This window comes from Scyliorhinus canicula, chromosome 16 (assembly GCF_902713615.1).
Source record: "Scyliorhinus canicula chromosome 16, sScyCan1.1, whole genome shotgun sequence".
Lineage (NCBI taxonomy): Eukaryota > Metazoa > Chordata > Chondrichthyes > Carcharhiniformes > Scyliorhinidae > Scyliorhinus > Scyliorhinus canicula.
Window position 1 is genome coordinate 86,523,640 of NC_052161.1, and position 67,465 is coordinate 86,591,104.

At 51.5% G+C, this 67,465-nt stretch overlaps 1 protein-coding gene across 1 annotated transcript; it reads left to right on the forward strand.

The window, feature by feature from the left end:
• The first annotated feature begins 5,255 nt into the window (after positions 1-5,255).
• LOC119950816 (MAM domain-containing glycosylphosphatidylinositol anchor protein 1-like) lies at positions 5,256-25,630 on the forward strand. Its single transcript, XM_038773638.1, has 5 exons — positions 5,256-5,474; positions 10,523-10,855; positions 20,095-20,352; positions 21,240-21,367; positions 25,467-25,630. Exons 1-5 carry the CDS (start codon positions 5,375-5,377, stop codon positions 25,524-25,526), a joined length of 879 nt encoding a protein of 292 aa, XP_038629566.1. The 5' UTR covers positions 5,256-5,374; the 3' UTR covers positions 25,527-25,630.
• Positions 25,631-67,465: the final 41,835 nt, after the last annotated feature.

A 67,465-nucleotide genomic window follows, 5' to 3' on the forward strand; every position in this document is an offset into this window, starting at 1 on the left:
TTTATACAATCACAGCTTAGGGGTGGTCACTTTAAATTCCTAGATACACCTATGATTTGGCAAGGATCCAGAACATGTACATATATGGAATTATTCTTCGAGGTCGGGAGGTTATTTTTGACATAATCATTAGCACAAGTCACTATCAATATTAATACAAAGGTTTTTGTATCCCATGGCCATATGGCTCAACTCACTCCAAAGACAGTCCCCCTTACATTTCAATGTTTAATTGTTCCAACTGGTCAAACGAGCTTAATTATGTTTATCTCTGCAATAAAGTAACGGTTCCCATTCATTCCATTCTTTGCCTTTTTGACCTCTCTGCTTTTACAGATACGGGTCAGACACACTCCCTTTATTTCATCCCTTGACCTGTTGACATCTCTTTCACAGAGCTTTTCAGAACTGTTATATTAACCCTATCAGCGAAGTTCCAAATGAAATCCACTTCTACAGTATTCCCCGCTGCCGGTGTGGTGAAGTGGTATTCCCTGCTGCCGGTGTGGTGGTGATATTCCCTGCAGCCGGTGTGGTGGTGATATTCCCTGCAGCCGGTGTGGTGGTGGTATTCCCTGCTGCCGGTGTGGTGGTGGTATTCCCTGCTGCCGGTGTGGTGAAGTGGTATTCCCTGCTGCCGGTGTGGTGAAGTGGTATTCCCTGCTGCCGGTGTGGTGAAGTGGTATTCCCTGCTGCCGCTGCGGTAAAGTGGTATTCCCTGCTGCCGGTGTGGTGAAGTGGTATTCCCTTCTACCGGTGTGGTGAAGTGGTATTCCCTGCTGCCGGTGTGGTGAAGTGGTATTCCCTTCCGCTGGTGTGGTGAAGTGGTATTCCCTGCTGCCGGTATGGTGGTGGTATTCCCTTCTGCCGGTGTGGTGAAGTGGTATTCCCTTCTGCCGGTATGGTGGTGGTATTCCCTGCTGCCGGTGTGGTGAAGTGGTATTCCCCGCTGCCGGTGTGGTGATGTGGTATTCCCCGCTGCCGGTGTGGTGATGTGGTATTCCCTGCTGCCGGTGTGGTGATGTGGTATTCCCTGCTGCCGGTGTGGTGAAGTGGTATTCCCTGCTGCCGGTGCGGTGAAGTGGTATTTCCTGCTGCCGGTGTGGTGAAGTGGTATTCCCTGCTGCCGGTGCGGTGAAGTGGCATTCCCTTCTGCCGGTATGGTGGTGGTATTCCCTGCTGCCGGTGTGGTGAAGTGGTATTCCCTTCTGCCGGTGTGGTGAAGTGGTATTCCCTGCTGCCGCTGCGGTAAAGTGGTATTCCCGGCTGCCGGTGTGGTGAAGTGGTATTCCCTTCTACCGGTGTGATGAAGTGGTATTCCCTGCTGCCGGTGTGGTGAAGTGGTATTCCCTTCTGCTGGTGTGGTGAAGTGGTATTCCCTGCTGCCGGTATGGTGGTGGTATTCCCTTCTGCCGGTGTGGTGAAGTGGTATTCCCTTCTGCCGGTATGGTGGTGGTATTCCCTGCTGCCGGTGTGGTGAAGTGGTATTCCCCGCTGCCGGTGTGGTGATGTGGTATTCCCTGCTGCCGGTGTGGTGATGTGGTATTCCCTGCTGCCGGTGTGGTGAAGTGGTATTCCCTGCTGCCGGTGCGGTGAAGTGGTATTCCCTGCTGCCGGTGTGGTGAAGTGGTATTCCCTGCTGCCGGTGCGGTGAAGTGGCATTCCCTTCTGCCGGTATGGTGGTGGTATTCCCTGCTGCCGGTGTGGTGAAGTGGTATTCCCTTCTGGCGGTGTGGTGAAGTGGTATTCCCTTCTGCCGGTGTGGTGAAGTGGTATTCCCTTCTGCCGGTGTGGTGAAGTGGTATTCCCTGCTGCCGGTGTGGTGAAGTGGTATTCCCTGCTGCCGGTGTGGTGATGTGGTATTCCCTGCTGCCGGTGTGGTGAAGTGGTATTCCCTGCTGCCGGTGCGGTGAAGTGGTATTCCCTGCTGCCGGTGTGGTGAAATGGTATTCCCTGCTGCCGGTGCGGTGAAGTGGCATTCCCTTCTGCCGGTATGGTGGTGGTATTCCCTGCTGCCGGTGTGGTGAAGTGGTATTCCCTGCTGCCAGTGCGGTGAAGTGGTATTCCCTGCTGCCGGTACGGTGAAGTGGTATTCCCTGCTGCCGGTGTGGTGAAGTGGTATTCCCTTCTGCTGGTGTGTGGAGTGGTATTCCCTTCTGCCGGTGTGGTGAAGTGGTATTCCCTGCTGCCGGTGTGGTGAAGTAGTATTCCCTGCTGCCGGTGTGGTGAAGTGGTATTCCCTGCTGCCGGTGTGGTGAAGTGGTATTCCCTGCTGCCGGTGTGGTGAAGTGGTATTCCCTGCTGCCGGTGCGGTGAAGTGGCATTCCCTTCTGCCGGTATGGTGGTGGTATTCCCTGCTGCCGGTGTGGTGAAGTGGTATTCCCTTCTGGCGGTGTGGTGAAGTGGTATTCCCTTCTGCCGGTGTGGTGAAGTGGTATTCCCTGCTGCCGGTGTGGTGAAGTGGTATTCCCTGCTGCCGGTGTGGTGATGTGGTATTCCCTGCTGCCGGTGTGGTGAAGTGGTATTCCCTGCTGCCGGTGCGGTGAAGTGGTATTCCCTGCTGCCGGTGTGGTGAAGTGGTATTCCCTGCTGCCGGTGCGGTGAAGTGGCATTCCCTTCTGCCGGTATGGTGGTGGTATTCCCTGCTGCCGGTGTGGTGAAGTGGTATTCCCTGCTGCCGGTGTGGTGAAGTGGTATTCCCTGCTGCCGGTACGGTGAAGTGGTATTCCCTGCTGCCGGTGTGGTGAAGTGGTATTCCCTTCTGCTGGTGTGTGGAGTGGTATTCCCTTCTGCCGGTGTGGTGGTGGTATTCCCTGCTGCCGGTGTTGTGAAGTGGTATTCCCTGCTGCCGGTGCGGTGAAGTGGTATTCCCTGCTGCCGGTGTGGTGAAGTGGTATTCCCTGCTGCCAGTGCGGTGAAGTGGTATTCCCTGCTGCCGGTGCGGTGAAGTGGTATTCCCTGCTGCCGGTGTGGTGAAGTGGTATTCCCTGCTGCCGGTGTGGTGAAGTGGTATTCCCTGCTGCCGGTGTGGTGAAGTGGTATTCCCTGCTGCCGGTGTGGTGAAGTGGTATTCCCTGCTGCCGGTGTGGTGAAGTGGTATTCCCTGCTGCCGGTGTGGTGAAGTGGTATTCCCTGCTGCCGGTGTGGTGGTGGTGGTCCCTGCCCTGGAAAGTGACCCAGAGTTTGGCGGAGTCCAGCATCCCAGCATCCCAAACCTCACTTGGCTTTTGTATAGGGCCGCCTTGGCTGTGTTGAATTTTGCCAGCCGCTTGGCCAGGTTTGCCCTAATGTCCTGGTCCACACGGATCGAATGTCCCTCCCACTTACAGGACCACAGGTGTCTTGCCAAGTTTAGGGTCCTTTTCCGGTCTTGGGACTGGTACAGTTTGGCAATGATGGACGTAGCTGTTCCCCGGCTTTGAGCTTTGGCCGGAGTGACCTGTGGGCTCTGACACTTCTGGGGGCTTGGTGAAGCTTTCCCCTCCCAACAAGCTTGCTCAGCATCTGGGCCATGTAATCCATAGGGTTCCTGCTCTTGGTACCCACTGGTAGGCCCCTTCCCCCTCAGCGTCCTTTCTGTCACCACCAACCTTGCCATCCCTGTCTCCAGTGAGGCGATCTGGTTACTCTGGTCAGCCGCAGCCTTCTCCAGCTCCCTGATCGTCGACTCCTGTGTCTCCAGTCGCTGCTCCACCTTTTCCAGCACCGTATGGAAGGGGAGCAGCACCTCTGCTACGGCCACCTTCACCCTCGCCATCTTTTCTAATTTGAACACAGCTCTTTTTTTTAATTTAGAGTACCCAATTTTTTTTTCCAATTAAGGGGCAATTAGCGTGGCCCATCCACCTACCGTGGATTGTAGGTGTGAGACCCACACAGACATGGGGGGAATGTGCAAACTCCACACGGACAGTGATCCGGGGCCGGAATGGAACCCGGGTCCTCGGCACTGTGAGGCAGCAGTGCTAACCGTTGCACCACGTGCACTCTGAGACATCTCTGAGCACTTGGAGCTCCTGTGTTAGGAGGTCCCTCCATTCATTTATCAGAGGGTAGCCTGGCATTTGTCCCGGCAGCCCATTTGGGTGTGGCTAAATCCTCGTCGCCTCACGTGTTTGTCATTGCTTCATTCTTCCTCTCCAGCTTTTGCCAATTCTGCCGTCCTTTTGGCTCAGCCCCATCACTGGGAAATCAATGAAGCTTAATTCTTCATCACTGTATTTGTATGGCTGGTCCCAATTCAGTTTCTGGTTAATGGTAACCCCCAGGATGTTGATAGTGGGGGATTCAGTGATGGTAATGCCATTGAATGTCATTGAGAAGATGGTTAGAATCTCTCATGTAGGAGATGAAGAATGAAGAATAAAGGGATTAAGGGTTATGATGTTCGAGCCGGAAAGTGGAGCTGAGTCCACAAAAGATCAGCCATGATCTCATTGAATGGCGGAGCAGGCTCGAGGGGCCAGTTGGCCTACTCCTGCTCCATGTTCTTATGATCATTGCCTGGCACTTGTGTGGTTCGAATATAACTTGCCACTTATCTGCCCAAGCCTGGATATCTTACTGCATTTGGACATGGACTGCTTCATTATCTGAGGACAGTAAGAAGTCTTACACCAGGTTAAAGTCCAACAGGTTTGTTTCAAACACGAGCTCTCGGAGCACTCCGAAAGCTCGTGTTTGAAACAAACCTGTTGGACTTTACCCTGGTGTTGTAAGACTTCTTATTATGCTCACCCCAGTCCAACGCCGGCATCTCCACATCATCGTTATCTGAGGAGTTGCAAATGGTGCTGAACATTCTGCAGTCATCCACAAACATCCCCACTTCTGAACTTATAATGGAAGGGAGGTCATTGATGGAGCAGCTGAAGATGGTTTGGCCTTAGGACACAACCCTGCGGAATTCCTGCAGTGATGTCCTGGAGCTCCAACCACCCCAACCTTCTTTTTTTGTGCCAGGTATGACTCCAACCAGCGGAGAGTTCCCCCCTGATTCCCATGATCCAGTTTAGTACAGATATATTTCATAGTCGGGATGGTGTGTATGGAACTCAAAGGTGGGAACTTGCAGGCGGTGGGTGTTCCCTATATGTGTGCTGCCCCTTTTCCTTCTCTGGTTCGAACAGAGGCTAGCACAGGTGAGAGGGGCTAAAGGGCTTGCTGTTTGGGGCTGGGTGATGCCATTCATATCTTTAACCTGACTTTCTTATGTCTCCACATCCTCCCTCACACCCCCTCCCCTCGTACAGTGACTTCCAGCTCCTCGAAACCCTCGCTCGAGGGTGACAATGTAGAGCTGACCTGCCATGCTCCAGCAGGAAAGGTGAGCTGGAACGGTCCTGGAGATACCCAGAGGGACAAGAACACAGTGATGCTCAATGCAGTAAGTGTGCTCCATGCAGGAAAGTGGACCTGTAATGTGGAGTTCGCCAAGGAGACGCTACACACCAGCTATGTCCTGTATGTTATCGGTAGGTTCAGCAGAACAGTGTCTGGGTTGGACGATGTGAAATAGTGAGAAAGACTCACACTCACACTTACACACTCATTCTCTCACACACTCTCACTCACTCACACACTAAACACGTTCAAACACACACAATCACTCATGCTCACTCACACACTGGTTGGTAGGGGCTGGTTTAGCACATGGGCTAAATATCTGGCTTGCAATGCAGAACAATACCAGCAGCGCAGGTTCAATTCCCGTACTGGCCTCCCCAAACAGGCACTGGAATGTGGTGACTAGGAGTTTTCACAGCAAATTCATTGAAGCCTACTTGTGACAATAAGCGATTATTATTGTTATTATTATTACACTCGCGCGCACACTCAGTTTCACACAGACACTCACAGACTCACACACAGACACTCACAGACGCACGCACACACAGACTCAAACACACACAGACTCGCTCACACAGACTCGCTCACACAGACTCGCTCACACACACACATACAGACTCGCTCACACACACACACAGACTCGCTCACACACACACATACAGACTCGCTCACACACTCACACAGACTCGCTCACACACACACACACAGACTCGCTCACCCACACACACACTCTCGCTCACCCACACACACTCTCTCACACACACACACACACTCTCACTCACCCACACACACTCTCTCACCCGCACACACACACTCTCTCACCCGCACACACACACTCTCTCACCCGCACACACACACTCTCTCACCCGCACACACACACACACTCTCTCACCCGCACACACACGCACTCTCTCACCCGCACACACACGCACTCTCTCACCCGCACACACACGCACTCTCTCACCCGCACACACACGCACTCTCTCACCCGCACACACACGCACTCTCTCACCCGCACACACACGCACTCTCTCACCCGCACACACACGCACTCTCTCACCCGCACACACACGCACTCTCTCACCCGCACACACACGCACTCTCTCACCCGCACACACACGCACTCTCTCACCCGCACACACACGCACTCTCTCACCCGCACACACACGCACTCTCTCACCCGCACACACACGCACTCTCTCACCCGCACACACACGCACTCTCTCACCCGCACACACACGCACTCTCTCACCCGCACACACACGCACTCTCTCACCCGCACACACACGCACTCTCTCACCCGCACACACACGCACTCTCTCACCCGCACACACACGCACTCTCTCACCCGCACACACACGCACTCTCTCACCCGCACACACACGCACTCTCTCACCCGCACACACACGCACTCTCTCACCCGCACACACACGCACTCTCTCACCCGCACACACACGCACTCTCTCACCCGCACACACACGCACTCTCTCACCCGCACACACACGCACTCTCTCACCCGCACACACACGCACTCTCTCACCCGCACACACACGCACTCTCTCACCCGCACACACACGCACTCTCTCACCCGCACACACACGCACTCTCTCACCCGCACACACACACACTCTCACCCGCACACACACACTCTCTCACCCGCACACACACACTCTCTCACCCGCACACGCACTCCCTCACCCGCACACACACTCCCTCACCCGCACACACACTCCCTCACCCGCACACAAACTCTCTCACCCGCACACACACTCTCTCACCCGCACACACACTCTCTCACCCGCACACACACTCTCTCACCCGCACACACACTCTCTCACCCGCACACACACTCTCTCACCCGCACACACACTCTCTCACCCGCACACACACTCTCTCACCCGCACACACACTCTCTCACCCGCACACACACTCTCTCACCCGCACACACACTCTCTCACCCGCACACACACTCTCTCACCCGCACACACACTCTCTCACCCGCACACACTCTCTCACCCGCACACACACTCTCTCACCCGCACACACACTCTCACCCGCACACACACTCTCTCACCCGCACACACACTCTCTCACCCGCACACACACTCTCTCACCCGCACACACACTCTCTCACCCGCACACACACTCTCTCACCCGCACACACACTCTCTCACCCGCACACACACTCTCTCACCCGCGCACACACTCTCTCACCCGCGCACACACTCTCTCACCCGCGCACACACTCTCTCACCCGCGCACACACTCTCTCACCCGCGCACACACTCTCTCACCCGCGCACACACTCTCTCACCCGCGCACACACTCCCTCACCCGCGCACACACTCCCTCACCCGCGCACACACTCCCTCACCCGCACACACACTCTCTCACCCGCGCACACACTCTCTCACCCGCGCACACACTCTCTCACCCGCGCACACACTCCCTCACCCGCGCACACACTCTCTCACCCGCACACACACTCTCTCACCCGCACACACACTCTCTCATCCGCACACACACTCCCTCACCCGCACACACACTCCCTCACCCGCACACACACTCCCTCACCCGCGCACACACTCCCTCACCCGCGCACACACTCCCTCACCCGCGCACACACTCCATCACCCGCGCACACACTCCATCACCCGCGCATACACTCTCACCCGCGCACACACTCTCTCACCCGCGCACACACTCTCTCACCCGCGCACACACTCTCTCACCCGCGCACACACTCTCTCACCCGCGCACACACTCTCTCACCCGCGCACACACTCTCTCAACCGCGCACACACTCTCTCACCCGCGCACACACTCTCTCACCCGGGCACACACTCTCTCACCCGGGCACACACTCTCTCACCCGCGCACACACTCTCTCACCCGCGCACACACTCTCTCACCCGCGCACACACTCTCTCACCCGCGCACACACTCTCTCACCCGCGCACACACTCTCTCACCCGCGCACACACTCTCTCACCCGCGCACACACTCTCTCACCCGCGCACACACTCTCTCACCCGCACACACACTCTCTCACCCGCGCACACACTCTCTCACCCGCGCACACACTCTCTCACCCGCGCACACACACACTCACCCACACACACACTCACTCACACACACACACTCACTCACCCACACACACACTCTCACCCACACACAGACTCACTCACCCACACACAGACTCACTCACCCACACACAGACTCACTCACACACACACAGACTCACTCATTCACACACAGACTCACTCACACACACACACACACACAGACTCACTCATTCACACACACACACACAGACTCACTCATTCACACACAGACTCACTCACACACACACACAGACTCACTCACACACACACAGACTCACTCACACACACACAGACTCACTCACACACACACGGACTCACTCATTCACACACACACACAGACTCACTCATTCACACACACACACACAGACTCACTCATTCACACACACACACACAGACTCACTCATTCACACACAGACTCACTCACTCATTCACACACACACAGACTCACTCATTCACACACACACACAGACTCACTCATTCACACACACACACAGACTCACTTATTCACACACACACAGACTCACTCATTCACACACACACAGACTCACTCATTCACACACACAGAGACTCACTCATTCACACACACAGACTCACTCATTCACACACACACACAGACTCTCACTCACACACACACTCAGACTCACTCATTCACACACACACACACAGACTCTCATTCACACACAGACTCACTCACTCACACACACACAGACTCACTCATTCACACACACACAGACTCACTCATTCACACACACACACAGACTCTCTCTCACACACACACACAGACTCACTCATTCACACACACACAGACTCACTCACTCTCACACACAGACTCACTCACTCTCACACACAGACTCACTCACTCTCACACACAGACTCACTCACTCTCACACACAGACTCACTCACTCTCACACACAGACTCACTCACTCTCACACACAGACTCACTCACTCTCACACACAGGCTGACTCATCCAGACTCACACACACTCACTCTCATACTCACCCACATACTCATTAATACACTCAATCTCTCCCGCACTTTCTCTCCCGCACTCTCTCTCCCACTGATGCACGATCAATTGGACAAAGAAGAGAGTTGAATATAACTGAGGCTTTCTTGCTCTAAGATGTGTGACCTCCCACAGCAGCTGGCAAAATGGCTGCAGCATGGAGGACACACACATTTATACTCCGGAGCAGGAGGCAGGGACTTCCGTTGTACCTGTAGTACAGGTCCTACCATACATCACCTAATATAGGTGCAATAGTGGTTTACCACACCCGCAGTCTCTGCCCCCTGCACTCTCTCTCCCGCACTCTCTCTCCCGCACTCTCTCTCCCGCACTCTCTCTCCCGCACTCTCTCTCTCTCCCGCACGCACTCTCTCCCGCACGCACTCTCTCCCGCACGCACTCTCTCCCGCACGCACTCTCTCCCGCACGCACTCTCTCCCGCACGCACTCTCTCCCGCACGCACTCTCTCCCGCACGCACTCTCTCCCGCACGCACTCTCTCCCGCACGCACTCTCTCCCTCACGCACTCTCTACCTCACGCACTCTCTTAGGGCGGAATTCTCCGCAAGGCCCGACGCCGTTGTGAAACCCGGAGAGGTTCACGATGGCGTTGGAGGCCGCTCCTTGCCCCCTATTCTCTCACCCACACACACACTCTCACCCACACACACACTCTCACCCACACACACACTCGCTCTCACCCACACACACACTCTCTTGCACATACTCTCTCGCACACATACGCTCTCACACATTCTCACACACTCTTTCTCACTCTCTCTCGCACACGCACACACTCACGCACACAATCTTTCTCACACACTCTCTTATCCACAAACGCTCTCGCTCACACACACTCTCTCATGCACATTCTGACACACACTCAAACTCTCTCTCATATGTACTCTCTCTCTCACACACTCTCTCATGCACACTCTCAAACACACACACACTCACCCACACACTGTCCAAGATTCTGCCTCACACTCTCTCTTTCTCTCTGACAGACACCAGCACTGAAATCTTCTCCCTAACCATCTCTCCGTCTCTCCGCAGGCTTCACCAATCCTGTCGAGCGGGTGATCGGCGTCCCGGAGGGTTCCAGTACCCAACTGCCCTGCACCCTGAACCGGTTCCCCAACACCAGGCCCGTGCGAGGGGCCTGGCTGCGAGGAGACAGGGAGCTGGTATCAATGAATGTCAGCACCAACGGCTGGATGTGGCGGAGCTCCCGGGAGAGCCGCGTCCGAACGCCAAGGTTCCTGAATAAGATAAACATGTCTGTGGTCCTCACAGTCAACACGCTGGGAGACGGGGGAGATTACATCTGCCAACTGGGCCTCCGAAACAGGAACATCTCACGCAAGCTGAGTGTCACCGTGATCCAAGGTGAGGCTGCGGAGGGTGGACTGGGAAAGAGAGGGAGTGTGAGAGAGAGACAGAGAGTGTGAGAGAGAGACAGAGAGTGTGAGAGAGACAGAGTGTGAGAGAGAGAGAGTGTGAGGGAGAGACGGAGAGAGTGTGAGAGAGACAGAGAGTGAGAGAGAGACGGAGAGAGTGTGAGAGAGACAGAGTGAGAGAGACAGAGAGTGAGAGAGAGACAGAGTGTGAGAGAGAGACAGAGAGAGTGTGAGAGAGAGACAGAGAGTGTGAGACAGAGAGTGTGAGAGAGAGAGACAGAGAGTGTGAGAGAGAGAGAGTGTGAGGGAGAGACAGAGTGTGAGAGAGAGAGACAGAGAGACAGAGAGAGTGTGAGAGAGAGAGACAGAGAGTGTGAGAGAGACGGAGAGAGTGTGAGAGAGAGACAGAGAGTGTGAGAGAGACAGAGTGTGAGAGAGACAGAGTGTGAGAGAGAGAGAGTGTGAGAGAGACGGAGAGAGTGTGAGAGAGACGGAGAGAGAGTGAGAGAGAGAGTGTGAGAGAGACGGAGAGAGTGTGAGAGAGACGGAGAGAGTGTGAGAGAGAGAAGAGAGAGAGAGAGAGAGAGAGTGTGAGAGAGAGAGAGTGAGAGAGACAGAGTGTGTGAGAGAGAGACAGAGTGTGAGAGAGAGACAGAGTGTGAGAGAGAGACAGAGTGTGAGAGAGACAGAGTGTGAGAGAGAGACAGAGAGAGTGTGAGAGAGAGAAGAGAGAGAGAGAGTGTGTGAGAGAGACAGAGAGAGTGTGAGAGAGAGACAGAGAGAGAGACAGTGAGAGTGTGAGAGAGACAGAGAGAGTGAGAGAGAGAGAGAGAGAGAGAGAGAGACAGAGTGTGAGAGAGAGACAGAGAGAGTGTGAGAGAGACAGAGAGAATGTGAGAGAGAGAAAGAGAGAGTGTGAGAGAGACGGAGAGAGTGTGAGAGAGAGAAGAGAGAGAGAGACAGAGAGAGTGTGAGAGAGACAGAGAGAGTGTGAGAGAGACAGAGAGAGTGTGAGAGAGAGACAGAGAGAGTGGAGAGAGACAGAGAGAGTGAGAGAGAGAGAGAGAGAGAGACAGAGTGTGAGAGAGAGACAGAGAGAGTGTGAGAGAGACAGAGAGAATGTGAGAGAGAGACAGAGAGAGTGTGAGAGAGACAGAGAGAGTGTGAGAGAGACAGAGAGTGTGAGAGAAACGGAGAGAGTGTGTGAAAGAGAGAGAGGGACAGAGAGAGAGACAGAGAGAGACAGAGAGAGTGTGAGAGAGACTGTGAGAGTGTGAGAGAGAGACACAGAGAGAGTGTGAGAGAGACAGACAGAGAGAGTGAGAGAGAGAAGAGAGAGAGTGAGAGAGAGACAGAGTGTGAGAGAGAGACAGAGAGAGTGTGAGAGAGACAGAGAGAATGTGAGAGAGAGACAGAGAGAGTGTGAGAGAGACGGAGAGAGTGTGAGAGAGAGAGAGAGAGAGACAGAGAGAGTGTGAGAGAGACGGAGAGAGTGTGAGAGAGAGAAGAGAGAGAGACAGAGAGAGTGTGAGAGAAACGGAGAGAGTGTGTGAGAGAGAGAGGGACAGAGAGAGAGAGAGAAACAGAGAAAGTGTGAGAGAAACAGAAAGTGTGACAGAGACGGAGAGAGTGAGAGAGAGAGAGTGTGAGAGAGAGACAGAGAGTGTTGATGGAACCATCAATTCACTAGACACATGCTTTAAGATATGAACAGTGGTTTTAATCTACTTACAACAGAGCCAGCCTGTTCCGCGTTGAATTCTCGATGAACTGAAAAACTGGCTCTGAGCATTGGTATTTATACAGCAGTCCAGGGGGAGGAGTCATGGGCGGAGCCAAGGGTGGAGCCCTGTACAAACTCCTAAGCATTCCCAGCGCTACTCCCCCTAGTGGTCGGGCAACGCAACTGCGCTTACAAATGTATCGTCTCATGTATATACAATACAGTGTGAATTACGGAGTTACATTCACTACATTCACCCCCTACAAAAAAAATCCAGTCCAGCGGGGGTGGTGGTTCATAAATTGAGTCTGTCCGGTGGTCGGACTGTCCGCTGTGATCTGTGGAGCACCAGGGTTGCAGCTACTTGCGGTGGCTGGACGGGTGTTGTGGGTTGGGGTACGATGGCGGACTCCAGGGAAGATCTCGTCCGAGCTCCATACCCGTCTGGTTCGCCTGGGGACTGAGGGCGCTGCGGGGTTAGCCGGTGCGGGCGCGCGGAACAGATGGAGCGAGCTAGTGGGCTCAGTGGGCTCGGGAGCGTGTGGGGGCAGCTGGATTGCGCGGAACCAATGCAGCGAGCTAGTGGGCTCGGGAGCCCGAGGGGGCGGCAAGATCGGGGGTAGGGTGAGGGGTGCATCTGTAGTGATAGAGGGGATGCTGGACCCGGCGGGTGCAAGGTCCCGGAGGGATACGGTGTCCTGACGGCCGTCGGGGAACTCGATGAAGGCGTACTGGTGGTTGGAGTGAAGCAGGCGCACCTTCTCTACAAGGGGGTCGGTTTTGTGCGCCCTGACGTGCTTCCTGAGGAGTACAGGGCCCGGTGTCTTCAGCCATGCCGGGAGAGAGACCCCCGTGGTAGTGCCCCTGGAAAAAATGAAGAGCCTCTCGTGAGGGGTCTGATTGGTCGCTGTGCATAAGAGGGACCTAATAGCGTGGAAAGCGTCTGGGAGGACTTCCTGCCAATGGGAGACTTGGAGATTCCTGGACCAGAGGGTCAGTAGGACGGTCTTCCAGACCGTCGCATTCTCCCTCTCCACCTGCCCGTTCCCCCTGGGGTTGCAGCTGGTAGTCCTGCTCGAGGCAATGCCCTTGTTGAGCAGGTACTGACGCAGCTCGTCGCTCATGAAGGACGAACCCCGGTCGCTGTGTACGTAGCTAGGGAAACCAAACAGGGTGAAGATGCTATGCAGGGCCCTAATGATTGTGTGGGAGGTCATGTCGGGGCACGGAATAGCAAATAGGAAGCGAGAGAACTCATCTATGACGTTTAAGAAGTAAACATTCCTGTTAGTTGAGGGGAGTGGCCCTTTGAAATCGATCGCGAGGCGTTCAAAGGGCCTAGAAGCCTTGACCAGGTGGGCCCTGTCTGGTCTAAAAAAGTGCGGTTTGCACTCCGCACAGATCGGGCAGTCCCTGGTGACCGCTTTTACCTCCTCAGTGGAGAAAGGCAGATTTCGGGCTTTGATGTATGGGAGAGCCGGGTGACCCCGGGTGGCAGAGGTCGTTGTGGATGATTTTCAGGTGGTCGATCTGCGCGCTGGCACACGTCCCGCAGGATAGGGCATCTGGGGGCTTGTTGAGCTTCCCCGGTCGATACTTAATATCGTAGCTATCGGTGGAGTATTCGATCCTCCACCGCAGGATTTAACGTTTTTAATCTTGCCCCTTTGCGAGTTGTCAAACATGAAGGCAACCGATCTTTGGTCGGTGATGAGGGTGAACCTCCTCCCTGCGAGGTAGTGCCTCCAGTAACGAATAGCCTCCACAATGGCTTGTGCTTCTTTTTCGACTGCCGAGTGTCGGAGTTCTGAAGCGGAGAGGGTCCGGGAGAAAAATGCGACTGGTCTCCCTGCCTGATTTAGTGTGGCTGCTAGAGCTACCTCTGAGGCATCGCACTCTACCTGAAAGGGGGTGGATTCATCCACCGCCCGCATGGCCGCTTTGGCGATGTCCTCCTTGATGCAGTTGAAGGCCTGGCGTGCCTCAGCTGACAGGGGAAATAGTGTGGCCTGCATGGAGGAGCTTACAAATGCATGGTCTCATGTATATACAATACAGTGTGAATTACGGAGTTACATTCACCACAAGTGTGAGAGAGAGAGAGACAAAGAGAGTGTGAAAGAGAGACAGAGAGAGTGTGACAGAGACAAAGAGAGCGTGACAGAGAGGGAGGGAGAGAGAGATGTAATATTATGGATAAGCAATTCTGTATGCTAATATGTTCGGCCTCCAACCAGCAGGTGGCAGTAGAACTACACCAGGTGACACTGTAGCCTCAGGGAGTCTGAGTGAGAAGTCCTGGTGGATAGTCGTGTTTTCTCATATTCTAGTTGTTAACAGTTTACAGTTCGTTAGTATTAGTATTGTTTTCTACCCATGTTACAATAATAAAATAAATCTTAAATTGTCACAAACTAGACATTCTTTGGTGCACTGACTTAATCATTGCAACGCACTAGAACGTAACAGAGACAGGGAGAGAGAAAGAGAGAGATAGAGAAAGAAACAGTCTGAGACAGAGATGGAGAGACTGACAGAGAGAGGCAAACAGACAGATAGACCGAGTCAGGGACATACAGAGTGAGAGCCAGTAGAGAGAGAGCCAGTAGAGAGAGAGCCAGTAGAGAGAGAGCCAGAGAGAGAGAGCCAGAGAGCGAGAGCCAGAGAGAGAGAGAGCCAGAGAGAGAGAGCCAGAGAGAGAAAGCCAGAGAGAAAGAGCCAGAGAGAGAGAGCCAGATAGAGAGAGCCAGTAGAGAGAGAGCCAGTAGAGAGAGAGCCAGTAGAGAGAGAGCCAGAGAGAGAGAGCCAGAGAGCGAGAGCCAGAGAGCGAGAGCCAGAGAGAGAGAGCCAGAGAGAGAAAGCCAGAGAGAAAGAGCCAGAGAGAGAGAGCCAGATAGAGAGAGCCAGTAGAGAGAGAGCCAGTAGAGAGAGAGCCAGTAGAGAGAGAGCCAGTAGAGAGAGAGCCAGTAGAGAGAGAGCCAGTAGAGAGAGAGCCAGTAGAGAGAGAGCCAGAGAGAGAGAGCCAGATAGAGAGAGCCAGATAGAGAGAGCCAGTAGAGAGAGAGCCAGTAGAGAGAGAGCCAGTAGAGAGAGTGTGTGAGAGACAGAGATAGAGACAAAGTGAGAGGGAGACCGAGAGAGAGGGAGACCGAGAGAGAGAGGGAGACCGAGAGAGATAGAGAGAGAAACCGCCAGAGAGAGAGAGAGACCGCCAGAGAGAGAGAGAGACAGAGAGAGAGAGAGAGAGAGAGGGAGACCGAGAGACCGAGAGAGAGAGAGAGAGAGACCGAGAGAGAGAGAGAAACCGCCAGAGAGAGAGAGAAAGACCGCCAGAGAGAGAGAGAGAGACCGCCAGAGAGAGAGAGAGACCGCCAGAGAGAGAGAGAGAGACCGCCAGAGAGAGAGAGACAGAGAGAGAGAGCGAGAGAGAGAGACCGCCAGAGAGAGAGAGAGCGAGAGACCGTCAGAAAGAGAGAGAGACAGAGAGAGAGAGAGGTGGACAGTCAGACAGAGAGAGAGACAGAGAGAGAGAGGTGGACAGCCAGACAGAGAGAGACAGAAAGAGAGACAGAGAAATAGACAGAAATAGACAGAGATGGCGACAGAGATGGCGACAGAGATGGCGACAGAGATGGCGACAGAGATGGAGACAGAGATGGAGACAGAGATGGAGACAGAGATGGAGACAGAGATGGAGACAGAGATGGAGACAGAGATGGAGACAGAGATAGAGACAGAGGTAGAGACAGACAGAGAGAGACAGAGACAGACAGAGATAGAGAGAGCGAGACAGAGATAAAGAGAGGCAGCGCCAGATCATAGAATCAACAGTGCAGAAGGAGGCCATTTGGCCCATCGTGTCTGCACCAGCTCTTGGAAAGAGCAGCCTAACTAAGCCCACATCTCCACCTTATCCCCGTAACCCAGTAAACCCACCTAACCTTTTTGGACACTAAGGGCAATTTATCATGGCCAATCCACCTAACCTGCACATCTTTGGACTGTGGGCGGAAACCGGAGCACCCGAAGGAAACCCACGCAGATACAGGGAGAACGTGCAGAGAGAGACTGAGAGACACAGAGAGAAAGAGGCTGAGAGAGAAAGAGGCAGAGAGAGAAAGAGGCATTGAGAGAAAGAGGCAGAGAGAGAAAGAGACACAGAGAAAGAGGCAGAGAAAGAGATACAGATGGACAGAGAGAGAGCGAGAGAGAGACAGGCTGCTGGGTTGCGAGGTTAGGTGGAGGTATGGGCTGAGGTATGGTGAATCTTTCCAAGTGCTGGTGCAGACTCGAAGGGCCGAATGGCCTCCTTCTGCATGTAAATTCTATGATCTATGAGTCCTGAAGATTTAAAGATAGCGATGGCAGTGACAATGCTAGGCATTCAGCTTGAAGACCGGTCTGGTGAACTGCAACCTAAGGTGACCCAGCGCACTAGAAGACCTGGAAGCTACAGATTGAAGAGGTCAGGGGACCCCGCCGTCTTCGGTTCACAGGTTAAGTAGAACAAAATTGCCATTTCTTTAAGCAGCAATTGCGATTCTACCTTTTAGCCCTGGGACTGCAGGCACAGGTGACAGGCTTCTCACATTGTTGTTAAAGGTGCCAGGTCCAAAAGCAGCAGAACAATATAATACCTATGCCTGTGGCAGTGAAGAGCAAAACAGAAGCCAAGATGACCTGTTACACTACTTTGAACGACATTGTTGCATGGAATGTGGCGAAGCATGTGACCGTAATATAGATAGATAGATAGATAGAGAAATACACGGCCCACGACGTTGTGCCGAACTTTTGTCCTAGGTTAATCATAGATCATAGAATTTTGGACACTAAGGACAATTTATCATGGCCAATCCACCCAACCTGCACATCTTTGGACTGTGGGATGAAACCGGAGCATCCGGAGGAAACCCACGCACACACGGGGAGGATGTGCAGACTCCGCACAGACAGTGACCCAAGCCGAAATCGAACCTGGGACCCTGGAGCTGTGAAGCAATTGTGCTATCCACAATGCTACCGTGCTGCACTTAAGAACAAATTAATCTATACTCCATTATTCTACCCTAATCCATGTACCTATCCAATAGCCGCTAACGTTTCCGACTCAACTACTTCCACAGGCAGTACTTTCCATGCCCCACTACCCTCTGGGTAAAGAACCCACCTCTGACATCCCCCCTATATCTTCCACCATTCACCTTAAATTTATGTCCCCTTGTAATGGTTTGTTCCACCCGGGGAAAAAGTCTCTGACTGTCTACTCTATCTATTCCCCGATCATCTTATAAACCTCTATCAAGTCGACCCTCATCCTTCTCTGTTCCAAGCAACATCCTGGTAAATCTCCTTTGCACCTTTTCCAAAGCTTCCACATAGTGCGTATTTGTACCCAGAAAGAAGTGCTTCAATCAGCCTCCACATTGCAATATGCCTTGCGAACGAGGTACCTGCACGCCGAAACAGCGCACTTGCTCAAAAAGGTTTGGCACTGGCGCCATTAGTGCTGTGATGCACGTTATGAAGAAACGTGGCCTCAGTGGGGTGGCCATTTTAAGCGGCCAACAGGAGCTGCCGCCATCTTGTGCCAGAAGTGTGGCAATTGGCATGGGCCATAGCGATGTCCGGCATACGGAAATGTATGTGCCAAGTGTGGCTGGTTCAACCACTTTATAAGCAATATATTTTGTGCCCTGCAATGATGACACAAGATCAGTAAACGCAATTGATGAGATGTCCCTCGATTAATTGTTTTTTGTGGATCTCATCTCAACCGAGGACACCGTCAGCCCGGATATGGAAGCCCAAGAAGTGCTCCTTCCCAGTTCCAATACTGTGGATGACACACCTGACACAATCTAAATCGATGGACGATTCCGGTACTACTGAATGACACATTGATTAAGTGCAAGCTCGATGCGGTTTTGAAAGTCAATCACCTCAGCCTGTCCGATTTGAACCGCCTCAGATTTCAACCAATAGTTTTTGATCGACCAAAATGGCTGATTGAGTATGCGCAGAATGCGATTGAAACGCTGGGGATATGTGAGCTCGAAGCATTGGTGCACAATCGGAGTCACATCGTGCAATTCGCCAGTGTGGACACAAAGAGAGAGTCCATATTAGGAGCGGACGCATGTGAGGCCCTGAACCTGGTTGAGTGGTCTTTCGTTACAGACAGCGAATTGTCCAGCGCATTCTGCAACTCTCAACAAGATGGACTGCATTGATCGAAAACAAGTAAATCTCCACACATGCAATGACAAAGTGAAGGAAGAAATGCAGCAGCCAAATGAAATTCCAGACTTTTGGTCAAGTCTTCAGGAATGTGGACATACTCCGTGGCATGATACAGGAGCACGATGTGCCCACATTAAAGCATCTGCGAGATGTAAACCTTAAATGTTCAGAGTTTGAATAGCCAAGAAGCTTCACTCCGGAGTTTAACTTTGAGCCAAAGGAGTATTTCACCAATAACGTTATTCCGAAAGAATACCAGATGGAATCACGGCCTGGTTAGTTTCAATTCTTTGACGAACCAGAAATCACGGGTTGCACGGGATGCCAGATTGACTGGAAGAAAGGAAGAAATGTCACTCTGCGATCTATTAAGACAAAGACAAAACATCAGGGCAGGAGTACTCGCAAAACGGTTGTGGGAACAATACCAAATGATTTGTTCTTCAATTTCTTCAGTCCTCCTAAAATTTCACAGCATGGACTGTTAAAGAGAAGTTTGCAGCAAAATTGGCAGCTGACTTTGAACTGGGCGGCCTCCTACGTGACTATGTAATTCCATATGCAAAGTCGTACTTCACAGAAGAAGTCTGTGCAGTTGATAGCAACTCGGATGATGAGTACCAAGCTGAGGTCCAGGGAGGCCATGAGTATGATGAGGAATTCACGAGAGCAGAGGGTAAACCAGATGAGTACGGCTATCAAATGTTCGGCAAGTTATTTTGCAGAGAAAATGGCGAGCTCGATGAAAAAGCCGCGAATCCCTGTTCAGATGGTTTGGCAGGAGTGACAAAGTGGTGACCGATGACCCGTCACTGCAACAATCTGGGAAGTCTGGAGGTCTTGAGAAGGCACAGGCAGAAAAAGATAGAGAGACAGAGTGATAGAGAGAGTGACAGAGAGATATTGTGAGAGAAAGGCAGAGAGAGAGACATACACACATACACACACACACACACATAGAGAAACAGAGAGAGAGATAGACAGATCAAGAAAGAAAGAGACAGAGATGGAAAGAAACAGAGCAAAGAGAATGAGAGGCCGAGCGAGACAGACAGAGTGAGAGAGACAAAGTGAAAGATAAATAGAGAGAGAGAGATAGAAAGAAACAGAGAGATAGAAAGAAACAGAGTGAGAGAGTGAGACAGAGAGAGAGAGTGAGACAGACAGAGATGGAGACATACTGAGAGAGACAGATAGTGTATCGGAACTTTGGTGAAGATCTGTTTCTATATTTTTGACCCTGGTCTTGATCTCTCCCTCAGTGAGTGTCAGCGAGCCCGGAATGATCATCATCGGTTCGAACATCTCTCTCAGTTGCCTGATCTCCCATCATTCCCCATCCACCCAGATTCAGTGGAGACACAGCAACATGTCCAGTAAAGGGGGGATTGCACAAGGAAAGGATTCTCTCACCATCAACTTCATCAAGGTCACCAAGCACGAAGCTGGAGTATGGATCTGTGAAATCATTCAAAACAACGCCAGATTGGGAGCAGCAACATTGACCCTCAATGTCACAGGTAAGATACAGAACAAAACTACATCTGCACTGTCCCCATGAAACACTCCCAGGACAGGTACAGCACGGGGTTAGATACAGAGTAAAGCTCCCTCTACACTTTCCCCATCAAACACTTCCAGGACAGGTACAGCACAGGGCTAGATACAGAGGAAAGGTCCCTCTACACTGTCCCCATCAAAAACTCTCAAGACAGGTACAGCACGGGGTTAGATACAGAGTAAAGAACCCTCTGCACTGTCCCCATCAAAGATTCCCAGGAAAGGTACAGCACGGGGTTAGATACAGAGTAAAGCTCCCTCCACACTATCCCCATCACACACTCCCAGGACAGGTACAGCACGGGGTTAGATACAGAGTAAAGCTCCCTCTGCACTGTCCCCATCAAACACTCCCAGGACAGGTACAGCACGGGGTTAGATACAGAGTAAAGCTCCCTCTGCACTGTCCCCATGAAACACTCCCAGGACAGGTACAGTATGGGGTTAGATACAGAGTAAAGCTCCCTCTACACTGTCCCCATCAAACACTCCCAGGACAGGTACAGCACGGGATTAGATACAGAGTAAAGAACCCTCTGCACTGTCCCCATCAAAGATTCCCAGGACAGGTACAGCACGGGGTTAGATACGGACTAAAGCTCACTATACACTATCCCCATCAAACACCCCCAGGACAGGTACAGCACGGGGTTATATACTGAGTAAAGCTCCCTCTACACTGTCCCCATCAAACACTCCCAGGACAGGTACAGCATGGGGTTAGATACAGAGTAAAGCTCCCTCTACACTGTCCCCATCAAACACTCCCAGGACAGGTACAGCACGGTGTTAGATGCGAGTGTCTCTGATTTTGGGAATTATATTGACGTTTTCCTGTTCTGTGTAGAGCCGGTTGTCAGTATCTTTGGGAAGGACAATTTAATCCTGATGATCGGGACATCAGCCTCTTTACTCCTCCTGATTGTCATCTTCACGCTGATTGGCATCTGCCTGGCAAAGAGAGCCAGGAGGCGGGTAAGGGTACCAGGGCAAGGATTGGGCCATTGCTCCCATGCCCATTCTTTGATTCACTGATGCATTTTAACATCCCTCAAGAGAGAGCTATTACTGCCCCCCAAAACCTCTTTCTCTGTATCTAGCTGTCTCACTCTCTCATCTCTCCTTCCTCACTCTCACTCTCGTCTCTCCATCACTCCCTCTCACTCTCTGTCTCTCACTCCCTCTCTCTATCTGTCTCACACTCACTGTTTCTGTCTACCTCTCTCAAAATCCCTGTCTCTCACTCTCTCAGTCTTTCTCTCTGTCTCCCCCTTTCTGTCTCTCCCTCTCTGTCTCTCCATCTACATCTCCATATCACTCTCAATCTCTCCACCCCTGTCTCTCTCTCTCCTCTCTCTCTTGCTGTCTGTTGCTCTGTCTCACTGAGTTTCTCTCTGTCTCTCCCTCACTCTCATCCCTTTCGCTCTGTCACGTTCTCCGTTGCTTGCTGACGCACTCTCTCGCTCTCTCTCTCTTTCTCTCTGTCCCTTTCTCTCTGTCCCTTTCTCTCTCTGTCACTTTCCCCTGTTTCTTTCTCTCTCTCATTGGCTCTCGTTCTTGTCATGTTCTGTGGACAGGCCAAAGTGAATGATGAACTACAGAACATACAGTGTAAATAATTTATTATGAAACACATGCGTGATAAGATAACTAGGATAAAGAAAATAATAAACTACGAACACTAATTAACTATTGTAGAACTACTGAAAAATATGTCTATCCACCAACACAATTTACATCCAACTCCCCAGCTACAGGGTTATGTGGTGGGTTTACACTGCCACCTAGTGGTCGGAGGTCATGCTTAACATTATGTACAAACTTGCTTTTGGTATCATATCGGCATTAGAAATATTTAATTGAGCGATGGAACAAATAATAGAAGGTCTTGAAGATGTCAGAGTATATGTTTATGATATCATCACATGGTCAGCGACTCAAGAAAAACACAACTCAAGACTTCAAGTAATGCATTTTGGTAGGTCTAACGTAGAGGGGAAATATATCGTAAATGGCAAAACTCTTAGGAATGTAGAAAGTTAGAGAGATCTGTGCGTGCATGTCCACAGATCTTTGAAAGTGGCAACACAAGTGGACAAGGTAGTCAAGAAAGCATACGGAATGCTTGCCTTCATTGGACAGGACATTGAGTATTAAAAACTGTCATGATACAGTTGCATAGAACCTTGGTAAGGCCGCACTTGGAATATTGCGCACAATTCTGGTCGCCACATTGCCAGAAGGATGTGGAGGCTTTGGAGAGGGTGCACAGGAGGTTTACCAGCCTGGTCGGGAGGGTATTAGCTATGTGGAGAGGCTGAACAGACTCGGACTGTTTTCATTAGAAAGACAGAGGTTGAGGGGTGACCTGATAGATGTCTGCAAGATTATGAGGGGCATGGATAGAGTGGATGGGCAGGAACTCTTTCCCAGGGTGGAGGGGTCAGTGAACAGGGGCATATGTTTAAGTTCCGTGGGACAAAAGTTTAGAGGAGATGTGCGAGGCAGTTCTTTTACGCAGAGGGTGGTGAGTTCCTGGAACACGTTGCCAGGGAAGGTTGTGGAAACAGATACATTAACGGCGTTCAAAAGGCATTTTGGCAAGCACATGGATAGGATGGGTATAGAGGGATAGAGCACAAGGAAGTGCTGAGGGTTTTGGTATTATGACCGGTACAGGTTTGGAGGGCCGAAGGGCCTGTTCCTGTGCTGTACTGTTCTTTTTTTTCGTTCTAATGCAACGAGTAGAGAGGTTTGGTTTAAAACTCAATAGACCAAATGTCAATTTGGTATCCACAAACTCACCTTTTTAGGTGACCAGATTTCAGCTCAAGGTGTGCAGCCAGACACCGAGAAGGTTGCAGCCGTCAACAAGGTGTCTTCCCCCAAAGACAAGAAAGCGGTTCTTAGACTGCTAGGCGTGGTAAACTTTCTGGGAAAGCTCATTCCAAATTTATCATCATGTACAACGGCTCTGAGACGGCGAGTACAGAAAAATGTTGTATTCACATGGCTGAAGAACACGCGAAGGAGTGGTCTGACTTAATGACAGCACTCACCACAGCACCAGTTCTGTCTTTCATCAATCCTAAGAATGAAACAAAGGTATCCACAGATGCTAGCCAGGACGGCATAGGAGCTGTGTTAGTTCAGCAAACATCTGATGGGTAATGGCAAACGATGGTTTATGCGTCAAAAGCAATGACACCGACTGAGCAGCGCTATGCGCAAATCAAAACATAATGTTTGGGTTTCCTCACTGGAATGGACGAGTTCCACAACGATGTGTCCGGGTTACTCACCTTTACCGTGGAGACGGATCATCGTTCTCTCGTATCCATCATCAAGAAAACTTTTAATGATATGTCTCCGAGACTCCAACGTATGATAATAAAACTCCAAAGGTATGACTTTGAGCGAGTCTACACACCGGGTAAATACTTTGTTGTAGCCGATGCACTGTCGCGTGCAACTGAGGAATATACAGGATCGACCGACGTTGTCCAGGCCATCGAAGCTCAAGCAACCCTGATAGCAGAATGTCTACCTCTCTCTGATGAGAAAATGAAATTAATTAAAGAGGAAACAGCCAAGGATGACACAATTCAGCGTGGGCTGAAGTACATGCGAGATGGTGGCTCAAAGGAACTTGTTCCAGCTACAGGAACATTCGAGCGGATCTGAGCAGCATGAACGGATTCCTGCTTAGACAAGGCCGGATTGTAATTCCAGCTTCGATAAGGAACATGATCCTCAGCAAGGTACATGAAGGCCATCTGGGGATGGAAAAGTGCAAACGAAGAGCTCGTCAATCAGTATATTGGCCAGGTATCATGAGGATACCTGCCAATCATGCGAAAACTGCCAACATTACCACTCACAGCAGCAAAAGGAGGCACTTACGATGCATGACCTTGCAAAGACTCCATGGTCAAAGGTTGACATTGACCTGTTTTACTTCCATGGAAATGATTATTTTCGAACCATAGATGACTTCTCAAACTACCCCGAGGTGATTAAACTGCTCAATTCCAGTTCGAAAGCGGTCATAAAAGCCCCCACAACCCAAAGATGTGCAGGGCAGGTGGATTGGCCGCGCTAAATTGCCCCTTAATTGGAAAAAGTAATTGGGTACTCTAAATTTATTTTTTAAAAAGGAGGGTTATTGGCTTACGGGGATAGGGTGGAAGTGAGGGCTTAAGTGGATCTGTGCAGACTCGATGGGCTGAATGGCCTCCTTGTGAGCTGTATGTTCTATGTCTATGTCTAAAGGCCAGGGAATCCACAATGAACAGTAGGATGTTAGGACAGAGGACCAGAGGGGCCTTGGGGTGCATGTCCACAGATCCCTGAAGGCAGCAGGACAGGTAGATAAGGTGGTTAAGAAGGCAGATGGAATACATGCCTTTATTAGCTGGAAATGGGAGATGATGATGGGAGCTGGATAAAACATTGGTTGGGCCATAGCTACAGTACTGTGTGAAATTCTGGTCACCACACTATAGGAAGGATGAGATGACAGTGGAGAGAGAGCAGAGGTGATTCGCCAGGGTGTTGCCTGGGTTGGAGCGTTTCAGCTATGAAGAGGGATGGTTAGGCTGGAGAGAAAATGCTGGAAAATCCCAGCAAGTCTGGCAAAGCTTTGACAAAGGGTCACCTGGACTCGAAACGTTAGCTCTTTTCTCTCCGTACAGATCCTGCCAGACCTGCTGAGGTTTTCCAGCATTTTCTCTTTGGTTTCAGATTCCAGCATCCGCAGGAATTTGCTTTTATCCGGGTTAGGCTGGGAGATCAGAGGGGATTTGAGGAGAAGCCTTTTCACCCAGAGGTTGGTGGGAATCTGGAACTCGCTGCCTGAGAGGGTTAGAGAGGCGGAAACCCTCACAACATTTAAGGAGCATTTAAATGAGCATTTGAAAAGCCACAGTGTGCAAGATAATAGACCAAATGCTGGAAAATGGGATTGGGATAGCTGCTTGATGGCCAGCACTGACACGATGGGCCGAAGGGCCTCGTTCTGTGCTATATGAGCTTTATTCTTTGAGAAAGTAACCCTCTATTCTTATCTTTTCAGGCTGGGCCCCAGAGGACAGTACACTGCTTGAACCTGGGATCATCCTTTGTAGCCAACTAGAATGTTTTGAATCTTCCTCCTCCAGTCCCTCCTCCATGATTGGCCACATCCCCACCGCTCACATGCCAACCCTCCAATCAGGAGTGCGGCCGGCCAGGGCAGCACGGTAGCTCAGTGGGTTCGCCCGGTAGCCTCACGGCACCGAGGTCCCAGGTTCGAATCCCAGCTCTGGGTCACTGTCCATGTGGAGTTTGCACATTCTCCCCGTGTTTGCGTGGGTTTGACCCCCACAACCCAAAAGATGTGCAGGGCAGGTGGATTGGCCATGCTAAATTGCCCCTTAATTGCTCAAACTTAATTGGGTACTCTAAATTTATGAAAAAAAAGGAGTGCAGCCGGCCTCAAGCGCCTTCCACAGAAGCGAACGTTAGTCATGCGGACCATGTGATGCGCCATGGGATACCCCCTTACCCTGTCCATCCGCACTATGTGGCCCATCCCCACTACGTAGCACGTCCCCCCCTTACCCGGCCCATCCCCACTATGTGGTACATCCCCCCTTACCCTGCCCATCCCCACTATGTGGTACATCCCCCCTTACCCTGCCCATCCCCACTATGTGGCACATCCCCCCTTACCCGGCCTATCCCCACTATGTGGTACATCCCCCCTTACCCGGCCTATCCCCACTATGTGGCACATCCCCCCCTTACCCGGCCCATCCCCAATATGTGGCACATCCCCCCTTACCCGGCCCATCCCCACTATGTGGTACATCCCCCCTTACCCTGCCCATCCCCACTATGTGGCACATCCCCCTTTACCCGGCCCATCCACACTATGTGGCACGCCCCCCCTTACCCTGCCCATCCGCACTATGTGGCCCATCCCCCCTTACCCGGCCCATCCCCAATATGTGGTACATCCCCCCTTGCCCTGCCCATCCCCACTATGTGGTACATCCCCCCTTACCCTGCCCATCCCCACTATGTGGTACATCCCCCCTTACCCTGCCCATCCCCACTATGTGGCACATCCCCCCCTTACCCTGCCCATCCCCACTATGTGGTACATCCCCCCCTTACCCGGCCCATCCCCACTATGTGGCACATCCCCCCTTACCCTGCCCATCCCCACTATGTGGTACATCCCCCCCTTACCCGGCCCATCCCCACTATGTGGTACATCCCCCCCTTACCCGGCCCATCCCCACTATGTGGCACATCCCCCCCCCTTACCCTGCCCATCCCCACTATGTGGTACATCCCCCCCTTACCCGGCCCATCCGCGCTACACGAGCAGGCAACCCCGGGCATCCCCACTCCACGTTTCGTGCCCGAGCTCCGATCTAGACCGACGCCACCCCCCCCCCCCCCCCCACCCTCCTCATCACGCCGTCCCATTTCCCCACAGTGCGTTTGACATCTTCCTGGGATGTTTAACTCATTTCCTCGTGAGGTTTGTCGCCCCTGATGAGTCTCCGCAGCGTCTGGCTCAGGTTTCCGAGTTTCTTTCAAGCCATGCAAAGCAGCCTTTGTGGATTCCGCCCTCGCCTTGCGCTTTGTGCTCTAAGGCTCCCGCTCTCTCTTTAGTTCCCGTGCACAACGGGAATGATGCAACAGATAATCCGCTTCGATCAGCATGGATCCCCGACCTGGAGGGGAATCAAATGTAGCTTAATGTGCGAGTGTGGGCCTCAAGAATTAATGCTTTTGAATGTTTAATAAAGTATTGAACATTGTGGCAGCGTTGTTTATAGAGTTTTTTACCTGTTGCACAGTAGCTTGCTTGTCACGATGGTCCACATCTCTCGAGAATTCTTTCACGGGATTTGCGGCGTTTATTGTTCATCCCTAATTGCTCCTTGTGAAAGTGGTGGGTAGGCCTCCATCTCATCTTGAACCCACTGCAGTCCCCGTGTGGTGTGGTGTGAAATCCAGGAATTCAGTCTGGCGACAGTGAAGGAATGGCCGATATGTTTCCCAGTCGGGCTGGTGTGTGTGGGGCTCGGAGGGGAACTTGCAGGCGGTGGGCATTCCCCATGTGTATGTTGCCCCCCAACCCGCACCCTTGTCCTTCTAGACGATAGATGTGGTGGGTTGGGAAGGTGCTAGCAAGGGAGCCTTGGTGAGTGGCTGCCATGTGTCTTGTAAATGGTTGTGGTAGTATGACTAGGGGTATTATGGTACTTGGAAGTGTGAGCTGCCATTGATGCAGAGGACTCGCTGCCCATTGGCCCAGGTATGTCATGTGCCTCTCAGCCGATTGGCTGAGAGGTAGGTAGCTCCACCTACGAAGCTGAGTATAAGAACCCGTGGTCCCCAGCAGTCTGCCATTCTTCTGTACGTCTGCTGCCGGGTCTACTTCTTGTGTATTAAAGCCTATCGTTTGGACTTTATCTACGTTTCATGTCCATTGATTGTGCATCAATTTAATACACAAGATTTTAAAGGATGGAGCTTTGCATCGAGCCGGAGTGTCTTTGACTCAGCCCTCACGCAGCAAATGCAACAGCAGCATTTAAGCATCGGCTGGCTTGCTTCAATAGTTACCTGAGCACAGCGGTAAATGTCCCGACGAGGGAACAGAAATTGCACATCCTCCACTCGTGCGTCGGCACCGCCGTGGACACACTCATAGAGGACACGACAGACTACGACACGGCCATGGACTTGCTCAAAGGACATTTCATACGGCCGGTGAACCAAGTCTACGCTCGGCACTTACTGGCCACGAGGCAGCAACTTCCTGGTGAGTCTCTGGATGAATTTTACCGGACCCTCCTCGTGCTGGGGAGGAACTGCGGCTGCCCCGAGGTTTCTGCTGCCGAGCATACCGAATCAGAGACGCTTTCGTTGCAGGTATGCAGTCCTCGCAGATCCGCCAAAGACTGTTGGAGAGAGAGACTTTAAGCCTTACGGAGGCACGGGCCCTCGCCTCCTCCCTAGACGTCGCTAATCGTAAAGCCCGCGCGTTCGCCCCCGACCGCGCGGCGGCCCCCTGGGCAGCGATGGACACAACCTCCCTCACCCCTACGGACGCGGACCCCTCCCAGGTCTGCGCCGCAGGGCGCCCCGAAAAACCCACGGGTCCCCGCTGCTATTTTTCTGGCCAGGCAAAGCACCCCCGCCAGCGCTGCCCGGCCCGCTCCGCAATCTGTAAAGGCTGCGGCAAGAAGGGCCACTTTGCGGCCGTCTGTCAATCAAAAGCGGTCGCAGGTCCTCCCCCCGGCACTCAGGGGTCCCGTGTGGCCCGCGGATCTCGCTGCCCCCACCCCCCACCGCCACGTGCGATCCCCGGGCGCCGCCATTTTGGCCCCCGACTCCACGTGCGATCCCCGGGCGCCGCCATTTTGGCCCCCGACTCCACGTGCGATCCCCGGGCGCCGCTATTTTGTCCACCCCCCACCATGTTAAGCCGACGGGTGGCACCATCTTGGACCGAGGACCCCGCAGGTGACTACTCTCTGCCGGATGACGACTCGGAGTTTCTGCCACGACTCGCCTCAGTCACATTGGACCAGTCGCGGCCTCGCACCCTATCCACAGCAACCACAAAGATCCTCCTCAACGGCCACGAGACAAGCTGCCTGCTGGACTCCGGGAGCACAGAGAGTTTTGTCCGCCCCGCCACGGTAAGACACTGCGCTCTTCCTGTTTATCCAGTCAAACAAAAAATCGCTCTGGCCTCCGGATCTCACTCGGTACAGATCACGGGGTGCTGCATAGCGGACCTCACAGTCCAGGGGAGGGAGTTTAAAAATTACAAGCTCTTCGTCCTTCCCCACCTCTGTGTGGCAGCACTCCTGGGGTTAGATTTCCAGTGCAACCTCCAGAGCTTAACATTCAAATTCGGCGGCCCTATGCCCCCCCCCCCCCCCCCCCCCCCCCGTTCTGTCTGCAGTCTCGCGACCCTCAAGGTCGATCCCCCATCCTTGTTTGCAAACCTCACCCCAGATTGCAAACCCGTCGCCACCAGGAGCAGACGGTACAGTGCCCAGGACCGGACCTTCATCAGGTCCAAAGTCCAACGGCTTCTGAAGGAAGGGGTTATCGAGGCTAGCAACAGCCCTTGGCGAGCACAAGTGCTGGTGGTAAAGACCGGGGAGAAAATAGGATGGTCATAGACTACAGTCAGATCATCAACAGGTTTACGCAGCTGGACGCGTACCCTCTCCCCCGTATCTCCGACCTGGTCAACAGGATCGCGCAGTACAAGGTCTTCCCCACGGTGGACCAGCTTCCCATCTGCGCGAGTGACCGAAAGTACACTGCGTTCGAAGTGGATGGGCGACTCTACCACTTTTTAAGGGTTCCCTTCGGTGTCACAAACGGGATCTCGGTCTTCCAACGGGTGATGGACCGAATGGTCGACCAATACGGTTTACAGGCAGCCTTCCCGTATCTTGATAATGTCACCATCTGTGACCACGATCAGCAGGACCACGACACCAACCTCCGAAAATTCCTCCCAACCGCAAAGCTCCTGAACCTGACCTACAACAAGGACAAATGCGTGTTTAGCACCGACCGTCTAGCCATCCTCGGCTACGTAGTGCGTAACGGAGTGATAGGCCCCGATCCCGAACGCATGCGCCCCCTGATGGAGCTCCCCCTTCCCAACTCCCTCAAAACCCTCAAGCGCTGTTTGGGCTTCTTTTCATATTACGCCCAGTGGGTCCCCAATTACGCCGACAAAGCCCGTCCCCTCATCCAATCAGCCACATTTCCTCTGTCGATGGAGGCCCGCCAGACCTTTAGCCACATCAAAGCGGATATCGCAATGGCCACGATGCATACTATCGATGAGTCCCTCCCCTTCCAGGTCGAGAGCGACGCGTCCGATGTAGCTCTGGCAGCCACCCTCAACCAAGCGGGCAGACCCGTGGCCTTTTTCTCCCGTATCCTGCACGCTTCCGAAATCCGCCACTCCTCGGTCGAGAAGGAAGCACAGGCCATAGTAGAAGCTGTGCGACATTGGAGGCACTATCTGGCCTGCAGGAGGTTCACCCTCCTAACAGACCAACGGTCAGTGGCCTTCATGTTCGACAGCGCACAGAGGGGCAAGATAAAGAACGACAAGATCTTGCGGTGGAGGATCGAACTGTCCACCTACAACTACGACACCTTGTATTGTCCTGGGAAGCTAAACGAGCCTCCCGATGCCCTGTCCTGCGGCACCTATGCCAACGCACAAGTGGACCGCCTCCGAACCCTCCACGCGGACCTCTGCCACCCGGGGGCACCCGCTTTTTCCACTTTATAAAGACCCGCAGCCTGCCCTACTCCATCGAGGAGGTCAGGACAGTGACCAGGGAATGCCACATCTGCGCGGAGTGCAAACCGCATTTCTACCGCACCGAACAAGGGCATTTTATAAAGGCTTCCCGCCCCTTTGAAGGTCTCAGCATGGACTTCAAAGGTCCCCTCCCCTCCAACAACTGCAACACGTACTTCCACAACGTGATTGACGAGTACTCCCGTTTCCCTTTCGCCATCCCCTGCCCCAACATGACCACAACCACCATCATTAAAGCCCTCCACACCATTTTCTCCCTGTTCGGATTCCCCGCTTACATTCATAGTGATCGGGGGTCCTCCTTTATGAGTGACGAACTGCGTCAATTCCTGCTCAGCAGGGGCATCGCCTCCAGCAGGACGACCAGTTACAACCCCCGGGGTAACGGACAGGTCGAGAGGGAGAACGGTACAGTCTGGAAGACTGTCCTGCTGGCCCTACGGTCCAGAAATCTCCCAGACTCCCACTGGCAAGAGGTCCTCCCAGATGCCCTCCATTCTATCCGGTCACTCCTCTGTGCCTCCACTAACCAAACGCCTCACAAACTCCTTCTAGTTTTTCCCAGGAAGCCTTCCTCAGGGACCCCGCTCCCGACCTGGCTGGTTACCCCTGGGCCCATCCTGCTCCAGAAACACGTGCGGGTGCACAAGTCGGACCCGTTGGTCGAAAGAGTCCAGCTACTCCACGCAAACCCGCAGTACACGTATGTGGAGATCCCGACGGGCGACAGGGCACGGGCTCCCTACGGGACCTGACACTCGCCAGATGCCACCTCCCCCCCCCCTCCCCCCCGGCGCCAGCACCCACAAACCCCCCCCAACCCCAACTGTCCCCAGCAGGCGCCCCCTCCTGGCCCCACCGACACCTACACACACGCGGCCCAGCGGACAGGACGACCCTCCCCCGGCCTGGCCCCCGCTAGCTCCAACTCGGGGTATGGACGCAAGATCAGGATCATCGCTCCCAGAGTCACGGACAACCACCGCTCCAACATCGCCGGCACAGCTACGCAGGTCAAACAGGACGTCCAAGGCACCCGATCAGCTGATCGAATCCATGTGACCTGCTGATGGACTCTTGTTTTTTTTTGTCTGTTCTCCATTTTTTTTCTCCACTCCCATTTTTCCACACTGTACATAGTTTTGTTCTGTATTTTGTACATAATTGCGGACCAGTGGACAGCCATCAATGCAATGGTGTGACCTAACATCTCTAGTCATACTACCGGTCTCTCACGTACTCACGGGACACGCACCCCCCCCCCCCCCGCCATGTCCGCGTTCCCCGTACACCACCCCCCCCACCCCGGTTCCTTTTTCAACGGGGTGAATGTGATAGTATGACTGGAGGTATTAAGGTACCTGGAAGTTTGAGCTGCCATTGGTGCAGAGGACTCGCTGCCCATTGACCCAGGTATGTCATGTGCCTCTCAGCCGATTGGTTGAGAGGTAGGTAGCTCCGCCTATGAGGCGGGGTATAAGAACCCGTGTTCCCCGGCAGTCTGCTGTTCTTCTGTACGTCTGCTGCCAGGTCCACTTCTTTTATATTAAAGCCTATCGTTCGGACATTATCTACGTTTCGTGTCCATTGATTGTGCATCAATGGTACACACGACTGCCACTGTGCGTCGGTGGTGGAGCTGACAGGAATAGGGAAGGTAGTAGGGCTGGAAGAGGGTACAGAGACAGGGATGGGATGAAGGGGCTGCTGGAGGTTGCAGAGAGAGGAAAGGGCTGGGGAGGTTGCAGGGATAGGAAGGGGTGTAGGGGCTGAAGAATGTTACAAGGATCAGGAGGATTGTCGGGTATGGAGGAGGCTGTTGAGATAGGGAGAGTTGGCAGGGATGGAGAAGATACCAAAGATAGGAAGGTGTGTAGGGCTGGGGGACGTTATAGTGATAGGGAGGGATGTAAGGGGCTGGAGGGAGTTACAAAGATAGGCAGGGTTTTCAGGCCTGGAGGAGGTTGCAGTGCTGTGAAGCGCTATGGGAGCTGGAGTATGCTACAGAGATAGGGGTGGATTTGTGGGGGGCTGGAGGAGGTTACAGAGATAATGCAGGGTCATGGGGTTGGAGGAGGTTACAGTGATAGGGAGGGTCATGGGGCTGGAGGAGGTTACAGAGATAAGGCAGGGTCATGGGGCTGGAGGAGGTTACAGAGATAGGGAGGCGTGTAGGGGCTGGAGGAGGTTACAGAGATAGGGGGGATGTTGGGGCTGGAGGAGGTTACAGAAGTAGGGAGGGGTGTTGGAACTGGAGGAGGATACAGAGATAGGGAGGGGTGTTGGAACTGGAGGAGGTTACAGTGATAGGGAGGGTCATGGGGCTGGAGGAGGTTACAGTGATAGGGAGGGTCATGGGGCTGGAGGAGGTTACAGTGATAGGGAGGGTGTAGGGGCTGGAGGAGGTTACAATGATAGGGAGGGTCATGGGGCTGGAGGAGGTTACAGAGATAGGGAGGGTCATGGAGCTGGAGGAAGTTACAGTGATAGGGAGGGGTGTAGGGCTGGAGGAGGTTACAGAGATAGGGAGGGTCATGGAGCTGGGGGTGGTTACAGAGTTAGGGAGGGTCATGGGGCTGGAGGAGGTTACAGTGATAGGGAGGGTCATGGGGCTGGAGGAGGTTACGGAGACAGGGAGGGTCATGGGGCTGGAGGAGTTTACAGAGATAGGGAGGGTTGTAGGGGCTGGAAGAGGTTACAGAGATAGGGAGGGGTGAAGGAGCTGGAGGAGGTTACAGAGATCGCGAGGGGTGTAGGGACTGGAGGAGGTTACAGAGATGAGGTAGGGTCATGTGGCTGGAGGAGGTTACAGTGATAGGGAGGGGTGTTGGGGCTGGAGGAGGTTACAGAGATAGGGAGGGTCATGGGGCGGGAGGAGGTTACAGAGATGTTTAGGGTCATGGGGCTGGAAGAGGTTACAGAGATAGGGAGGGTCATGGGGCTGGAGGAGGTTACAGTGATAGAGAGGGTCAATGGGCTGGAGGAGGTTACAGAGATAGGGAGGGTTGTTGGGGCTGGTTGAAGTTGCGTATCCAGGGAAGTGTGATGAATGGTATCAGTAACTGCTGTAATTTTACCTTACCTTTAATACATTGGCCCTTTAAGACCGGTCTTGGAACCATGGGGGACTCTGCCTCTGGCTTCGCCCCCAGGAAACGGTATATAAGATGCGGCTCACTCGGCAGCGTGTGATGATCACACTTCTCGGCTGCTGTTCAGTTCTCTGATGATTAAAGCCTTTGAATTACCGATCTTCTCTCCTGTGTCGTAATTGAGGGTATCTCAATTTAATCATCAGACACATCAAGATGGACAGCGCTCTAAAGCCGGAGAAGCTCAACCTGGACGCTCGGTCGTCGGAGGCCCCAGAAATGTTTAAATATTGGCTCCGTTGCTTTGAGGACTATCTTGACTCCTCAGCAACTGATGTCGACAGCGCTCGCAAGCTGAGATTACTACATGCCCGGGTGGGCCACCGACTCTCCTCCGTGATCGAGGACGCTACGACCTACGAAACTGCGGTCGAGATACTGAAGAAACGCTTCGTGAAGCTGATTAATGAGGTACACGCCAGCCATTTGCTCCCAACCTGCAGCCAGCGTTCCGGGGAAACTCTGGACGAGTACGTGGAGAGACTCACTGCGCTCGCGAGGAACTGCAACCATAAAGCAGTGACGGCAGAAGCCCACATGAACTTGCCCATTCGCGATGCCTTTGTGTCCGGTATCAGGTCCGACAGCGGCTCCTAGAAGACGGGGAAAAGGTTCTCGAATGCACGGTAACGCTCGCCTCTTCCCTAGAAACGGCCGACCGTAACCTCCGTACATACTCCGCGGACCTTGCGAACCCCTCTCGATCCCCTCTAGACTCGGCCACGCTACAGGCCTGGGCCACGCGCCGATCCGCTCACTCCGGGGGTTCCCCCTGCTATTTCTGTAGGCAAGGCCAGCACCCACGTCAGCGTTGCACGGCCAGCTCTGTGGGAAGAAAGGGCACTTCGCTAAAGTCTGCCTGGCTGGGCCCAAAGGCCGCAAACAAAATCCTCACCAGGCGCAGAAATCAAGCTCCCGGCCTCACAGGCACCACAACGCGGCCGCGCGGTGGCCGGACACGCCCACTTCCGACGCGTCATCGACCTTGTGCGAGTCATGGGAGTGGCCATCTTGGCGGCGGCCATCTTCGAACCCCGACACGTGCGACCGACGGTGGCGGCCATTTTGTGACTCCAGGTGGCCATTTTGTGAGTCCGACTTAACCGAGGACTCTGACTACCCGCAACTAGGAGCGATCACGCTCGATCAATCACGGGCAACGCACCTGTGGAACTCAATGATGCGGGTGCGAATCAACGGCCACGACACTCCCTGCCTATTCGACTCCGGGAGCATGGAGAGCTTTATCCATCCAGACACGGTAAGGCGCTGCTCTCTGTGCACCCACCCCGCCTCCCAAACTATCGCTCTCGCCTCTGGGTCCCATTCGGTTCAAGTCACGGGGTATTGTGTCGCTGACCTCGCAATTCAAGGCGCTGAATACACCCGTTTTAAACTCTACATCCTCCCTGACCTCTGCGCCCCCCTGCTGCTCGGTCTGGACTTTCAGTGCAGCCACCGGAGCCTGACACTGAAGTTCGGCGGACCCCTGCCCCCACTCACGGTATGCAGCCTGGCGACACTCAAAGTTGCACCAACCCCCCTCTTCGCGAACCTCACTCCCGACTGTAAGCCCGTCACCACCAGGAGTCGCCGGTACAGTACCCAAGACATGACTTTTATCAAGTCAGAGGTTCAGCGGCTACTAAAAGAGGGGGTCATAGAGGCCAACAACAGCCCTTGGAGGGCTCAAGTATTGGTAGTCCACTCCGGGGAAAAGCAACGAATGGTAGTGGATTATAGCCAGACCATAAACCGCTTTACGCAACTCGATGCGTACCCACTTCCCCGCTGATGGAACCATCAATTCATGAGACACGTGCTTTCAGATATGAACAGTGGTTTTAATCTACTTACTTCAGAGCCAGCCTGTTACCCGTTGAACTCACAATGAACTCAGGCTGGCTCTGGACACGGTTATTTATACAGCAGTCTAGGGGGAGGAGTCATGGGCGGAGCCAAGGGTGGAGCCCTGTCCAAACTCCTGAGCATTCCCAGAGCTGCTCCCCCTAGTGGTCGGATAACGCTACTGCGCTTACAATCGTATTGGTAAATACAGGGTGAATTACCAAGTTACATTCACCACATTCACCCCCTGCAAAAAAATCAAGTCTGGCGGGGGTGGTGGTCTACAAAGTAAGTCTGTCCGGTGGTCGAACTGTCCGCTGTGATCTGCGGAGCACCGGGGTTGCAGCCTCTTGCGGTGGCTGGATGGGTGTTGTGTGCTGGGGTACGATGGCGGACTCCAGGGAGGGTTGTGTCCGAGCTTCATACTCTCCTGGTTCGACCGGGGACTGGGGGCGCTGGGGGCTGGCCGGCGCGGGTGCGCGGGACTGGTGGAGCGAGCTCGTGGGCTCAGGAGCGTGAGGGGGTGGCAGCATGGGGTGTAGGGTGAGGGGACCTTCTGTGGGGGTAGAGGGGGCGCTGGATCCGGCGGGTGCCAGATCCCGGAGGGATACTGTGTCCTGGCGGCCGTCAGGGAACTCGACGAAGGCGTACTGGGGGTTAGAGTGGAGCAGGTGCACCTTCTCAACAAGGGGGTCGGTTTTGTGCGCCCTGACGTGTTTCCTCAGGAGTACCGGGCCCGGTGTCCTCAGCCACGCCGGAAGTGAGACACCCGTGGTAGTACCCCTGGAAAAAATGAAGAGCCTCTCGTGAGGGGTCTGATTGGTCGCTGTGCACAAAAGGGACCTAATAGCGTGGAGCGTGTCTGGAAGGACTTCCTGCCACTGGGAGACTTGGAGCTTTCTAGACCGGAGGGTCAGTAGGATGGTCTTCCAGACCGTCGCGTTCTCCCTCTCCACCTGCCCGTTCCCCCTGGGGTTGTAGCTGGTAGTCCTGCTCGAGGCAATGCCCTTGTCGAGCAGGTACTGACGCAGCTCGTCGCTCATGAAGGACGAACCCCGGTCGCTGTGTACGTAGCTGGGGAAACCAAACAGGGTGAAGATGCTATGCAGGGCCCTAATGACTGTGTGGGAGGTCATGTCGGGGCGCGGGATAGCAAATGGGAAACGGGAGAACTCATCTACGACGTTTAGAAAGTAAACGTTCTTGTTAGTTGAGGGGAGTGGCCCTTTGAAATCAATCACGAGACGTTCAAAGGGCCTAGAAGCCTTGACCAGGTGGGCCTGTCTGGTCTATAGAAGTGCGTTTTGCACTCTGCACAGATTGGGCAGTCCCTGGTGACCGCTTTTACCTCCTCGTTGGAGAAAGGCAGGTTTCGGACTCTGATGTAGTGGGCGAGCCGGGTGACCCCCGGGTGGCAGAGGCCGTTGTGGATGACTTTCAGTCGGTCAATCTGCGCGCTGGCGCATGTCCCGCGGGATAGGGCATCCGGAGGCTCGTTGAGCTTCCCGGGTCGATACTTAATATCGTAATTATAGGTGGAGAGTTCGATCCTCCACCGAAGAATCTTATCATTTTTATTTTGCCCCTTTACGAGTTATCAAACATAAAGGCAACCGATCTTTGGTCGGTGATGAGGGTAAACCTCCTACCTGCGAGGTAGTGCCTCCAGTAACGGATAGCCTCCACAATGGCTTGTGCTTCTTTCTCGACTGAGGAGTGTCGGAGTTCTGAAGCAGAGAGGGTTCGGGAGAAGAATGCGACTGGTCTCCCTGCCTGATTTAGTGTGGCTGCTAGAGCTACCTCTGAAGTGTCGCTCCAACCTGGAATGGAGTGGATTCATCCACCGCCCGCAAGACCGCTTTGGCGATGTCCTCCTTGATGTAGTTGAAGGCCTGTCGTGCCTCAGCTGACAGGGGAAATCGTGTGGCCTTAAAGAGTGGACGGGCTTTGTCCGCATATTGAGGGACCCACTGGGCGTAGTAGGAGAAGAAGCCCAAGCACCGTTTGAGGGCCTTGGGGCAATGAGGGAGAGGGAGTTCTAAGAGGGGTCCGGGTCGGGGCCCAGGACTCCGTTTTCCACGACATAGCCGAGGATGGCTAATCTGGTTGTGCGGAAAACGCATTTCTCCTTGTTGTACGTGAGATTCAGTTTCTGTGCCGTCTGGAGAAAACGGTGGAGGTTGGCATCGTGGTCCTGCTGGTCATAGCTGCAGATGGTGACATTGTCCAAGTACGGAAACGTGGCCCGCAGCCCGTACTGGTCCACCATTCGGTCCATTGCTCGTTGGAATACCGAGACCCCATTAGTGACGCCGAAGGGGACCCGGAGGAAATGGAAGAGGCGGCCATCGGCCTCGAATGCCGTGTAGTGGCGGTCCTCCGGGCGGATTGGGAGCTGGTGGTATGCAGACTTCAGATCCACCGTGGAGAAGAGCCGGTACTGGGTGATCTGATTTACCACATCTGCAATCCTGGGGAGGGGATACGCGTCGAGGAGCATAAATCTATTTATGGTCTGACTATAGTCGACAACCATGCGGAATTTTTCCCCCGTCTTAACGACCACCACCTGAGCTCTCCAGGGACTATTGCTGGGCTCTATAATCCCCTCACTGAGAAGCCTTCGGACCTCTGCTCTGATAAATACCCTATCCTGCAGGCTGTATCGCCTGCTGCGAGTGGCTACGGGTTTACAGTCCTTTGTGAGATTGGCGAAGAGAGGAGGGGGGGGAGATTCGCAGCGTAGCGAGGCTGCAGATAGTGAGTGGGGGCAGGGGCCCGCCGAAGCTGAGGGTGAGGCTCTTAAGGTTACATTGAAAATCTAGGCCTAATAAGAGTGGGGCGCAGAGTTCGGGCAAAACGTAGAGTTGACATTTTGCATAGCTAGCGCCTCGGATTGTGAGTGTCGCGGCGGTGCACCCCTGGATCTGGACAGAGTGGGAGCCTGAAGCGAGGCAGATAGTTTGCCGCACGGGGAAAACGGGGAGCGAACAGCGTCTTACCAGATCTGGGTGTATGAAGCTCTCAGTACCCCCGGAGTCGAAGAGGCATGGCGTGCTGTACCCGTTGATTTGGACCGTCGCCATCCAGTTTCGCAGATGCTTCGGGCGCGATTGGTCCAGGGTGACTGCGCTGAGTTGCGGGTAGTCGGCGGCTCGATCAGCTGTGCTGGAGTGGCCCCGTGATGACTGACCTCTCAGTTCGTAGTCGTACTCTTCCGATGAGTTGTCCGAGTGTGGAGATGCAGGTCGGACCCGTGGATCGCACGTGGCGGGCGGCGAGGAAGATGCCGTCCAAGATGGCGGCCCCCATGAATCACACGTGGCCAGCCGCGTTGTGGAGGTTTTCCAAGATGGCAGCCCCCATGGATCGCACGTGGCGGGAGGGGGCGGGGTCTGGTCATAGGCCGCAGCGTTTCGGGCCCCGCGAGCCTGCGGGCGTGGGGAGTGATTACTTCGTGCCGCTGGGGAGTTGGAAGCTGTGGCCCTATTTGCGAGGCACACTCTCGCGTAGTGGCCTTTCCGCCCGCAGCTGCTGCGGGTCGCATTGCGGGCCGGGCAGTGCTGCCGCGGGTGCTGATTCTGGCCGCAGAAATGGCAGGCTGGAGCAGCATAGTGGCTGGCTGGAGCAGCATAGTGGCTGGCTGGAGCAGCATGGTGGCTGGCTGGGGCAGCATGGTGGCAGGCTGGAGCAGCATAGTGGCTGGCTGGAGCAGCATAGTGGCTGGCTGGGCAGCATGGTGGCTGGGCGGCCGCGTGGCACAGGCCTGGGGGAGTTGCTGGTCGGGGGCCCATGATTGGGTCGTGGGGTCCGCGGGGAACGAGGTGAGGCTGTGGAAAGAGACCTCCATCGTGGTAGCAATTTCCGCAGTTGTTTCTAAGTCTTGGGCCCCCTTTTCCAGCAGTCTTTGGCGCACATAATTAGACCTGAGGCCCGCTACAATAACGTCGCGTACAGCAAGTTCCCTATGTAACCTCTTGATAGTTACAGTCATTTGATAAATTATTGAGCTCTCTTAGAAATTCGGCGAGTGATTCTGTAGGCCGCTGGTGGCGAGTCGTGAACACCTGGCGTGCGTAAACTTTGTTAATGGGCCTTACATTAATCTTATCAAGGATCGCTAGCGCTGCAGTATATGAACCGGCTGAGTTTAGTTGCGTAGAGATTCTGTGGCTCACCCTCGCGTGTAGTAGACTTAACTTCTGTTCCTCAGTTGTTTCGGCTGTGCTCGCTTCTGCCAGGTAGGCCTTAAAACACCGCAGCCAGTGGGAGAAGATTTCTTTTGCCTCTGCATCCTGTGGGTCGGGTTCCAGGCGTCCAGGCTTGAGGGCTGATTCCATGATCGATCCTGACTGTTCTTAAGTAGATTAAATTGATGGAACCATCAATTCACGAGACACGTGCTTTCAGATATGAACAGTGGTATTAATCTACTTACTTCAGAGCCAGCCTGTTACCAGTTGAACTCACGATGAACTCAGGCTGGCTCTGGAAACGGTTATTTATACAGAAGTCTAGGGGGAGGAGTCATGGGCGGAGCCAAGGGTGGAGCCCTGTACAAACTCCTGAGCATTCCCAGAGCTACTCCCCCTAGTGATCGGATAACGATACTGCGCTTACAATAGTATTGGTAAATACAGAGTGAATTACCAAGTTACATTCACCACACCCGCATAGCAGAAATGGTGACTCAAATCACCCAGTATCGGGTAATCTCCACGGTCGACCTTAAATCGGCCTATCATCAACTCCCTATCCGCCCAGAGGACTGCCCCTACACGGCTTTCGAAGCAGCCGGTCGGCTGTTTCACTTCCTCAGGGTGCCCTTTGGTGTCACAAACAGAGTCTCCATTTTCCAGAGGGCGGTGGATCAAATGGAGGACCAGTACGGCTTACGGGCTACCTTCCTGTACTTGGACAACCATCTGTGGCCATGACCAGCAGGACCACGACGCAAACCTGAGGAAGTTCCTCCAGACTGCCCGGGCCCTCAACCTCACGTACAACAAACAGAAATGCGTGTTCCACACAGCCCGGCTAGTCATCCTCGGCTACGTCGTGGAAAACGGGGTCCTAGGCCCAGACGCCGACTGCATGCCTCCCCTTAAGGAACTCCCCCTCTCCCGTAGCCTCAAGGCACTCAAACGGTGCTTGGGGCTTTTCTCCTATTACGCCCAGTGGGTCCCCAGATATGCGGACAAAGCCCGACCACTCATTAAGACCACGGTTTTTCCCCTGACGGCTGAGGCCCAGTCGGCTTTCAGCCGTATCAAGGCCGGCATCATCAAGGCCGCCATGCACGCGGTGGACAAAGCCATTCCCTTCCAGGTAGAAAGCGACGGATCAGACGTCGCCCTGGCTGCCACCCTCAACCAGGCGGGCAGACTGGTAGCGTTCTTCTCCCGAACCCTCACCACCTCGGAAATTCGGCACTCTGCAGTCGAGAAGGAGGCACAAGCCATAGTGGAGGCCGTGCGGCACTGGAGGCACTACCTAGCCGGTAGGAGGTTCACCCTCGTCACCGACCAGCGGTCGGTGCCTTTATGTTCGATAACGCACAACGGGGCAAAATAAAGAATGACAAGATTCTGAGGTGGGGAATAGAGCTCTCCGCCTACACGTACGATATTAAATATTGCCCGGGGAAGCTCAACGAGCCCCCGGATGCCCTGTCCCGCGGCACGTGCGCCAACGCGCAAAAAGACCACCTGAGAGCCATTCACGATGACCTCTCCCACCCGGGGGTCACCCAGCTTGCCCACTTCATCAAGTCCCGCAACCTACCCTACTCCACAGAGGAGGTCAAGGCCATGACTAAGGCATGCCAGATCTGTGCGGAATGCAAACCGCAATTCTATCGACCAGACAGGGCCTGCCTGATAAAGGCCTCTGGGCCCTTTGAGCGACTAAGTATGGACTTCAAAGGGCCCCTCCCGTCCACCAACCGCAACATCTATTCCCTCACCGTCATCGATGAGTTCTCATGCTTCCCTTTGGCTGTCCCCTGCCCTGATATGACCTCGGCCTCTGTGATCAAGGCACTGCACAGCATCTTCACACTGTTTGGTTTCCCCGCTTATATCCACAGCGACCGGGGTACATCGTTCATGAACGATCAGCTGCGTCGGTACCTGCTCAGCAAGGGCATCGCCTCGAGCAGAACGACGAGCTATAACCCGCCGGGAAACGGGCAAGTGGAGAGGGAGAACGCGACAGTTTGGAAGGCTGTCCTCCTAGCCCTACGGTCAAGGAGTCTCCCGATCGCCCGCTGGCAGGAGGTCCTACCCGATGCCCTGCACTCCATTAGGTCGCTCCTCTGTACGGCCACGAAAGAGACCCCTCACAATCGTTTGTTTGTCTTCCCCAGGAAGTCCACCTCTGGGGCCTTGCTTCCACGTTGGCTGATGACTCCGGGACCAGTCCTACTCCGGAGACACGTGAGGAGCCATAAAACATATCCAATAGTCGAGAGGGTCCAACTGCTACACGCGAACCCTCAATACGCCTACGCCGAGCACCCCGATGGCAGGCAGGATACCGTCTCCCTGCGAGATCTGGCACCCGCTGGCTCGCCCACCGACCCCGACACTTTCCCCACCGACCTCCCCCCTCCTACTGACGCTCCCCTCCCCGCACCGACTGTCGACCCCGACAGCGCCCCCCCCCATAGCGCCCCCTACCCCCCAGCCGGCACCGGCACTGATCACCCTAGTCACCCCAGATACCACCCCCCCCCCCCCCCCCGCTCCAAGGCGGGCAAAGTCTCAGTCAACCGTGCTTCCGGATATACCACCATCAATACCGACCGTATCCACGGCACCACCACTGGAGTGGAGAAAGTCAGCACGGACGGTCAAACCACCCACAAGACTGAACTTATAACTCTACTTCATCCATGACGGACTATGTGTTTTTTTTAAAACAGGGGGTGAATGTGTTGAATGGTATCAGTAGCTGCTGTAACTGTACCTTACCTTTAATACATTGGCCCTTTAAGACCGGGCTTGGAACCCTGGTGGACTCCGCCTCTGGCTCCGCCCCCAGGAAACGGTATATAAGATGAGGCTCACTCGGCAGCATGTGGTGAGCACACTTCTCGGCTGCTGTTCAGTTCTCTGATGATTAAAGCCTTTGAATTACCGATCTTCTCTCCTGTGTCATAATTGAGGGTATCTCAGGAAGGGTGTAGGGGGCTGGAGGAAACCAATTTAACCTGAGTCCTGCAGCTACCAGCCCAAACCTAGAAACCTTAGCGCTAACGCCTGACCCTTCAACCCCGTGGCCCACTCTGCCATTTTCCAATCTCTTAACCCAGAAGTTGGGACCCTAACCCATCACACAAGGAACAGGAGGAGGCCACATTCCAACTCTTTGAACACTGCTCATTAGCAACAGGCTGGCCAGAGAACTGAAACAAACGCAGATGAGAAAGGGACCAGAAGTAATTAAAAGCAAGAAACCATCTTTATTGTTCAAGAAATGATTTACTGCATTTGAGAAATTCGAAAAATGAGACAACCGCCGGCAATTGAATTGTGGTAACATCCGTGACCAAAGGCCGGTTTCAAAGCCTGGTTTAGGCCTCATACCCTTAGCAACCACCGCTGAGGAGTGGGGTGCAGTCGCCCCAGCCACGAATTGGGGAGCATTTCAACCCTCGGTAGGTCCTAGTTTCTCAGCCCTCTGGGAATTTTGAATACCCGGGAGTGAGATACAGATGGAATCTAATCGAGGGGTTCGGGGTGGTTTATATATAGAATAACAGATACCCGGGAGTGAGTAACAGACTGGAATCTAATCGAGTGATTCGGGGGGGGGTTTATATATAGAATAACAGATACCCGGGAGTGAGATACAGATGGAATCTAATCGAGGGGTTCAGGGTGGTTTATATATAGAATAACAGATACCCGGGAGTGAGATACAGATGGAATCTAATCGAGGGGTTCGGGATGGTTTATATATAGAATAACAGATACCCAGGAGTGAGTTACAGACTGAAATTTAATAGAGGGGTTCAGGGTGGTTTATATATAGAATAACAGATACCCGGAGTGAGTTACAGACTAGAATGTAATTGAGGGGTAAGGGGTGGTTTATAAAAAGAATAACATAGCCGGGAGTGAGTTACAGTCTGGAATCAAATCGAGGGGTTCAGGGTGGTTTATATATAGAATAACAGATACCCAGGAGTGAGTTACAGACTGGAATCTAATCGAGGGGTTCAGGGTGGTTTATATATAGAATAACAGATACCTGGGAGTGAGTTACAGACTGGAATCTAATCGAGGGGTTCAGGGTGGTTTATATATAGAATAACAGATACCCGGGAATGAGTTACACATTGGAAACTAATCCATGGGGTTCAGGGTGGTTTATATATAGAATAACAGATACCCGGTAGTGAGTTACAGATGGAATCTAATCGAGGGGTTCAGGGTGGTTTATATATAGAATAACAGAAATCCGGGAGTGAGTTACAGACTGGAATCTAATCGAGGGGGTTCGGGGTGGTTTATATATAGAATAACAGATACCCGGGAGTGAGTTACAGACTGGAATCTAATCGAGGGGGTTCGGGGTGGTTTATATATAGAATAACAGATACCCGGGAGTGAGTTACAGATGGAATCTAATTGAGGGGTTCGGGGTGGTTTATAAAAAGAATAACATACTCGGGAGTGAGTTACAGTCTGGAATCAAATCGAGGGGTTCGGGGTAGTTTATATATAGAATATCAGATACCCGGGAGTGAGTTACAGTCTGGAATCAAATCGAGGGGTTCGGGGTAGTTTATATATAGAATAACAGATACCCGGGTGTGAGTTACAGACTGGAATCTAATTGAGGGGTTTAGGGTGGTTTCCATGTAGAATGACAGATACCCCGGAGTGACGTACTGACTGGAATCTAATCGAGGGGTTCGGAATAGTTTATATATAGAATAACAGAAACCCGGGAATGAGTAACAGACTGGAATCTAATCGAGGGTTCAGGGTGGTTTATATACAGAATAACAGGTACCCGGGAGTAAGTTACAGACTGGAATTTAATCGTGCTGTTCGGGGTTGTTTATTTAAAGAATTACAGACACCCGGGAGTGAATTGCAATCTGCAACAGTGTTCTTCAAACTTTTTTTCCTGGGACCCATGTTTACCAACCGGCCAACCTTCGCGGCCCAACCCGGCCGTCCTTCGCGACCCACGCCGGCCGACCTGCGCGACCCACGCCTGCCGACCTGCGCGACCCACGCCGGCCGGCCTTCGCGACCTACGCCTGCCGACCTGCACGACCCACGCCGGCCGAACTTCACGACCCACCATTTTCTCTTACCTTGTTTGCTGCTGACAAAAATGGAGGGAATGGTTTTGGGTCCCCTTTGGCCCTCGTACACGCTCCTCCAATGGAACCTGTTGGATGAAGGTGAAGCCTTTCGGTGTCGGAGATTATGGAGTCTCCATCTGTCCAAAGTTCTGCATTTTGATCCTGTAAAAGTTTATCAAATAACCCCCCCCACCCCCGAACTTGCAAAGATAAAATTAAAAATAAAATGAGTTAAATAAATGAAAAAAGCGAATAAAACCCCCCCGAACTTGTAAAAAAAATTGAATAAAATAAATGATAAAAACGAATAAATTCCCCAGAACTTGTAAAAAAAATAAAATGAACAATATAAATGAAAAAAATAAAAATTAAGTGAATAAAATAAATGAATAAAAACCACTGCAGCACTTGTAAAACAAAAGCTGCAACCGACTAAAAAAATAGCGGCCACATTTGCGTATGCGCGGCGATCATCGTGCACGCATGCGCAATGCGGGCAAATTTCTTTTTGACATGTTCGCGGAATGCGCATGTGCGCCAATCATCATGCATGCGTTATGAAAAGCCGGTTGCTGTGCGGGATTTGTGCTATCGGGAGTGCTGCGGACAACGGCTCCACGACCCTCTCGACACCCACCTCGACATTGAAGAACACTGATCTGGAATCTAATCGAGGTGTTCGGGATGATTAATATACAGGATAACAGATACCCGGGAGTGAGTTACAGTCTGGAATCTAATCGAGGGGTTTTGGGTGGTTTATGTATAGAATAACAGATACCCGGGAGTGAGTTACAGACTGGAATCTAATCGAGGGGTTTTGGGTGGTTTATGTATAGAATAACAGATACCCGAGAGTGAGTTACAGCCTGGAATCTAATTGAGGGGTTTTGGGTGGTTTATGTGTAGAATAACAGATACCCGGGAGTGAGTTACAGACTGGAATCTAATCGAGGGGTTTTGGGTGGTTTATGTATAGAATAACAGATACCCGGGAGTGAGTTACAGACTGGAATCTAATCGAGGATTCAGCCGGAGGAATAGCATCACACAACAATAAATTGTGGCGCTAACAATTATACTCAAAGACGAGAGACAAGTACAATAGAGGCTTTATTGCTGTGTGATGCTATTCCTCCGGCTGCAACTGAAGACTAGAGTCTGAGTGACTCACACGCATATTTATACGCAAGCTCCCTGTGGGCGGAGCTAGCCGGCAGGGGCTTACCGGAGGAACCTGTATTACAGGTACAGCCATACATCCCATAAGACCATAAGACATAGGAGCGGAAGTAAGGCCATTCGGCCCATCGAGCCCACTCCACCATTCAATCATGGTTGATTTCAACTCCATTTATCCGCTCTCTCACCACAGCCCTTAATTCCTCGAGAAATCAAGAATTTATCAATTTCTGTCTAAAAGACACTCAACGTCCCAGCCTCCACCGCCCTCTGTGGCAATGAATTCCACAGACCTACCACTCTCTGGCTGAAGAAATTTCTCATCTCTGTTCTAAAGTGACTCCCTTTTATTCTAAGGCTGTGCCCCCGCGTCCTAGTCTCCCCTGCTAATGGAAACAACTTCCTTACGTCCATCCTATCAAAGCCATTCATTACCTTGTAAGTTTCTATTAGATCTCCCCTCAACCTCCTAAACTCCAATGAATATAATCCCACGATCCTCAGACGTTCATCGTATGTTAGGCCTACCATTCCTGGGATCATCCGTGTGAATCTCCGCTGGACCCGCTCCAGTGCCAGTATGTCCTTCCTGAGGTGTGGGGCCCAAAATTGCTCACAGTATTCTAAATGGGGCCTAACTAGTGCTTTATAAAGCCTCAGAAGTACATCCCTGCTTTTATATTCCAAGCCTCTTGAGATAAATGACAACATTACATTTGCTTTCTTAATTACGGACTCAACCTGCAAGTTTACCTTTAGAGAATCCTGGACTAGGACTCCCAAGTCCCTTTGCACTTTAGCATTATGAATTTTGTCACAGTTTAGAAAATAGTCCATGCCTCTATTCTTTTTTCCAAAGTGCAAGACCTCGCACTTGCCCACGTTGAATTTCATCAGCCACTTCTTGGACCATTCTCCTAAACTGCCTAAATCTTTCTGCAGCCTCCCCACCTCCTCAATACTACCTGCCCCTCCACCTATCTTTGTATCATCGGCAAACTTGGCCAGAATGCCCCCAGTCCCGTCATCTAGATCGTTAATATATAAAGAGAACAGCTGTGGCCCCAACACTGAACCCTGCGGGACACCACTTGTCACCGGTTGCCATTCCGAAAAAGAACCTTTTATCCCAACTCTCTGCCTTCTGTCTGACAGCCAATCGTCAATCCATGTTAGTACCTTGCCTCGAATACCATGGGCCCTTATTTTACTCAGCAGTCTCCCGTGAGGCACCTTGTCAAAGGCCTTTTGGAAGTCAAGATAGATAACATCCATTGGCTCTCCTTGGTCTAACCTATTTGTTATCTCTTCAAAGAACTCTAACAGGTTTGTCAGGCACGACCTCCCCTTACTAGATCCATGCTGACTTGTCCTAATCCGACCCTGCACTTCCAAGAATTTAGAAATCTCATCCTTAACGATGGATTCTAGAATTTTGCCAACAACCGAGGTTAGGCTAATTGGCCTATAATTTTCCATCTTTTTTCTTGTTCCCTTCTTGAACAGGGGGGTTACAACAGCAATTTTCCAATCCTCTGGGACTTTCCCTGATTCCAGTGACTTTTGAAAGATCGTAACTAACGCCTCCACTACTTCTTCAGTTATCTCCTTTAGAACTCTAGGATGTAGCCCATCTGGGCCCGGAGATTTATCAATTTTCAGACCTTTTAGTTTCTCTAGCACTTTCTCCTTTGTGATGGCAACCATATTCAACTCTGCCCCCTGACTTTCCTGAATTGTTGGGATATTACTCATGTCTTCTACTGTGAAGACTGACGCAAAGTACTTATTAAGTTCCTCAGCTATTTCCTTGTCTCCCATCACTAGATTACCAGCGTCATTTTGGAGCGGCCCAATGTCTACTTTTGCCTCCCGTTTGTTTTTAATGTATTTAAAGAAACTTTTACTATCATTCCTAATGTTACTGGCTAGCCTACCTTCATATTTGATCCTCTCCTTCCTTATTTCTCTCTTTGTTATCCTCTGTTTGTTTTTGTAGCCTTCCCAATCTTCTGACTTCCCACTACTCTTTGCCACATTATAGGCTCTCTCTTTTGCCTTGATGCATTTCCTGACTTCCTTTGTCAGCCATGGCTGCCTAATCCTCCCTCTGATAACCTTTCTTTTCTTTGTGATGAACCTCTGCACTGTGTCCTCAATTACTCCCAGAAACTCCTGCCATTGCTGTTCTACTGTCTTTCCCACTAGGCTCTGCTTCCAGTCGATTTTCGTCAGTTCCTCCCTCATGCGCCTGTAATTACCTTTATTTAACTGTAAAACCTTTACATCTGATTCTACCTTCCTTCTTTCAAATTGCAGACTGAATTCTACCATATTATGATCACTGCTTCCTAAGTGTTCCCTTACTTTAAGATCTTTTATCAATTCTGGCTCATTACATAACACTAAGTCCAGAATAGCCTGTTCCCTCGTGGGCTCCATCACAAGCTGTTCCAAAAAGCCATCCTGTAAACATTCAATGAATTCCCTTTCTTTGGGTCCACTGGCAACATTATTTACCCAGTCCACCTGCATATTGAAGTCCCCCATGATCACTGTGACCTTGCCTTTCTGACATGCCCTTTCTATTTTGTGGTGCATTTTGTGCCCCTGGTCCTGACCACTGTCAGGAGGCCTGTACATAACTCCCATTATGGTTTTTTGCCTTTGTGGTTCCTCAACTCTACCCTCACAGACTCCACATCGTCTGACCCTATGTCGTTTAGTGCTATTGATTTAATTTAATTTCAAATTAACAAGGCAACCCCACCCCCTCTACCCACCTCTCTGTCTTTTCGATAGGTTGTAAATACCTGGATGTTTAACTGCCAGTCCTGAACCCCCTGCAACCACGTCTCTGTGATGCCTACCACATCATACCTGCCAGTCACAATCTGGGCCACAAGCTCATCTACCTTGTTCCGTACACTGTGGGCATTTAAATATAGCACCTTTAATTCCCTATTGACTGTCCCTTTTTGTTTTCTTAGTGTGGTGGACCTTGGTTTACTGAGCCTTTCCATACACTGTGTCATATTTTGTGAGATGGGGACTATCGTAACCTCTCCTGAGCTCTGTCTTTTTGTGATTTTTTGTCATCCTAAGCAGCTACGCTTCCCACTGATTCCTTCACCTCTTGGTTCCCTGACTTTCCCCCTATTGCAAGTATGCATATCTACAGTGGTTATCACCACAGGGTGGTTTATATATAGAATAGCAGACATCCGGGAGTGAGTTACAGACTGGAATCTAATCGAGGGGTTTGGGGTGGTTTATATATAGAATAACAGATACCCGGGAGTGAGTTACAGACTGGAATCTAATCGAGGGGTTTGGGGTGGTTTATATATAGAATAACAGATACCCAGGAGTGAGTTACAAACTGGAATCTAGGGGGTTTTGAGCTGTGTGTAAACTGTGGGGGAATTCCTTTCACGATTTACCGAAGGTAACTGCCATTGTTTGCAAACTTGGTGCAGGAAGTGAAAGCTGCTGAAACTGGTTTTTGTGGAGATGATGACTGAAAAGTCATTTGCCAACGTTGAACTGTATTGTAACCAGTCAGTGTACACCTATCTCCCTGAGAGAGAGGGGACGCAGAGACGCCAGTCAGTGTACAGATATCTCCCTGAGAGAGAGGGGGGACTGAGAGACACCAGTCAGTGTACAGATATCTCCCTGAGAGAGAGAGGGGACTGAGAGACACTAGTCAGTGTACAGATATCTCCCTGAGAGAGAGAGGGGACTGAGAGACACCAGTCAGTGTAGAGATAACTCCCTGAGAGAGAGAGGAAACTGAGAGACACCAGTCAGTGTGCAGATATCTCCCTGAGAGAGAGAGAAACAGGGGACTGAGAGACACCAGTCAGTGTACAGATATCTCCCTGAGAGAGAGAGGGGACTGAGAGACACCAGTCAGTGTACAGATATCTCCCTGAGAGAGAGAGGCAACTGAGAGACACCAGTCAGTGTACAGATATCTCCCTGAGAGAGAGAGGGGACTGAGAGACACCAGTCAGTGTAGAGATAACTCCCTGAGAGAGAGAGGAAACTGAGAGACACCAGTCAGTGTACAGATATCTCCCTGAAAGAGAGAGAAACAGGGGACTGAGAGACACCAGTCAGTGTACAGATATCTCCCTGAGAGAGAGAGGGGACTGAGAGACACCAGTCAGTGTACAGATATCTCCCTGAGAGAGAGAGGGGACTGAGAGACACTAGTCAGTGTACAGATATCTCCCTGAGAGAGAGAGGGGACTGAGAGACACCAGTCCGTGTACAGATATCTCCCTGAGAGAGAGAGGGGACTGAGAGACACCAGTCAGTGTACAGATATCTCCCTGAGAGAGGGGACTGAGAGACACCAGTCAGTGTACAGAAATCTCCCTGAGAGAGAGAGGAAACTGAGAGACACCAGTCTGTGTACAGATATCTTCTTGAGTTGTCATGATATGCAAACAGGCAGCTAATTAACACATAGAATAGGACATGACCAATGAGCAGTCAGGACACTCAGGGGTGGTATCTCACTATAAAAGGGATGAGGCACTCACGCCCCACCTCTTTCCACAGACAAACATCTACAGAGTGAGACAGGGTGTATCCTCAGCATCACACCCCAGTACGTGGCTTAGAGCAAGGCTGGTTCAGTTAGACTGAGTTACTACATTTCGATTAGCAGAGAGTCAAACTCATTGAGAACTGTGCTAATAGTTCAATAAAACGTCCATGACATCGGTGCCATGGAGGATAAGGTTGCATCCATTTGGGTGGAAATCAGTAATAGTAAGGCGAAAAAGTCACTGATAGGAGTAGTCTATAGACCACCAAATAGTAACATTATGGTGGGGCAGGCAATAAACAAAGAAATAACTGATGCATGTAGAAATGGTACAGCAGTTATCATGGGGGATTTTAATCTACATGTCAATTTGTTTAACCAGGTCGGTCAAGGCAACTTTGAGGAGGAGTTTCTAGAATGTATCCGCGATAGTTTCCTAGAACAGTGTGTAATGGAACCTACGAGGGAACAAGCGGTCCTAGATCTGGTCCTGTGTAATGAGACAGGATTTATTAATGATCTCATAGTTAGGGATCCTCTCAGAAGGAGCGATCACAATATGGTGGAATTTAAAATACAGATGGAGGGTGAGAAGGTAAAATCAAATACTGGTGTTTTGTGCTTAAATAAAGAAGATTACAATGGGATGAGAGAAGAGCTAGCTAATGTAGACTGGGAGCAAAGACTTTATGGTGAAACAGTTGAGGAACAGTGGAGAACCTTCTGTAGCCACCGAAGCTGGCCACTTCCCGACATAAAATGGAGAATTGAAATGCATGCAGGGAAGATTGGACAATGTCAGAAAGACAAGCAGGCTGCAGAATCTCTCTGTGTATTCTGCCTGCGAAGAAACCAGACAGCACTGAAACTAACAAGTTTGCATACTAATTGAGCGATTCCCGGTGATTCCCGGGCACAATGGACACAATCGAGAATAACAAAGGTCAAGCCAAACAATAAGTTACAAACAGCCCCAAGAACCGCCCAGCGATCGGGAAACAGCCCCAGTATTGGGGAATTCAAACCGATCGATTGGTATGAGGTCCAATCGATTGCAAGCAGGTATAGGGTCTGCCCAGATGGGCGCGAAGCCCCTGTGACCTATAAAGGACAGATCCCAAGTTCGCTCTCTCTCTTAGCCGGCCCTCCCAGCAGAACACCTTTGCAGCAGCTCTCTAAGAACTTGAACGTGAGAAGGAGAGGCCTGGCCAACAGCTACACCGACAAGTAAGTGTCATACAACGCACTCTACGAGAATAGACACTCCCGACCCCTTTAGTCCACACCAACTGGAAGCCTGCGGATCCAGTACAGAGCAAGAGGCCATTGTTCCCTGATCCGGCAGTTCATTTATTCCAGATAAGTATTGGCCTAGTAGTGGTAGGAATAGTTTAGTCTTAGTATTATATGCATGAGTAGTAAATAACTGTGTAACAATAAACGTGTCTTGTTTGAACTTACTAACTGGTGTATTGAGTCATTGATCTGAACTTGAACTTGAACCTCGTGGCGGTATCATAAAGATACCAGGCGACTCTAGTGCTAAGGAATAAAACAGAGCCAAATGAGTGTAACGCACACTCACCAGAACGAGCAACACTTCCAAGCCATTTTTCACAGTGCTCAGCAAAGGTTTATACCAACAAAAAGGAAGGACTGTAGAAAGAGGGAAAATCGACCATGGATATCTAAGGAAATAAGGGAGAGTATCAAATTGAAGGAATAAATACAAAGTGGCAAAGATTAGTGGTAGACTAGATGACTGGGAAATCTTTAGGGGGCAACAGAAAGCTACTAAAAAAGCTATAAAGAAGAGTAAGATAGATTATGAGAGTAAACTTGCTCAGAATATAAAAACAGTTAGTAAAATTTTCTACAAATAGATTTAATAATGGGAGATGAGGAAATGGCTGAGGAACTGAACAGGTTTTTTGGGTCGGTCTACACAGTGGAAGACACAAATAACATGCCAGTGACTGATAGAAATGAGGCTATGACAGGTGAGGACCTTGAACATAAGAACATAAGAACTAGGAGCAGGAGTAGGCCATCTGGCCCCTCGAGCCTGCTCCGCCATTCAATGAGATCATGGCTGATCTTTTGTGAACTCAGCTCCACTTTCCGGCCCGAACACCATAACCCTTAATCCCTTTATTCTTCAAAAAACTGTCTATCTTTACCTTAAAAACATTTAATGAAGGAGCCTCAACGGCTTCACTGGGCAAGGAATTCCATAGATTCACAACCCTTTGGGTGAAGAAGTTCCTCCTAAACTCAGTCCTAAATCTACTTCCCCTTATTTTGAGGCTTTGTCCCCTAGTGCTGCTTTCACCCGCCAGTGGAAACAACCTGCCCGCATCTATCCTATCTATTCCCTTCATAATTTTTAATGTTTCTATAAGATCCTCCCTCATCCTTCTAAATTCCAACGAGTACAGTCCCAGTCTACTCAACCTCTCCTCGTAATCCAACCCCTTCAGCTCTGGGATTAACCTAGTGAATCTCCTCTGCACACCCTACAGTGCCAGTACGTCCTTTCTCAAGTAAGGAGACCAAAACTGAACATAATACTCCAGGTGTGGCCTCACTAACACCTTATACAATTGCAACATAACCTCCCTAGTCTTAAACTCCATCCCTCTAGCAATGAAGGACAAAATTCCATTTGCCTTCTTAATTACCTGTTGCACCTGTAAACCAACTTTCTGTGACTCATGCACTAGCACACCCAGGTCTCTCTGCACAGCAGCATGCTTTAATATTTTATTGTTTAAATAATAATCCTGTTTGCTGTTGTTCCTACCAAAATGGATAACCTCACATTTGTCAACATTGTATTGCATCTGCCAGACCCTAGCCCATTCACTTAACCTATCCAAATCCCTCTGCAGACTTCCAGTATCCTCTGCACTTTTCACTTTACCACTCATCTTAGTGTCATCTGCAAACTTGGCCACATTGCCCTTGGTCCCCAACTCCAAATCATCTATGTAAATTGTGAACAATTGTGGGCCCAACACGGATCCCTGAGGGACACCACTAGCTACTGATTGCCAACCAGAGAAACACCCATTAATCCCCACTCTTTGCTTTCTATTAATTAACCAATTCTCTATCCATGCTACTACTTTACCCTCAATACCATGCATCTTTATCTTATGCAGCAACCTTTTGTGTGGCACTTTGTCAAAGGCTTTCTGGAAATCCAGATATACCACATCCATTGGCTCCCCGTTATCTACTGCACTGGTAATGTCCTCAAAAAATTCCACTAAATTAGTTAGGCACGACCTGCCCTTTATGAATCCATGGTGCGTCTGCCCAATGGGACAATTTCTATCCAGATGCCTCGCTATTTCTTCCTTGATGATAGATTCCAGCATCTTCCCTACTACCGAAGTTAAGCTCACTGGTCTATAATTTTCTGCTCTCTGCCTACCTCCTTTTTTAAACAGTGGTGTCACGTTTGCTAATTTCCAATCCACCGGGACCACCCCAGAGTCTAGTGAATTTGGTAAATCATCATTAGTGCATCTGCAATATCCTTAGCCATCTCTTTTAGCACTCTGGGATGCATTCCATCCGGGCCAGGAGACTTGTCTACCTTTAGCCCCATTAGCTTGCCCATCACTCCCTCCTTAGTGATAACAATCCTCTCAAGGTCCTCACCTGCCATAGCCTCATTTCTATCCGTCACTGGCATGTTATTTGTGTCTTCCACTGTGAAGACTGACCCAAAAGACCTGTTCAGTTCCTCAGCCATTTCCTCATCTCCCATTATTAAAACTCCCTTCTCATCCTCTCAAGGAACAATATTTACCTTAGTCACTCTTTTTTGTTTTATATATTTGTAAAAACTTTTACTGTCTGTTTTTATATTCTGAGCAAGTTTACTCTCATACTCTATCTTACTTTTGTTTATAGCTTTTTTAGTAGCTTTCTGTTGCCCACTAAAGATTTCCCAGTCCTCTAGTCTCCCATCAATCTTTGCCACTTTGTATGCTTTTTCCTTCAATTTGATACTCTCCCTTATTTCCTTAGATATCCACGGTCGATTTTCCCTCTTTCTACCGTCCTTCCTTTTTGTTGGTATGAACCTTTGCTGAGCACTGTGAAAAATCGCTTGGAAGGTTCTCCACTGTTCCACCATAAAGTCTTTGCTCCCAGCCTACCTTAGCTAGTTCTTCTCTCATCCCATTGTAATCTCCTTTGTTTAAACACAAAACACTAGTATTTGATTTTACCTTCTCACCCTCCATCTGTATTTTAAATTCCACCATATTGTGATCGCTCCTTCCGAGAAGATCCCTAACTATGAGATTATGAATCAATCCTGTCTCATTACACAGGACAAGATCTAGGACCGCTTGTTCCCTCGTAGGTTCCATTATATACTGTTCTAGGAAACTATCGCGGATACATTCTATAAACTCCTCCTCAAGGTTGCCTTGACCGACCTGGTTAAACCAATCGACATGTAGATTAAAATCCCCCATGATAACTGCTGTACCATTTCTACATGCATCAGTTATTTCTTTGTTTATTGCCTGCCCCACCATAACGTTACTATTTGGTGGTCTATAGACTACTCCTATCAGTGACTTTTTCACCTTACTATTCCTGATTTCCACCCAAATGGATTCAACCTTATCCTCCATAGCACCGATGTCATCCCTTACTATTGCCCGGATGTCATCCTTAAATAACAGAGCAACACCACCTCCCTTACCATACACTCTGTCCTTCCGAAGAGTTTGATACCCTCGGATATTTAACTCCCAGTCGTGACCATCCTTTAACCATGTTTCAGTAATGGCCACTAAATCATAGTCATTCACGATGATTTGCGCCATCAACTCATTTACTTTATTCCGAATACTACAAGCATTCAGGTAAAGTACACTTATGTTGGTTTTTTTTCCTCTGTTTTGACTCTTAACATCTCCAGTTTTATTCCTTTTAGTATTGCGGGGCCTATTCACTGAGCTCCTCTCAGTCACTGTATCTTGTACTGTCGCCCTTTTTGATTTTTGACTATGTCTTCTCTGCCTTGCACTTTCCCCCTTACTTCCTTTTGCTTCTGTCCCTGTTTTACTACCTTCCAACTTCCTGCATCGGTTCCCATCCCCCTGCACATTAGTTTAAACCCTCCCCAACAGCTCTAGCAAACACCCCCCCCAGGACATCGGTTCCAGTCCTGCCCAGGTGCAGACCGTCCGGTTTGTACTGGTCCCACCTCCCCCAGAACCGGTCCCAATGCCCCAGGAATTTGAATCCCTCCCTCTTGCACCATCTCTCGAGTCACGCATTCATCCTATCTATCCTAACATTCTTACTCTGACTGATTGTTATCACTAAGGAGGTAGTGATGGGCAAGCTAATGGGGCTAAAGGTAGACAAGTCTCCTGGCCCTGATGGAATGCATCCCAGAGTGCTGAAAGAGATGGCTAGGGAAATTGCAAATGCACCAGTGATAATTTACCAAAATTAACTAGACTCTGGAGTGGTCCCAGCGGATTGGAAATTAGCAAATGTGACACCACTGTTTAAAAAAGGTAGGCAGAGAACGGGTAATTATAGGCCAGTGAGCTTAACTTCGGTAGGAGGGAAGATGCTGGGATCTATCATCAAGGAAGAAATAGCGAGGCATCTGGATGGAAATTGTCCCATTTGGCAGACGCAGCATGGGTTCATAAAGGGCAGGTCATGCCTAACAAATTTAGTGGAATTTTTTGAGAACTGATATACCTTCAATTCACCGTGAGGCAGAGAGAGCAAGTGAACAGTAGGCTTTATTAGTCATGAACTTGCCTAGCCAGAGTCAGTAGTACAGATGAATGCCGCCCACAAGAGGCCGGCCTATATATGGCCCCGGTGTGGGAAGAGCCAGAGGCGGAGCCATACCGGGGTTACAGTACAGTACCTGGAAGCAGTTCATGTTACCACTTCCAGGTCACAGGTTAAAGGTTATGGTATCATGCATACATTATGGTGAATACATTCACCCCCTGTTAAAAAAAATCAAGTCCAGCAGGGGTGACGTGGGGTCATTACATATTCAGTCTATTTGGAGGCCGGATCGTTCTCTTCAACCTCCGCAGCTCTGGCAGTGCGGCGGGCACAGTTGTCACAGGTGGTGACTCCAGGGGCGTTGTGTCTGGAGCTTGAGCCTCAGTCAGGGGTGTCGGAGACGGTTGTGGTGCAGGGGTAGGGTGGGGGGTGATGGGTGGTGGCAGTGTCGGCGCGGGACAATACAGGAGACCCAGGGGGGCGTATGGTGCGTTGTGAGTGGCGGCGGGCAGTGGGGAGGGGGGATGTAGGCGGGGAGGGGCACATTGGCGGGGGAACCAGCTGGCGCCAGGTCCTGTCGGGGGGCCATGTCTTGCCGTCCGTCCTGGTGCGCAATGTAAGCGTATTGGGGGTTAACGTGGAGCAGCTGGACCCTCTCGACCAGGGGGTTGGTCTTATGGCTCCTCATGTGCCTCCGGCGAAGGACTGGTCCTTGAGTTTTCAGCCAAGCTGGAAGCGAGATCCCGGGGATGGACTTGGTGGGGAAGATAAACAAACGATCGTGAGGGGTCTCATTCGTGGCTGTGCAGAGGAGCGATCTGATGGAGTGGAGGGTGTCAGGTAGGACCTCCTGCCCACAGGGGATTGGGAGACATCTGGACCTAAGGGCCAGAAGAACGGCCTTCCATACTGTCGCGTTCTCCCTCTCCACCTGCCTGTTTCCCTGCGGGTTATAGCTCGTAGTCCTGCTCGAGGCGATGCCTTTGTTGAGCAGATACTGACGCAGCTCATCGCTCATGAACGATGTGCCCCGGTCAATGTGGATGTAGGCAGGGAAACCGAACAGTGTGAAGATGCTGTGCAGTGCCTTTATTGGCTGAGGTCATGCCAGGACAGGGGACGGCGAAGGAGAAGCGGGAGTACTCATCGATGACGGTGAGGAAGTATATATTCCGGTAGGTGGAGGGAAGGGGCCCTTTGCAGTCAATGCTTAGGCACTCATAGGGCCGGGAGGCCTTTGCCAGGCGGGCCTTGTCTGGCCGGTAGAAGTGCGGTTTGCACTCTGCGCAGACTTGGCAGTCCCTGGTCATGGCCCTGACCTCCTCGGTGGAGAAGGGCAGATTGCGGGCCTTAATGAAGTGGGTAAGCCGGGTGACGCTCGGGTGGCAGAGAGCCAGGACAAACCATGTTGTCTTCTCTGGTTTGTTACTGGTGCCACGTGCTGGTGAGGAACAGGGAGAGAGTGCAGATAAACACGTGGCTGCAGGGATGGTGTAGGAGGGAGGGTTTCAGGTACGTGGATAATTGGAGCATATTCTGGGGAAGGTGGGACCTGTACAGACAGGACGGTTTCCACCTGAACCAGAGGGGCACCAATATCCTGGGAGGGAAATTTGCTACGGCTCTTCAGGGGGGGTTTAAACTAATTTGTCAGGGGGCTGGGAAAACTAGCTGTAGTCCAGAAGCCAGTGTTGAGAGTAGTGAGGTACTGAGGAGGGTATCAAGGTCGCAGGAGTGTACCGGCAGACAGAAAGGTGGGTTGCAGTGTGTCTAATTGGGAGCATCCGGAATAAGGTAGGTGAACTTGGAGCGTGGATTGGTACTTGGGACTACGATGTTGTGGACATTACGGACACATGGTTAGAACAGAGACAGGAATGGTTGTTGGACGTTCCGGGGTATAGATGTTTCAGTAAGAGTAGGGAAGGTGGTAAAAGAGGTGGAGGAATAGCATTGTTAATCAAGGATAGTTTAAAAGCTGCAGAAAGGCAGTTCGAAGGGGATCTGCCTACTGAGGTAATATGGGCCGAAGTTAGAAATAGGAAAGGAGCGGTCACATTGTTAGGAGTTTTCTATAGGCCCCCAAATAGTAATAGAGATGTGGAGGAAGAAATTGCAAAACAGATTATGGATAGGTGTGGAGGTCTCAGGGTAGTTGGCATGGGCGACTTTAACTTTCCAAATATTGATTGGAACCTCTTTTGGTCGAACAGTTCGGATGGGGCAGTTTTTGTACAGTGTGTGCAGGAGGGTTTTCTGACACAATATGTGGATAGGCCGACAAGAGGGAGGGCCACATTGGATTTAGTACTGCGTAATGAACTGGGCCAAGTGTTAGATTTGTTTGTGGGAGAGCACTTTGGAGATAGTGACCACAATTCAGTGTCTTTCACTATTGCAATGGAGAGGGATAGGGCCATACGGCAGGGCAAGGTTTATAATTGGGGGAGGGGTAATTATGATCCAATTAGGCAAGAATTAGGGAGCATAAGATGGGAACAGAAACTGTCAGGGAAAGGCACAAATGAAAAGTGGAGCTTGTTCAAGGAACAAATACTGTGTGTCCTTGATAAGTATTTCCCTGTCAGGCAGGGAGGAAATGGCCGTGTGAGGGAACCATGGTTCACAGAAGAGGTTGAATGTCTTGTCAAGAGGAAAAAGGAAGAGTATGTAAGGATGAAAAAACAAGGTTCAGTTGGGTCGCTTGAGGGTTACAAGATAACAAGAAATGAGCTAAAAACAAAAAGGGCTAAAGAGAGCTAGGAGGGGGCATGAGAAGTCCTTGGCGGGTCGGATCAAGGAAAACCCCAAGGCTTTTTATTCTTATGTGAGAAATAAAAGAATGACCAGGGTGAGGGTAGGGCCAGTGAAGGACAGTAGTGGGAACTTGTGCATGGAATCAGAAGAAATAGGAGAGGCGTTGAATGAATACTTTTCTTTAGAGTTCACCAAGGAGAGGGGCCATGTTTTTGAGGATGAGAGTGTGATACAGGCGGGTAGGCTGGAGGAGGTAGATGTTCTGAGGAAGGATGTATTAACAATTTTGAAAAATCTGAGGGACGACAAGTCCCCTGGGCCAGATGGGATATATCCAAGGATTCTTTGGGTGGCAATGGATGAGATTGCAGAGCCTTTGGCTTTGATCTTTGGGTCCTCACTGTCCACGGGGATAGTGCCAGAGGACTGGAGAGTGGCAAATGTTGTTCCTCTGTTCAAGAAAGGGAATAGGAATGACCCTGGTAATTATAGGCCTGTTAGTCTTACTTCAGTTGTCGGTAAGTTAATGGAAAAGGTCCTGAAGGATAGGATTTATGACCATTTGGAAAGATGCAGCTTAATCCGGGATAGTCAACACGGATTCGTGAAGCGTAAGTCTTGCCTCACAAATTTGATTGAATTCTTTGAGGAGGTAACTAAGTGTGTAGATGAAGGTAGAGCAGTTGATGTCGTATACATGGATTTTAGTAAGGCATTCGATAAGGTTCCCCATGGTCGGCTCATGAAGAAAGTAAGGAGGTGTGGGATAGAGGGAAATTTGGCCAATTGGATAAGTAAATGGCTCTCACATAGAAGACAGAGGGTGGTGGTGGATGGAAAATTTTCAGACTGGAGACCAGTTACCAGCGGTGTACCACAGGGATTTTTATCAATGACTTGGAGGAGGGGGCTGAAGGGTGGGTCAGTAAATTTGCTGATGACACCAAGATTGTGGAGTAGCGGATGAGGTGGAGGGCTGTTGTAGGCTGCAAAGAGACATTGATAGGATGCAGAGCTGGGCCGAAAAATGGCAGATGGAGTTTAACCCTGATAATGTGGAGGAGCAGAGAGATCTTGGGGTCTATGTTCATTGTTCTTTGAAAGTTGCCACTCAAGTGGATAGAGCTGTGAAGAAGGCCTATGGTGTGCTAGCGTTCATTAGCAGAGGGATTGAATTTAAGAGCCGTGAGGTGATGATGCAGCTGTACAAAACCTTGGTCAGGCCACATTTGGAGTACTGTGTGCAGTTCTGGTCACCTCATTTTAGGAAGGATGTGGAAGCTTTGGAAAAGGTGCAAAGGAGATTTACCAGGATGTTGCCTGGAATGGAGAGTAGGTCATACGAGGAAAGATTGAGGGTGCTAGGCCTTTTCTCATTAGAACGGAGAAGGATGAGGGGCGACTTGATAGAGGTTTATAAGATGATCAGGGGAATAGATAGAGTAGACAGTCAGAGACTTTTTCCCCGGTGGAACACACCATTACAAGGGGACATAAATTTAAGATAAATGGTGGAAGATATAGAGGGGATGTCAGAGGTAGGTTCTTTACCCAGAGAGTAGTGGGGGCATGGAATGCACTGCCTGTGGTAGTAGTTGAGTCGGAAAATTTATGGACCTTCAAGCGGCTATTGGATAGGTACTTGGATTAGGGTAGAATAAGGGAGTGTAGGTTAACTTCTTAAGGGCAGCACGGTAGCATTGTGGATAGCACAATTGCTTCACAGCTCCAGGGTCCCAAGTTCGATTTCGACTTGGGTCACTGTCTGTGTGGAGTCTGCACATCCTCCCCGTGACTGCGTGGGTTTCCTCCGGGTACTCCGGTTTCCTCCCACAGTCCAAAGATGTGCAGGTTGGGTGGATTGGCCATGACAAATTGTCCAAAATTCTATGATTAACCTAGGACAAAGGTTCGGCGCAACATCGTGGGCCGAAGGGCCTGTTCTGTGCTGTATTTCTCTATCTCTATCTCTATAAGTACGAGGTGATTCATTTTGGTAGAAAAAATTTGAATGCGGATTACAGGGTCAACGGCAGGGTTCTGAGGAATGTGGAGGAACAGAGAGATCTTGGGATTCATGTCCACAGATCTCTGAAGGTTGCCACTCAAGTGGATAGAGCCGTGAAGAAGGCTTATAGTGTTAGCGTTTATTAACAGGGGGCTTGAGTTTGAGAGCCGCGGAGTTATACTGCAACTATACATGACCCTGGTGAGACCACATTTGGAGTATTGTGCGCAGTTCTGGTCACCTCCTTATAGGAAGGATCTGGAAGCATTGGAAAGGGTGCAAAGGAGATTTACCAGGATGCTGCCTGGTTTGGAGCGTAGGTCATATGAGGAAAGATTGAGGGAGCTAGGGCTTTTCTCTTTGGAGCGGAGGAGGATGAGAGGCGACTTAATAGAGGTTTATAAGATGATGAGGGGGATAGATAGAGTGAACGTTCAGAGACTATTTCCTTGGGTGGATGTAGCTGTGACAAGGGGGCATAACTATAAGGTTCAGGGTGGGAGATATAGGAGGGATGTCCGAGGTAGGTTCTTAGAGAGTGGTTAGGGTGTGGAATGGAATGCTTGCTGTGATAGTGGAGTAGGACACTTTAGGAACTTTCAAGCAGTTATTGGGTAGGCACATGGAGCACACCAGAATGACAGGGAGTGGGATAGTTTGATCTTGGTTTCGGACAATGCTCGGCACAACATCGAGGGCCGAAGGGCCTGTTCTGTGCTGTACTGTTCTATGTACAGTACCCCTGGATATGAACCAAATGGGACCCGGAGGCAAGGAAGATTGTTTTGGAGGCTGGGTAGGTGTGGAGGGAGCAGCACCTTACCGTGTTGGGGTGGACAAAGCTCTCTGTGCTCCCGGAGTTGAAAACACAGGGGGTCTCGGGCCCGTTGACCCTGACGACCATCATGGAGTTCTTCAGTTGTTTTGGCTGCGACTGGTTGAGGGTGACTGCGCCCAGCTGCGGGTAGTCTGTGTGGTTGGTGGAGTCACAAGATGGCGGCCCCGTGAGTCGCATGTGTCGGTCAGTGCCGGGGCCGGCGGCCAAGATGGCAGACCCCATGAGTCGCATGTGTCGGTCCGTGTTGGGGCCGGCGGCCAAGATGGCAGACCCCATGAGTCGCATGTGTCGGTCCGTGTTGGGGCCGGCGACCAAGATGGCGGCCTCCACAAGTCGCACGATGCCAATGACGGATCTGACGGGGGGGGGGTTCCAGGCCGGTACGCAGCCGCATTGCGGGGTCTGTGGGGCTGCGAGTCCACGGGTCGGGGCTGGTGTGCTTTCGATTTCTGGGCCTTAGGCCGGCTGACAGACTCTCGCGAAGTGCCCCTTTTTCCCACAATCGCTGCATGTCGCTGTGCGGGCTGGGCAGCGCTGCCGGGGTTGTTGGCCCTAGCCGCAGAAGTAGCACTGCGGTTCCCCGGGCTGGGCTGGCAGACGCGCGGCACAGGCCTGCGACGTAGTCGGGTCCGACGGGGGTCGCGACGAGGGTGTCCACGAGGGATTCGCCAGGCCCGCGGGGAACGATATATATGGCCCCGGTGTGGGCGGAGCCACAGGTGGAGCCATACCGGGGTTACAGTACAGTACCTGGAAGCAGTTCATGTCACAACTTCCAGGTCACAGGTTAAAGGTTATGGTATCATGCATACATTATGGTGAATACATTCACCACAAGAACATTACCAGTGTGGTAGATAACGGGGAGCCAATGGATGTGGTATATCTGGATTTCCAGAAAGCCTTTGACAAGGTGCCACACAAAAGGTTGCTGCATAAGATAAAGATGCATGGCATTAAGGGTAAAGTAGTAGCATGGATAGAGGATTGGTTAATTAATAGAAAGCAAAGATTGGGGATTAATGGGTGTTTCTCTGGTTGGCAATCAGTAGCTAATGGTACATAGAACAAAGAGTGCAGGAGAAGGCCACTTGGCCCATCGAGTCTGCACCGACCCACTTAAGCCCTCACTTTCACCCTATCCCCGTAAACCATTAACCCCTTCTAACCTTTTTGGTCACTAAGGGCAATTTATCATGGCCAATCCACCTAACCTGCACATCTTTGGACTGTGGGAGGAAACCGGAGCACCCGGAAGAAACCCACGCAGACACGGGGAGAACGTGCAGACTCCGCACAGACAGTGACCCAACGGGGAATCGAACCTGGTACCCTGGAGCTGTGAAGCCACAGTGCTATCCACTTGTGCTACCGTGGTGTCCCTCAGGGATCAATGTTGGGCCCACAATTGTTCATAATTTACATAGATGATTTGGAGTTGGGGACCAATTGCAATGTGTCCAAGTTTGCAGACGACACTAAGATGAGTGGTAAAGCAAAAACTGCAGAGGATACTGGAAGTCTGCAGAGGGATTTGGATAGGTTAAGTGAATGGACTAGGGTCTGGCAGATGGAATACAATGTTGACAAATGTGAGGATATCCATTTTGGTAGGAATAACAGCAAAAGGGATTATTATTTAAATGATAAAATATTAAAACATGCTGCTGTGCAGAGAGTCCTGGGTGTGCTCGTGCATGAGTCGCAAAAAGTTGGTTTACAGGTGCAACAGGTGATTGAGAAGGCAAATGGAATTTTGTCCTTCATTGCTAGAGGGATGGAGTTTAAGACTAGGGAGGTTATGCTGCAACTGTTACTGAAGATCAAGCACATGACCCTGCCAGTCGCAATTGAAACATACACAGTGCATGAGCACGCTGAAAATCGCTATTCCCAGTGCAAAACGGCAAAATATGATAAACTAGCCTCCCACGAGGCGGAGAGTATGCAGGGCATCTCCCGGATACAGCGCCTGAACATTGACAAAAGCGGCCATTTCGCGCGCTCTTGCCCGACGCATGCGCGATGCGAACGGGATAACAAAGCGGCCGAAACCCGCACTACGCAGATGCAGACATCTGAGAATGGCACGATGAATGCCTGGACAACGCTTACAGCGTGGGCATTATTACAACGTGTGAATATGCCTTACCAGACTCATCGCGAATCCAGTCAATCCTCTCTGGATCCGAGGATGAATGTCGAGCAGTGATGATGGTCAACCACAGCCCCATCCAGTTCAAGCTGGACACAGGTGCCTCTGCCAACCTCCTCTCACAGGCAGGCTTCAGGCGCATTAAGAAGCCCCCCACGGTCCTTCCAACTGCCTACAAGCTCCTGGATTACAACAGGAATGCCATCACGGCACGGGGATCCTGCCATCTGCACGTATCCAACCGACACTCTCAAGCACGTTTACGCTTTGAAATTGTTAAGCAGGACAGGGTCATCCCTATTAGGTGCACATGCCTGCAAGCAGCTGAACCTCATTCAAAGGGTTTACACCACGATATCCTCCCATGTGGATCTTCAGGCCGGCATCGACGACATCCTCGCCCAGTATCCAGATGTGTTCAACGGAATGCCCACACTGCCGTATCGATACAATGTTCTGCTATGACCTGATGCCAAGCCAGTGGTCCAGGCACCACGATGTGTCCCTGCTCCACTGAGAGAGCGCCTGAAGGCACAGCTCAAGGATCTTCAGCAAAAATGCATCATATCCAAGGTCACCGAACCGACAGCCCGATGGTGTGCGTAAAGCCTTCGGGGGACCTGCGCATCTGCATTGATCCCAAGGATCTCAATAAGAACATAATTTACGGGCAGCACGGTAGCATGGTGGTTAGCACAATTGCTTCACAGCTACAGGGTCCCAGGTTCGATTCCCAGCTGAGGTCACTTTCTGTGCGGAGTCTGCACGTTCCCCACATGTGTGCGTGGGTTTCCTCCGGGTGCTCCAGTTTCCTCCTACAGTCCAAAGATGTGCAGATTAGGTGGATTGGCTGTGCTAAATTGCCCTTAGTGTCCAAAATTGCCCTTAGTGTTGGGTGGGGTTACGGGGATAGGGTGGAGGTATGGGCTTGGGTAGGGTGCTCTTTCAAAGAGCGGTAAAGACTCGATGGGCCGAATGGCCTCCTTCTGTACTGTAAATTCTATATCTCTATATCTGATCATGCCGGAACACTACCCCATCCCGAAGTGGGAGGAACTCACGAGTGAGATAGCACACGCGCGCTTCTTCACCAAATTGGATGCATCACAGGGATTTTGGCAAATCCAGCTGGAAGAGTCACGCCTTTTGGCAGATACTGCTACAATCGCATGCCATTTGGCATTATCTCAGCATCGGAGATATTCCATTGCATCATGGAGCAGATGATGGAAGGCATTGAAGGGGTTTGTGTGTACGTGGACGACATTATCATATGGTCCACGACCCCTGAATAACATGTGTCCCGTCTCCAGAAGGTATTCCGCCGTGTACGTGCCAACGGCCTAAAGTTAAACAGGTCCAAATGTTGTTTTGGCACATCGACACTCGCCCGACTAGGCGCCCAGATCTCACAGCATGGTGTGCGCCCGGACACAGACAAAATCAAGGCCATCGAGGCGATGAAGTCCCTGAGGATAAAAAGGCGGTGCTGCGCTTCTTGGGCATGGTCAATTTTCTGGGCAAGTGCATTCCAAACATGGCCACACACACCACGGCCCTATGCAACCTGGTGAAAAAGTCAACTGCCTTTGAGTGGAAGGCGGCACACCAGACAGAGTGGCTGGAGCTGAAAGCCAAGCTCACCACTGCTCTCGGCCTGGCATTCTTCAACCCGGACTGGGAGACAAAGATATCCACAGATGCGAGTCAGGATGGCATCGGTGCGGTGCTGCTTCAACGAAATGCCACATCATCTTGGGCATCAGTAGCCTACGCACGAAGGGCAATGACACCCACTGAAACCAGATATGTCAGATTGAGAAGGAGTGCTTGGGTCTTCTCACCAGCATCCTCAAATTTCATGATCATGTCTACGGCCTGCCGACATTCACTGTCGAGACAGATCATAGGCCTCTGGTCCACATCATCCACAAGGACCTGAACGACATGACGCCTCGGTTGCAGAGAATCCTGCTTAAACTTAGGAGGTAAGGCTTCAACTTGGTGTGCATACCTGGCAAGGAGATCATCATCACTGATACATTGTCCCGCTCCGTCACCTCGCCCTGTGAGCCGCTGGAGATCATCCACCACATCGAATCGCAGGTGCAGCTGTGTGCTAGCACTCTCCCGGTGACAGATGGGAAGGTAGTTCTCATCCGTGATGAGACAGCCAAAGACCCCCTCTTGCAGTGTGTCATCCACAACCTCACCAATGGCTGGCAGAAAGGGCAGTGCCCACAATTTTACAATGTGAAGGATGACCTGACGGTGATTGAGGGTATCCTCCTCAAGCTGGACAGGATTGTCATTCCACTCAGTCCCCAGAGCTTAGTGCTGCGCCAGATTCATGAGGGACACCTGGGCATCGAAAAGTGCAGATGCAGAGCCCGGCAAGCTGTCTACTGGCCCGGCATCAGCCAGGACATCACGAACATGGTCCTGAACTGTGGTACCTGTCAGCGGTTCCAGCCAGCGCAGAGCAAGGAGACACACCAGCAGCATGACATAGTGACCTCTCCGTGGTCCAAGGTTGGCATCGATCTCTTTCATGCGAATGGTCACGATTACGTATTGATCATCGACTATTTCTTGAATTACCCTGAGGTGCTGAAGCTCCCGGACCTCACCTCTCGGACCGTCATCAAAGCCTGTAAGGAGACATTCTCAAGGCATGGCATCCCAATCACCGTCATGAGCGCCAATGACCCGTGCTTTAGCAGTCGAGAATGGTCCACATTTGCCAGGTCCTACAATTTCCAGCACTATCCGCAGTCCAATGGAAAAGTCGAGAAAGGGGTTCACATTGTGAAACGGCTCATCTGCAAGGCCGCGGACTCTGCTTCCGACATACACCTTGCACTGCTCGCGTACAGGGCGTCTCCATTGTTCACTGGCATGTTGCCGGCTCAACTCCTGATGAACAGGGACCTGCGGACGGCGCTTCCAGCCACACACTTTCCCAACCTGGATCACAGCTCAGCTCAGAGACCGTCAAAAGCAGGGCTATGACGCACTGCCACTGATCTGGCCGTGCTATCCCCGGCAGACACTGTCAGGATCCAGATATCGGATGGTGCGTGGT

Bases quoted from the DNA above. Each gene is read 5' to 3' on its own strand.
- LOC119950816 (XM_038773638.1), top strand. From the start codon at position 5,375: ATGCTCAATGCAGTAAGTGTGCTCCATGCAGGAAAGTGGACCTGTAAT. The intron at 5,475-10,522 runs GTAGGTTCAGCA...GTCTCTCCGCAG, and splicing joins CTATGTCCTGTATGTTATCG to GCTTCACCAATCCTGTCGAG. The intron at 10,856-20,094 runs GTGAGGCTGCGG...TCTCTCCCTCAG, and splicing joins GAGTGTCACCGTGATCCAAG to TGAGTGTCAGCGAGCCCGGA.